Source organism: Neomonachus schauinslandi, chromosome 1 (genome assembly GCF_002201575.2).
Source record: "Neomonachus schauinslandi chromosome 1, ASM220157v2, whole genome shotgun sequence".
Classification (NCBI taxonomy): domain Eukaryota; kingdom Metazoa; phylum Chordata; class Mammalia; order Carnivora; family Phocidae; genus Neomonachus; species Neomonachus schauinslandi.
In genome coordinates, this window is record NC_058403.1 from 136,426,416 (window position 1) to 136,498,504 (window position 72,089).

The window sequence follows — 72,089 nt, forward strand, 5'->3', positions numbered from 1 at the left end:
ATAACAGCACCATCTGACATTCCTCGCGTTTTACTTATTTACTTACTGTTTATCTGGCCACCTTCACCCCCAGAAGTCGTAAGTCTGGTGCAGTTAGGTTTCTTGTCTCTTTTTGTCCACTGTGGCGTTCAATAAATAGCAGTGGAAGGGAGGGGGAGGGAAGGGAAAATGAAAAAGGGAAAGGAAGGAGAGGGAGAGAGTGAGGGAGGGAAGTGGGGAACAGGAGTGGGCTTCCAAAAAGTATCAAAGGGGTATGAGACCCAGATCTGTCTTCTCGCCCTCAACTACCCAGTGAGTTCAAAAATGCACTGTTGCTTCCTTGCCCCAAAGACTGTCTCATTTTTCCTTCTTCTGGGAACTGGGCAGAGACAGAGTTTTCTATCTGGTGTTTATCTGGCGCTATAATACTAGTTATTAGTCAGTGGATTAGTCAGTGGAGTCTACCCTGTTTTTTAAAGTTGTTGTAAATGGAGAGGTTAATTTTGAGGTGAGAGTTGGTAAGAACCTCTATGAGCCATATTACCCCGAAGCCAATAGACTACAGATGGTTGGAAAGGAACATGGCTTAGAGCCCTTGATCTCTTTATAATGTGGTGCGTTTATGGACCAGAAAACTCACAACTAAATGGAAACATCAGATGTGATTATGGATACAGAAGGCTTTTCAAGGGATGTTTTGAGTTAGTCCCAGGAGGCAGGCTTTAATAATAGCTATTGTGAGAGTGCCTATAAAATAAGCCTAAATAAACAGGTGTTTAATAAACAAAGAAATCACACAATGAAATTCCAGTCATTTGTATAAACTGCTATACCAAATTATATCTGCAGGTCCCTGTCTTCACCTGCAATTTCGTGAGCTGAAGTGTACATCTTTAACAAAACAAACCCATGTAAGGATTATATATTATTACCTATCACGAAATAACTTCCATTGTTTTATAAAGAAATGGAGAAGATTGCAGGTACCTCTCAATGGAAACAGAAGGAACTTGGAGTGTGTTCCCCTCTTGCTTCTTTCTCCAAAGCAGGGTTTTGTTTTGTTTTTTTTTCCTATGGCAGAAGTCAGCAATATGAACATTAATGGGATTGTTCCATATGCATTTGTGGTAGGCAGAACAATGGCCCTTCTGAAGACGTCCATGTCCTGAATCCTGTGATATTTATACCTGAATCCTGTGATATTTATATATTAAGTTACAAAGCAAAGGGGAATTAAGGTTGCAGATGGAGTTAAGGTTGCTAAGCAGCCAGCCTTGAAATGGGGAGATTATCTGGTGGGCTCAATGTAATCACAAGGGTCCTTTAAATATGAGAGGGAAGCAGAAAAGCAGGGGTGTCCAAGAGATGGGCACATGAGAAGGATTTGACTTCACGTAGTTGACTTTGAAGATGGAAGGGGAGGACAATCCAAAAAATGTGGGCAGCCTCCTACAGCTTTTGGCAAAGGCAAGAAAACAGGGATTCTCCCCAAGAGCCTCCAGAGAGGAATGCAGCCCTGCTAATACTTTGATTTTAGTCTAGTGAGACCTTGGTTGGACTTCTGACCTATAGAACCATTGGATAATAAATATGCATTGTGTTAAAGCACTAAGTTGGTGGCAATTTGTTACAGCAGCAATAAGAAACGAATACAGTATTATTCTGTTCTCTCCATTTGTCATTTAACCTCACCCACAGAAGTTACTCTCTCTCCTACCACACACCCCGGAGCTCTAGTTCTCCTTTCTGTTGTCAGTTTGTAAATCACTAGTGGTTCTCAATGGGGGCAATTTCCCTCCTCTCCCTCCCCCCCACCAGGGGACATTTGTCAATGTCTGGAGACAGTTCTGGTTGTCACAACTGGGGACTGGGAGGTTTGGTCCTGGCATCTAGTGGGGAGAAACCAGGGATGCTGCTAAATACCCTATAATGCACAGGACACCCGTCACAACAGGATTATCCAGCCCAAAATGTCAATAGCACCACTCTTGGGAAAAATCTGCTGTACACACGTATCAGCTTATATAATACATGGGGTTAGGGGGATAACTGCCCACATTCAATGAGTTTTTGTATCCTCCCTCCTCCACCTCTTCCTCCTTCCCCTCTGCTCCTCTCTGGACACCCCAGCCCTTACTTTTTTTGGTCTTGCTTTCTTTACACCATGAATTCTCGAAGGGGCACCCCCCCAGGAAGTGAAAATTGTTTTTTAAGGGGCAAAAATACAGATATTACAGTAGTTTGTGGCCCTTCAAAACTCAACCCCACCTGAAAAACTCCTGTTCCTTAGTACTTCATTTCTCCCATTAGGGAGCATTTAAGTTATATTTATTTATTTTTTCCCTTAGGTGGGTGATAATGAAAAAAAGGTTGAGAAACATGCTTTGCACTAAAGTGTGTTATTAATCACTTCCAAAGATGGTCTTTTCTTCTGACCTTTTCTGTTAGATTTAAGGGGAACTTACTCATAAGCTGTTAGAGCAGTTGTGTTGTTTAACAAACAGTGTTAATGAACAAATGTTTTTGCAAGCTAGTAAATTCATTTTTAAATTTGCATGCTTATGAATTTTTAAAAATGTACTTAAAAATGATGTACAAAATTATTGTTCAACTGCTAACATCTGGTTTAAGATGTTTTGCCCTGTTTTTACTTATTCCTTCATTTTTCCTAGGATAAGTCATTAACTTGAAGAAGGAAAATCTAGGGGTGTGGCAGTCATGAATATATAACCACAAATAATGAAAATTCGAAAATAGAATATGTTTAGTTTCATACCACGTAACACTTTTTCACTTTTGTTAAACAATGCTTCCAAGAGTTTAATAAGGTGTATCCTAGCAGCCTAATAAATATTTGTATGAGAATACAATTTTTGCCTTTTGAAATTTACATATTCATATTACAAATATTAACAATGCTTCTGAGACATTTCTAAATCTAGCTCACCAAAGAATGGCAAAGTAATGACCTGACTTCAATATTAGTCCAAAAGAAATGGGGAGGGTTTGTGTGTGTGTGTGTGTGTGTGTGTGTGTGTGTGTGTGTGTTTATCATTGGCTCCTTCCTTCCTTCCATCTTTTACGTGCAGAAACTTTTTTCTACAAAGGAAAACCAAACATCTTCTCACCTTTCTTTGCCCCCAAACAAAGCACTCCAATAAACCGAAACAGAACACCAAATGTAATTGTCTCCTTATGTTTTGTCCTGGGTATAAAGTAAGAAGGAAACATCCATTGTAGGCAGCTGTGGGCCATGCTGTCATAATGACATGTCTTTTATGATATTGGTTCTTTGAATGATTAAATGCTTATTCAGTGATTTGAATGATGTCATTCCGTTGCAGTTCCTCTGGCTATTTTGCTTTCATACTGCAATGTGTTAAAAATTTAAGTCCCAGCTTGAACTTTTATTTATGCTGAGATCAGCCCTGTGGATTGTCTCATTATACAGGGCCTGCAGGGTGGCGCTTTTGGGCTGCCAGCCAGCACTCTCGGGTCAGCAGGAAGTATTTCAGCTCAATCTATAAAGCAAAAGAAAGGGATCTGGTTGACCTATAAGGATCAACTCTGCAAGAATTAATGCTAACCACAATGGTGATTATTCACAGCTTGCCCATCTTCCTGAGAAAACAAAACATTCTTCAGAGATTTTTTTTCCCTCCTTTAAATGAAAGCATCCAGTTTCTCTCTAGTTCAAAAAAAAAAAATTCAGAGAATATCAGAAGACTCAGTACCTAATAGATTTTTTAGAATCTATAAAAGATTGCTTAAGAGATCCATGTAATAAATGATTTCTGAATCTTGAAAGGATGACAAGGGAAAGCAATAGTGATCACTCAGCAGGCTCCTTTCCCCGTCTCATTCACCCGCTCTTTCCCTCTGTGCTTTGAAGGTGTTCTTAAGGATTTCTCAGTTCTTCAGGTTGTTTTCACATGTTGTGCAAACAAAGATGAACTGCGTGCAGTCAGCATTCCAAGAGTAGAATGCAATCTCTCTACTGCTTACCAGACCTTTTCTACTCACCAGTCCATAAACTCAAAACTAGCTGGGAGCTTTGTTTTTCCTTTCCTCATTTTACCTGAGTGACTTCATGGTGTCTGTATTTGTTCTCTACTGCTTCTATAACAAGTAACCACAAATTTGGCGTCATATTGCAACCCAAATTTATTAATTTGTAGGTCTGGAGGTCAGAAGTCCAAAGTGGATCTCTTTCGGCTAAAATCGAGGCGTCCGTAGGGCTGTATTCTTTTCTGGAGGCTCTAGGGGAAGATCCTTTGCCAACTTCTAGAGGTTGCCCGCATTCCTTGTTTTGTGGCAGCCCTTCCATCTTCAAAACCAGCAATGGCCTGCGTGGTCTTTCTCAGCCTGCATCACACTGACACTGACTTTCTGCCCTGCTCTTTTCCATTTAAAGGACCCCTGTGATTACATCGGGCCCCCCAGGCTAATCTCTTTAGTTTAAGGTCAGCCGATGAACAACCTTATTCCATCCGCACTGTAATTCTCCCTCCTCACGTAACTTAAGATAATCATAGGTTCTGGGGAATCACAATACAGAATGCGGACATCTTTGGGGACCATTATTCTGCTGACCACAGTGTCTTTGTCAGGCAGGAATGAAACAACTCAGGTTTCAACCATATTGATCTCATTCCTCAGTACACCTGTTCCTTCTTTCTCATTTGGTCACCTCTACACAGACTTCATCTTCCGGGATCTCTTGTATCTGCCTTTCTTCTCCATTCTTCCACTTGGCCACCTTCTCAACTGCCTGCCCTCTACCATCTGAATTTCTACTCATCATCCAAACAAAACCCACTCTTTCTTTGGTCATGGCATTTCTGACTCTTCCATGACACGTGTTTCATTCCTCTATTATAGCTCTTCCTACACATCATTTATTCATTCATTTTACAAATATTTATTGAGGAACAGCCATGTGTCAGGCAAATGGAATACACCAGTGACCATGATGGACAGGGCCCCTGCTTCCATGTATCCCATATTTTAGTAGAGGGGACAGTAAGCAAGTAAATGAATAAAATAATTTCAGATAGTGACAAGAATTGTGGAACAAGAATGGAAAGGCATTAAATGGGGATCAGGGAAGTCTCCAGAAGAAAAAAAAGATAAAGTGTGGATAAAATGTGACTCCATGTGATGACCAGAGGGAAAGTCATTCCAGGCAAGAAGGAACAGCAAATTTTCTAGAGGAAAAGAAAGGAGGCCAATGAAGCAGGGATGGAAGGATAGTTAGGGAGAGAGAGGAGGGAGATGAGGTCGGAGACAGAGGCAGGGGCTGGGTCATGTCGGATCTTCTAAGCCATGGGAAAGACCTTGGTTTTATTCTATATGAAATGAACAGGTATCAGAGGGCTTTAAGCAGGGAGATGACATAATTTTAGATTTTAAAAAAGATCACTCAGAATAGATTATTGGTGGGGGCTAAATTGGAGCCTTGATGTCAGGATGGAGAAAAACGAGGTGAACCAGGGAAGTGATGCAGCATTGTAGTTATCTGCTTACTGGCAATGTCTTAAATATCAACTGTGGAAAAAGATTAAATGTATCCAATTTAACCAATGCATTAAGTATATCCAATTTAGGGGCACCTGTGTGGCTCAGTTGGTTGAGCGTCAGACTCATCAGAATTGATTTCAGTTCAGGTCATGGTCTCAGGGTTGTGAGATCGAGCCCGTCGTGGGGCTCCATGCTCAGTGGGGAGTCTGCTGGAGATTCTCTCTCTGCCCCCCTCTATATCTCTATCTCTTTCTCTCTGTCTAAAATAAATAAGTAAATCTTTTTAAAAAAATATATCCAATTTAATGAGCATATTATGAAGACTGTAGTAGTCCTCCTTCATTAAAAGCCCTAGAGTTGTCTGAGTAGAGACTAGCATCATTTCATCCTGAGGACTTACTGTAGTGCCTGATATAAAGTAGGTATCTAAAAGTGCTAATGATAAATATTATCTTGTCGTTTCTAGTTATTTGATTTTTATGAAGTAGGACATTTTTTTTTTAAAGATTTTATTTATTTATTTGACAGAGAGAGAGACAGCGAGAGCAGGAACACAAGCAGGGGGAGTGGGAGAGGGAGAAGCAGAGGGAGTGGGAGGGGGAGAAGCAGGGGGAGTGGGAGAGGGAGAAGCAGGCTTCCCGCGGAGCAGGGAGCCCGATGCGGGGCTCGATCCCAGGACCCTGGGATCATGACCTGAGCCGAAGGCAGACGCTTAACGACTGAGCCACCCAGGCGCCCGAAGTAGGACATTTTGACTGGGACTTTACCTTTTTCTTGATCAGCAGCTTGGAGAATCAGTTCAAAATGGGAAAAATGATTAGGACATTTGTTCAACAGTGGAATTGCCCAGTCATGAACTTTGTACAAATCCTGAAATATCTGAGGAGAATTTATCACATTTTTTCATGAGTTAGATTTTTTTAAAAAAGCAGAAACCAACAGGCTTTAAAAAAATCAAATTCATAATGAATATTATGGTAAAAATAAAACAATGGCTGAAATTAAACATGGTAAGATTTGTTATTGACTCAAAAATAATAGAATTAAATCTTGACAAACTGAAAAATCTGCAAAATTTGATAAGGCAGATGGACTTGGAAGAAATAAGTTCTTGAAAGAAAGCTTAATGGGGGGTGCCTGGGTGGCTCAGTCAGTTAAATGTCTGCTTTCAGCTCAGGTCATGATCCCAGGGTCCTGGGATCCCAGGATGCTGAGCAGGGAGTCTGCTTCTCCCTCTCCCTCTACTGCTCCCCCTGCTAATAAATAAATAAAATCTTGAAAAGAAAAAAAAAAAAGAAGAAAGCTTAACGGTTGAAGCTCTGATTGGCCAAATAGAAAAAGAAGAAAAAGAAGAAAGAAAGAGAAAAAATTGAAAATGAATCAGCTATTTTTTTATAAGAATTTTAGGGAAAAGTTTGATGTTTATGAAAATAATTCCAACAAACCAAAATGAAAATGGGAACTACTTCAAATAGTTTAACTTCACCATATAAAAAATTGATAATTTATTGATTTGTTCAATAATAAATTATTCAAGTCACGTTGGCCTGATGGATTTCTCTAGTTAATACTTTCTTGCTGAAAATTTATCAGTATTAGTGTAATTGTGGTTTGTATTCATAAAGTTGTCAAAGAGTCAACTATCTATAAGTTTAAAATGACTGCCATTAAAAAAATTCACTGGGTAAAAACATTAAGGCCAAGTTGGCAGCATCAAAATGGTAAACTCCAAAAACATTTTTAACATAGATATTAATTTTAATTCATATTTTCAAATATTTTCATTATAATATTAGACAAAAATTAAAAAAAATTTTTAAAGATTTTATTTATTTATTTGAGAGAGAGAGAATGAGAGACAGAGAGCATGAGAAGAAGGAGGGTCAGAGGGAGAAGCAGACTTCCTGCCGAGCAGGGAGCCCAATGCGGGACTCGATCCCGGGACTCCAGGATCATGACCTGAGCCAAAGGCAGTGGCTTAACCAACTGAGCCACCCAGGCGCCCCAAAAATTTTAAAATTTTTTGATAATGCACAAAAAGAAAAAATATCTATACTATCGTCATCAAAACAAAACCATTGTTAAACCTTTTGATGTATTCTTCCATTCTTTTTTTAATGCATAGGATTAAAAAATCGTAATATTACTTCATATGCATTTTTTCATACTGATTTTTTCACTTACATTAGATTATCAACATTTTCACATTACTGCCTCATCTTCATAAATATTTTTTTTTAAAGGCAAGGGGAATTTTCTTCTGGTTGGGTAATTTTGCCAGTTTTGCAATAATATATAAACAGTGCTGCATATTGTTTCACATAAAAATTTTTGTGTATTGAGAATTATTTTGTTAGCATAGATTCCTAGAAATGGAATTATAGGGTCAAAGCATTCTTCCTTCTTTTAACTTGGAAGAGAGAAAGAGACGGTTTTATTAGTAATATCCTGACCAGACACGGGACCAGTGAAAAAGCAGCTCAGACACCTAAGAGCAGCTATAATTCAGCTGTAGATATTTTCTATTATTTTGGAAGATTGTGGTGTTTAAGGGGAGTTGGATGGTTTTTACTTTTTTTTTTTTTTTTAGAGAGAGAGAGCAGCAGGGGTGGAGGAGGAGGGGCAGAGGCAGAGGCAGAGGAAGAGAGAGAGAGAGAGACTCTCAAGCAGAGGCCCGCCCAGTGTGGAGTCCAACTCAGGGCTTGATCTCATGACTGGGAGATCATGACCTAAGCTGAAATCAAGAGTCTGTCACTTAACTGACAGCCACAAGGCACCCCTGTTTTTGCTTTTATTTATTTATTTATTTATTTATTTATTTATTTATTTATTTGAGACAGTGAGAGAGACAGCATGAGTGGTGGGGAGAGGCAGAGGGAGAGGGAGAAGCAGACTCCCCGCTGAGCAGGAAGCCCAATGCACGACTCAATCCCAGGACCCTGAGATCATGACCTGAGCCGAAGGCAGATGCTCAACTGATTGAGCCAACCAGGTACCCCCGGTTTTTGCTTTCAAAGTAATTTTTCTTTTCTTTTCTTTTTTTTTTTTTTAAAGATTTTATTTATTTATTCATGAGAGACAGAGAGAGAGACAGAGGCAGAGGGAGAAGCAGGCTCCCCGTGGAGCAGGGAGCCCGATGCGGGACTCGATCCCAGGACCCTGGGATCATGACCTGAGCCGAAGGCAGACGCTTAACCGACTGAGCCACCCAGGCGTCCCCAAAGTAATTTTTATTTTCATCAAACTGATAAATTCACACAATTTAAGAAGTCAAATAGTACTACAAGGCTTATGATGAGTAACAGTGTTTCCTTGCCCCATCCTTCCCCATCATTCATCAGATCCTTAAAAATGCTATTTTTTTTATTCATATGTTTTAGGTATTATCTACTGACTTGCTATTATGGAAGATGAGAATTTATTTTTTTTTGTTTATTTATTTTTTTTAAAGATTTTATTTATTTATTTGAGAGAGAGAGAATGAGAGACAGAGAGCATGAGAGGGAGGAGAGTCAGAGGGAGAAGCAGGTTCCCCGCCCAGCAGGGAGCCCGATGCGGGACTCGATCCCGGGACTCCAGGATCATGACCTGAGCCAAAGGCAGTGGCTTAACCAACTGAGCCACCCAGGCGCCCCGGAAGATGAGAATTTAAATAACACTTTCCTGTCACATGCATCCCCTTTTCTGGTACCTCTCATATGTGTAGGTATGTTAGCACACCCACATGCTTGTGCACTCACATACACATAAACATGCACATTTTTCTTCCCTCTCTTCTCCCTGTCTATGTTATATCACCTTAGTGACTTTCTAAGAAAAGGTGTATAGAAGGGGAGTTTTTTGAACACTCACCTGTCTGAAAATATCTTTATCCTAACTTTGTATCTGACTAATGGTTTGGCTGAGTTTTGAGGTAAAGTATTTTTATCTCAAAATTTGAAGGCATTCCTGGGGCATTCAGTGATGCTGTTAAGAAGTCTGATGACATTTAGATTTCTATTGTTTTGTATGTGATCTGATCTTTCTTTCAGGATGTTTTTATGATCTTTTTATGCCTGATGTTTTGACGTTTCATCATTACATGCCTTGAAGGTTTTTCTTTTTCATTAGTTGTGCAGGATAATCTATGTGTATTCTAATCTGGCAACCCTTTCATTTAATTCCAGGGAAACTCTCTTCAATTATTTCTTTGATACTTTTCATTCTGGAACTCCTGAACTTGGATTAATCTTTAAGTTTAAAAAACAATCACTTCTGGGGCACCCAGCTGACTCAGTCTGTGGAGCCTGTGACTCTTGAGTTCAGGGTCGTGAGTTCAAGCTCCATGTGGGATGTAGAGATTACTTAAATAAATAAAACTTAACAAAATATTTAAAAATAAATAAGTAAATAATAATAGTTTCTAATATCCATCTTTTGTCTTTATGTTCTGCTTAATGGTGATTTCCTTGATTTCTAACTTTTCTAATACTTTTTCTATTTTGTAAATTGCCTTTAATTTTCAAGAACTCTTACATGTTTTGTATGCCTTTTTTGTAGCATTCTGCTCGCTTGGATGCTCTGTCTTATCTCTCCAATAATAAAGAAAATTGCTTCTTGTATTGTTTCTTAGTTTCTATTTTCTTTCCATCATGGTAGAATCTTCCTTCAAAAGTCTAGTGATCCATTGCTATCTGTTTATATTTGAGTGAAGCATTAAAAGCTGATTAGATACTGAGTGTGTATGTGTGTGGACCTTGGGGAGCTCTGGGATCCCCCATTGACTTTAAAGCTTCATTGTAGAGTGTTAGATGGGCCCTGCTGCTTCACTTATGTGAACTTTCAATGAATCCCAGTTTTCGTCTCACTACTCATCTTGGACTCAATGATAATCTTCTTTAGGTACTTAACTCTGCCTATATTTATCTAATCGTCTGTTAGGTCCCTGTGACTTCCGGGGAGTCTCGATGATATCTGGACTTTTGATATCCTTGATCTACTGGTTCCTGCTTGTTATTAGTCATCCATTGCTGAGTAACAAATTACCCCAAAACCTAAAGGCTTAAAACAACCTTTGTTACCTCACAGTTCTGTGGATCAGAAATCTGCATGCAGTTTAGCTGGGTTCTCTGCTTTAGTGTCTTGCAGCAAGGTGTTGGGTGTGGCTGAAGTTGTCTCAAGGCTCAGCTGGGGAAAGATCTACTTCCAAGTTCATGCATGTGCTTGTTGGCAGGATCCTGTTCCTTGCCGGCTGCTGGCCAAAGGCACCCTCAGTTCTTTATCACATGAATCTCTCCAGGGCAGCTCGAAGCCTTGCATCTTGCTTGATCAGGGTAAGCAGGTAAGAAGAGTCAGGGAGAGAGTGTGAGCAGGATATGTCTCAGTCTTTTATAACATAATCTCAAAAGTGACATACCATCACTTTTGCCATAGTCTATTTTTATTTTTAATTTCTTATTATTTTTTAAGATTTTATTTATTTATTTGTCAGAGAGAAAGAACACAGGGAGCAGGAGGGGGAGAGGGAGAAGCAGGCTCCCCGCTGAGCAAGGACCCCCATGCAGGACTTGATCCCAGGACCCTGGGGTCATGACCTGAGCTGAAGGCAGACACTTAACTGACTGAGCCACCCAGGCATTCCTGCCATAGTCTATTTTTAGAAGCAATTCATAGGTACAGTTCACACTCAAGGGGAGGGGATTACACAAGGTAGTGACTAACAGGAGGCAAGGGTCATTGGGGGACATCTTGAGAAGGCTACCTACCACTTCCCTCCAGAGAACACTCCTGCTGCAAAGCCTCTGTCTCCCAGGTGTAGTATTGCTGGGCTTCTCAAACTTCTTTGTGCAGATAGGTCACCTGGAGCTCCTGTTAGCGTGCAGATTCTGTTTCAGTAACTCTAGGGTGGGGCTTGAGATTCTGGCTCCCAGGTAATGCTAACGCTTCTGGTCCAGGACCACACTTTGAATAGTGATGTAGTAAAAAAACCTATGTGCCTCTTGGCTTAGTCTAAAAAAATTACATTTGGCCTCTCTTCTAAGACTGAGAGAAGACCCATACGTAAAAGATCATTACTAGTCCAAAAGCCTAATATGTTAGTCACAAATTGTAAAGTCTTTGGATGTCCCAACACAGTGCCTTAAAACAATGGAATCCAGACATATGAAAAATCAGTATGCAGTCTCTTGGTTATGATGCACATGGTAAGGTAGTCTTCTCCAATTTTCTTCTATATAACTGCATCATGAGAAGGAGGAATGAGTTTTTATATGGATTCAGAAGGTAAGAGCTGGTCCTGGATATTGACTATGGTTTAAATGACAATCCTATTGTTACCACTATTAAGACATTTTGTTTTTCCTGCACAGCCAGAAAGAAGTGTCTAAGCCTTAGGAACAAATTGACTTTCTAGAATATAGATAAATAAATCCATAGGTAATTAGTAAAGACTTGCTAGCAGTGAGCATACCAACTCATTAGAATAGCAGTTTACTCCTAGAGTCTGTGGGCAGAAATTCATCCGAGTCTGTAGGAAGAACCGAAATCAGAAGCCCATGCAATGTGGGTTTTGCATTTAGAATCCCACCCTGCCATATACCATCTAGTCATATTATATACCTATTACAGGGCACAAGTCCTGCTCATTTGGGGGCATGGTACAGAAAATCTAGAAGGGGGCAGCCACTGGCCTTATACACTTAGTCACATGGCCCGACAGCCCTGAAATACAGGACTGATCAATTCTCTGGCGGTAGATGCTACCGGCTTCATAAGCAGTGTTTTCAAACTTGAGTGCAGCAGCAGCATCTGGAGGGTTTGTTAAAACACAAATTGCTGGCACCAGCTGCAGAGTTTCTGATTCATTAGGCCTGGGGTGGAGCTCAAGAAATTGCATTCTAACAAGTTCCTAGGTGGTGGTGGTGCTGCCGCTGCTGCTGATCCAGTGACTATAGACTTTGAGAGCCGCTGGTCTAGGTGAAAGGGAGACACCCGAGTCTCTAAGTCCCCTCTGAGTGTTGCTGATAATTTGGGATAGAGAACTTAGGAGATTGTTCAGTTAATGGGGGTCACACTAGGACAGATTCCACTGCTGGGAGGGGTTCTCAATTAGATGAGTTTTCAAAAGTAGGAAGATCAGATGGGAAGATGAGTGAGAAAGTCAACAAGATGTGTTGTTCCTTTAGCGATATAGCATGCCCTGTTGTTAGGGCTAGCTCTTTGTATTTGATGCTTTTGCTTTCTTTTTTCCCCCAGAGGAAGTATTGTAGATTTTTTTTCAAACTGTGATAAAGAGTATTGAAGATAGGGCGCCTGGGTGGCTCAGTTGGTTAGGGGACTGCCTTCGGCTCAGGTCGTGATCCTGGAGTCCCGGGATCGAGTCCCCCATCGGGCTCCCTGCTCAGCGGGGAGTCTGCTTCTCCCTCTGACCCTCCTCCTTCTCATGCTCTCTGTCTCTCATTCTCTCTCGCAAATAAATAAAATCTAAAAAAAAAAAAAAAGAGTATTGAAGATAATCAATACTCAATACTCAGTCAAGTGTTTCCTATAGCATTTTAATGTGTTGAACAGCCATGAAACTTTTTCTTCTTTATTTCCATTCTTATTTTTTCCCCAAATTTCTGTTTAGTATGTTATTAAATCAATGGAGCACTTCAATTCAACCAGGGTTTCCATGTCATGTTGTATTGTTTGCACTCATTATATGTAGACATAACCCTTTCTCCTACTAGATTCTCCTCTGAGGGAGCAGTCCCATTCCAATTCCATAAGATACTATTGATGTTGGGCAATAAAGAACTTAGAATAGACAAGAGACTGGGTCTGTATTTGAATGTTATTCTATTGACCTTCAGATGCACAGAGAATAAAACAATGGAGTGGAACCATCCTGTGGAGTGGGGGGCCTTTCTGTACCCACTTGTTATCTGACTCATTCCTTTCTCTAGAGCATCCTTTCTCCTTACACCAACACTTAGAAAATGCTACCAGGTAGAGGGGATGACAATGCTTACCCTGAGAAATATATGTTAAGTTTTTGACGCTGCAATGTGGTATTCAGATCAAGGTGGACTGTGTACGTGTGCAATTTTTTAAAATTGTACAATGGTTTGAGCAATGGTAACTGCAACAATATATTCCATCTCACATGCTATTCAAAATATGACCTTGATGTTCCTCTTATGGAGAGATGAGGTCTATGTGCCCTACCTTTCAACCTGGGTATGCTTGTAACTCTCTTGTTACAAACCAATAATGCAGTGAAATCGATGTTGTCTGACGTCGGAAACTTGGTCAGAAAAATTGAAACAACTGCTGCCTAATTTCCTGGAATGCTTGCACTGGAGCCCTGGCCTACTCTGTTGTAAGCAGTCCAGTGCCCTGAGGCCAACAAGCTGAGAGGGACTCCGGAGTAGCCCATATAGACAGACTCTGTAGAGAAGCTCTGCAACTACTGAAGAGAGAGAAAGGAGGGGCTAGCCCCTAGCTGCTCCAGGCTCCTGCTGTTCTGGCTCTGCCTACTGTCTGATTGCCAGTGTTGAGACTCTGAGTCAGAAATGCCCAACCAGGGGCTCCCCAAATTCCTGACTCATAGAAACCATCAGAGATAATAACATGATTGCTGCTATTTTATTTTATAAGATTTTATTTTTAATAAACTCTACACCCAATGTGGGGCTCAAACTCACAACCCCGAAGTCAAGAGTCAGATGCTTCTCACTGGCTAAGCCTGCCAGGCACCCCATGATTGCTGCTATTTTACATCACTAAGTTTTGGTTTGGGATAATTTGTTACACTGCAGTAGTAACCAGAATAATCCCTATAATAGGTGAGAAGGAGTTAAAGCAGTTTTTGTACCTCGTTGTACCAATGAGGTTTCTTTAGTTATAAGAGAAACTGACTCTGGTCAACTGAAGCAACATTGAGATAAATGTCCAAATCAAGAAATTAGAAAAATCAGATTAAAAGTGAATGGAATAAGGGAGATCAAGATAAAGAGCAGAAATTTGTGAGGTAGAAAACAAAAATAATGAACCAATAAAGCCCAAAATTAAATCTTTGAAGAAGCTACTAGATACATCTCTAGTAGGACTGATTAAAGAACAAAACGTGCAAATAAAATTAAGAATGAGAAACTAGAATTGATAGAGATTAAAGAGATAATAAGAGAATATGAAGAATTTTGTTTCAATAAACTTGAAAACTTATACAACATGGACAGACTCCTAGAATGATAATTTATCATACTGACTTGGACAGAGGAAGAAAGACCTTATAAATCTGTAATGACCAACATGGTTACTGTTAGTTACATGTGACTTTTGACACTTGAAACATGGCTAGTGTAACTGAGGGGCTAAATTTAAATTTTATCTAATTTTTAAAAAGATTTTATTTATTTATTTGAGAGAGAGAGAGAGCGTGAGTGGGGTGGAAGAGCAGAGGGAGAGGGACAAGCAGATTCCATGCTGAGCGCGGAGCCCAACTCAGGGCTTGATCCCACCACCCCAAGATCATGACCTGAGCTGAAATCACGAGTTGGCTGCTCAACCAACTGAGCCACGCAGGTGCCTCATTTTTATTTAATATTTTTAAAATTTTTATTATGTTATGTTAATCACCATACATTACATCATTAGTTTTTGAGGTAGTGTTCCATGATTCATTGTTTGCGTAGAACACCCAGTGCTCCATTAAGTATGTTCCCTCTTTAATACCCATCACCAGGCTAACCCATCCCCCCACTCCCCTCCCCTCTAGAACCCTCAGTTTGTTTCTCAGAGTCCATAGCCTCTCATGGTTCGTCTCCATTTTAAATAATTTAAATTTAAATTTAAAAACTGGAACAGTGTAAAAATATTTTTCTGTTAAGCAAACTTGACTCTTTTGCTAGGACCATATTTCACTTTAACTATTGCATCTTGTAAGATATTATTATTGCATTATAGTGTGTGTTGGATGTGTGTATCATTTCTAGTATTGCACATAAACACATCACTGATCTTGTTGATATTTTTTCTATGCACAGATATATTGTATTTATTTGAATATTTTATGAAGACATAAAATGAGAATATGATTTACCTAATGATACATATGTATGTCATAATTGAATGTTTATTACTTAGTTATAATATTAAAAAAATATTTATTTATTTAGGGGGGAGGGGAAGAGGGAGAGAGAAACTCCAAGCAGACTCCATGTTGGAGCCTGACGCGGGACTCAATCCCAGGACCCCAAGATCATGACCTGAGCTGAAATCAAGTTGGAGGCTTAACTGACTGTGCCACCCAGTCACCTCAATTAAACTACTTTTCTGGTTAAAAAATAAGTATAGACAAATTTTTAAATTTATAGTAAAGGCATACTTTGATGCAGATTTGAGCGATGATATAAAAGCTAGTACTTTGACTGGAACAGTAAGGAAAAAAAGAGCCTGGAAGAAAGTACATCACAAATATCATGATGCCTGGCAATTTCAATTTGCTATGGCAGAAGAAACCCCCAAAGCCATTGACATGTGATGATGCCGCTGCTCTGTGACATTTATGTTGTGTATTCTTGTGTTTTTAACATTTCTGTTTTCATTTCTAATAGGTAAATATGGATAAATATATCTGACAAAAAAGTCCTTTGTGGTCTTCAATCACTGTAAAAGTGTAAATCAAAATGTTTGAGAACTCCTGAACCAGGGCATAGAGAATGCAAAGTGGAATGTTATTATGGTATTGGGAACTAGCATTATTCATTAGAACATTTTAAAATGAGCAATGACCTTGGACATTTTTAACTGGCCTTAACTTAAAAGAAAATTCCATCTTCTTTCCCAATACCTCTCTTTCATCAAGGTCCTCATACCGCAGTACCTCACTTGATCTATTTTACTGGATCTTAGGACTAGAGGACTCTAATATTTAGGCCCTTCTCTTCTTCATCCACATCCGGATTGACCTATCCTGTGTTCAGTTTCCCAGGGCCCCTGGTGTTAGTGGGATATAAGGATTAATGAGGAAGCTTTCACAGGAAATAATTTGCCTTTTTAAAAAAGATTTTATTCTTTAAGCAATCTCTCCACCCAACATGGGGCTCGAACCTACAACCCCGAGATCAAGAGTCGCATGCTCCACCAAGTGAGCCAGCCAGGTACCCCCTAATTTGCATTTTTTTAACAGATGACTTTCGAAGACACAGTCACTTCATATAGCAGAGTTATTATTTTGGAAGTTGGAGTAGGTAGAAATCCACTATGAATAGTCTGAGAATCCCTACAGACTGAGCTATGGACTCTACAGGGTTAATACATAAGGTTCCTTGGAATGACAGCAGCAAAAGGCAATTTCCATTGCAGCTACAGCACTCTGGGGACTGTCCAACTCGGATGCTGCTCAGCATCCTCCTCTGGCACTGATGAACCTAACGTTTTCAGTGGTCAGTGGTGTGGCTGGTGACTGAACTGGATTATAGTTTTATAGCCTCTGATAGTTATCCACAATGCCTCCCAGGTAAGAGGTGGCCTTTTGAAAACATGAGGCTCATGGACACAGATTTTATTTCATTTATTTAAATTTAAGATGCTTAAGGGACATTCCTCTGCAATGGTTTGTTTTCAATTCCATTCTTCTCTTTTTCAAATTTAAATGGTACTATCCTCTATCTTAAAATAGGTTTTATTTTTTAGAGCAGTTTACATCTACAGCAAAATTAAAGTATAGCGAGTTCCCCATATACATTCTGTCCCCATGAACACACACAGCCTCCCCCACTAGCAATATCCCACACCACTGGGGTACATTTGTTACCACCAATGAATCTATATGACACATCATAATTATCCAGTCTATAGTTTATATCAGCGTTTACTCTTGGTTGTACATTTGACATGTATCCACCATCACAGTATCATACAGAACGGTTTTACTGCCCTAAAAAATCATCTGTTCTCTGCCTTTTCATCCCTCTGCCTCCCCAACCCCTGGCAATTAATGATATTTTTACTCTCTTCATAGCTTTGCCTTTTCCAAATGTCATATAGTTGGAACCATACAGTATGTCGCCTTTTCAGAGAGGTATCCTCTTTTATGATTTCTTTTCTTCCTTCTAGACTGCTCATACTGGCCTCAGAAACAGATGGTGGTTGATAAATAAAATGAAAAAGTAAGCTACTAAGTGTAGCCTGGGGAACTCTTGCATAGCATCACATAGAGTGATAAAGCCCTGAGGTAGGGAAGAAAAGAGAGCACTGTGGTTAGAGAACAGTGTTTAGAGGGTGGCAGGCAAGCCTTGGAAAGAGAATCAGGGCCTACAGCTTGTGCTGGGCTTTGCAGGTCTGGCTAAGGCATTTGAGTTTCCTCAAAGTGCAATAGGAAGCTATTTGGAGGGTTTTGAGCAGAGTAATCTCATTTACATTTAAAAAATGACACTCTGAGAGGGAGAAATGACTGTAGGTAGATGCAAGGAACAGTCCCTCTCCCCAGTTAGGGAACTATTACAGTAGCCCAGGCAAGAAGTGATGGTCATTTGGTCTAGAGTAACAGCAATGCTGATGGAGAGAAGGATAGAAATTGAAGACATACGAAGGTAGAACAGCTCAGCTTTGTTAATGGATGTAATAGGGTATAGAAGGCAGAGAGACACACACACAGAGGACAGAAGAAATGCAATTTGCTGGTTTCAGGAACTGGCAGATTTGCCAATATAGTAAAGACTGAGATGGGGAAGCAACGTGTGTGTGTGTGTGTGTGTGTGTGTGTGTGTAATGGATTGGGGGGGGCAGAAGGAGTGTGGCACATGTAAAAATGTTTTACACATTACATTTTCCCCAACATTTTATACTGGACATGTTCAAAGAGCAAATTGGAAAATAATTTTATGAATACCCATTTATAAGATCTACTTCTATCCATTTATCCATGCCATCAGCCCATCTTACTTTTGTAATACATTTCAACTGCAGACATCAATGCGCTTCCCTCTGCATACCTCAGCATACATATCCTTTATTTCCAGTTTTTTCTTTTGATGTAAAATTTATATACAAGGTGAAATGCACAAATCTTAAGTGTGCATTCACTGAGTTTTGACACGTGCATACACCTGTCCACATCTTAAATTTAAGATGCTTAAGGGACATCAAGGGGGCATAATCAAAAGGGTTGCCGAGAGTGGGATTCTGGAGCTCAGAGAGGTCTCGGTTTGAAATGCAAGCCTCAGAACACGTCTATTTAAGCTACGGGATTGGATGAAATAACCCAAAGGGTGTAGAGTGAAGAGAAATGGGCTCTACCCTCAAAGAGTCCAGCGTTTAACGGTCTGTTGGGAGGGTGGGGGGCGGGAGGAGAGCGGAACTTGTGGGGAGGTCAAGGGTTGGCTCTGCCGGGGGTCTCGAAAGGCCGGGCTGTTCGGCGCCTCGGGGCGGTCCTTGGTAACCATCCGAGGTGACCTGAGGTGTCACGGGAAGTGGGGGGAATGAGGAGGGGGACATGGAGGGAAATCCCAGTCCGAGACGGGAGGTCGGCTTGGAGGGGAGGGAGGAGGGGAAAGAGGAAAAAGGACTTGGGGAGGAGAGAACGGGGAAGGGGGGCAAGGGGACGTAGACAAGAAGCCAGAACCGAAGGGAAGAGGAGCGGCAGCGGCGGCGGCGGCGAGGGGGCGGAGTTGCCGCAGCGGCCGGCCGAGGGGCGGGCGGAGGGGGGGGGGGTGTGTGCGCGGGTCACATGGTCGCAGCTGCCCTCCCCGTCAGCCGCCCTCGCCGCCGCGGTGCGCTGGCTGCAGGAAGCTGCCGCGCCGCCGCTTTTGTTGTCGGGGACTCCGCGAGGAGCGCCGCTCGCCGGCCGCCGCCGCCCTCTCTCACTGCAGCCCGCCCTCAGGCCGCGGGGCCCGGGTTCCGGGCGCCCCGCCCGCCCTGCCCATGAGGGGGCCCCGCGACCACCGCTGCCTCCAGCCTGGGGCGGCGCGGCGCTGAGGCGGAGGCGGCGCTGCCACTTCTGCGGGAAGCGGGCAGGCTCGGTCCCCTCCCGGAGGGCACCATGGAGGTGAATGCGGGTAAGAGCCGGATTGCAGAGGGTGGGGGCACGGCGGAGGGGGCGCTCGGATCCGGTTGGGGCACTTCGGGTGGCGGCGGCGGCGGGGGGTGACCCCAGGACTGGTTGGGTGGGCTGCTGCGCGGTGCGTATAGGCTCGGGCTCGGTTCCCGCGTCGCCCCCCGGGCCTCTCTACGGCCGCCCTCCTGGCTTCCTGCAACGCCGCAGCGCGGCCCGCGGCGCCGGCCCGGCCCCCCCCTCACATGGCTGGGCCGCGCGAGCCACGTGCGCGCTGTGTTTACGTTCCGCGGCGCGCGGGCGCCGGTTGGCTGGGCGGGCGCGTGACGCGGCATTACATAATGGGCGCTGAGGCGGCGGCGGCGGGCGGGGACACGTGAGGCCGTTCGGCTCGGTGACCCATATTCCCTGGGGCCGCAGGGACACGTGGGGGCGGGTGCGCGCGCGCCGGCGGGGAGCGCCGCAGCCTCCCGGGAGGCCCCGCCCCTTTGGAACCCTCCGGGCTGTGACGTGGCCGCGATTCCCTCCTCCCCCGCGGGGTTGCACATTGCGGAGGAGGCCGCGCGTGCGCGTGCTGGACCCCGCGCCGGGGCGGTCCCGAAGTGGGCGCGGACGCCGCAGTGCACCGGCTGCCGCCTTACGGTCGGGGAGGTGACCTCGACGCGCAGAGCCGGGGCCAGGCAGACTGCTTGGACCCCAGACCTTGCGGATACTGAGGAAGAAGTGCGGGTTTCTTGGGGAAGACTCGGTGCTTCCCCAAAGCGAGACCCCTCGGAGCTCTGAGGAGCTTAGATCCTGAGCAATGCCTGGTAGCTGGGACGGCACCTGCCCTTGTTATGATGCTGCTTCAGTATTTCCAGGAAAAATGGTTGCTCTAGGACGTGACCTATCTTACACACGGTCATAAAAAAGGCTCGAAAATCCCCTCGGGCTGGGAGCCTATAGGCACACCCATAGCTAATCTTTCAGCTCACGTAGGGTCGGGATGACTCAGGTGATCCCAAGTGACCCCGAGACTTTATGAAAGACTGGTCATTGTTTATTTAAATTGATTTTTTAAAAAGATTTTCTTTCTTTCTTTATTTGACAGAGAGAGACACAGGGAGAGAGGGAACACAAGCAGGGGAAGTGGGAGAGGGAGAAGCAGGCTCCCTGCTGAGCAAGGTGCCCGACGCGGGTCTCCATCCCAGGACCCTGGGATCATGACCTGAGCCGTAACGACTGAGTCACCCAGGCGCCCCTAAATTGATTTTTTTTTTAAACGCATTGGTTGCCTACCTTTCTTGAACCCGATCCACAGAATTTGGCTTTATCAATATTTTTCTAGTTATATTTCCTGTTACAATGTCGCGGAACAGTACTGTGCTCCCTTCTCGCCTTTTGCCTGCCCTTAATGATGGCACTTACACCTGAGGCCAGTGAGGTTACAGAAGAAGCTAGTTTGTGATGAGCTCTGGGTGTTATAAGCAACTGATAAATTATTGAACACTACGTCTGAAACTAATGATGTACTATATGTTGGCTAATTGAATTTAAATTAAGAAAAAGAAGTCAGTTTATATTTTTTAAGTTATTATATGCACTTTTTAAAAACGATAGCTTGGAAACAAATGTGCTGTGAGTTTTCCACCAATGTAAAAATAAAGACATTTTCTAACTGTGTTTTAATTACCTCTGGGTCTCCTTAGCCTTTGAGGGCATTTTTAAAAATTGGGTAATCTGTCCTGGAATTAAATTTTTGCTTGATAAGAATGTAGAGATTATTAGGGTCAACCTTTTTCAACCTAGCTTTTAGCATGAATGAATTCTTCCAGATTTGTAGCCTTGTAAGGTGGGCTAGCTCAGGAGGCTCGAAAATTTTTGTCTGGTTTGAACCTTCCTGGAACAGTATCACTGATTTTAATCTTGCCTTTTGGAGCTACAGATAATAAAACTTCCTTTGGATCACTGTTGAACATACCACTCCAGTTCTTCCATTTTCAGTTCTCATTACTTGGTCCTTGCTCAGTGTTGTTTTGATCATCATCCTTGTTGCCCTTTGGGCTGTAGCACCCAGAAGTGAACAGACTCCTGTGGAAATGATTGGATAGTTACCAAGTTCCAAGTTTCGGATTCTGCTGCAAATGAATTCTCTGGCAGGCTCAGCTTTTGTGGCTTACTGGCTTTGCTGACTCACAGTAACCTTGCAGTCAACTAGGACCTTTACATGTGAACTATTTTGAAGCTAGGTTTCACCCATTGTGCAGATAATTGACCTGAAGTGTAGGAATTTGCAATTATTTTTAAGTTTTCTCTTGTTCCTTTTGGCTCCATTTTCAACCTGTCTCAAGGTGTTATCCAGTACATTAACAATTTCTGCCATATATCTGTTAGAGGGAGCATTGGGAAGCATTCCCTTCAATTTCCCTCAAATTGCAGATGTTGTCTAGGGTGGGGTCAAATTCAGTGCTGTGTGGCTCACCTCTGACCCATCCGTTTGATTGATACTGTATTAGTACAGTGGTGAATACACATTCAACCAGTGACCATTTTATCTAACTTTTATGACATAATTGTGTCTTTACCTTATCCATGACTAATGCAGATATGAAATAGTGAAGTGGCAGAAATTGACTATATACGTTTCTGTCACAGATTTTGGGTGAATATACCAGGTTCCTTAAAGTAAATGATAACTCACTGCACAAACTTCATAACATAGCTGTAATTCACATTTTTAAAAATTTGGAAGACGTTCCCACATAGTTCATTCTTGTTTTTATAACCCGTATTTCTCCTAACTTGGAAATAAAAATGTCAGAGAGCAGTAACAGTAAAGAAGTCAGTTGGAGAGAGAAACGGCAAGATCATGGGAAGACTTAGAAGTGAAGTAGACTAGTCAACGAAGTTAAGATATTCAGAAGGTGGTGTGGAAATAACCTCCAGGGAAACCACTGGGTCCATTTGACACACTCAAAATTAAAGGAATGAAGAAAGGATAGGGAGGGTTAGTTTTGTTTGAATTCTTTAGTATGATGGTAAAATAATATTCACCAGTGTCTTTGGAGTATTTACTATGTGCTAGGCCCTTTATATGTGTCACTACTTTGACACCACACTTTAATTCTATGAAGGCAGGTATTGTTACCATTTGAAGATGAAGAGCTAAGTAGATTGAAGTTAATTAACTTATCCAGGCAAGTGGTGCAGCCAGATTTTGAATCCACAAAGTCCACTTGGGGAGCACAAGCTACTATGCTGTATTAGGTCTAAGCCCACATGACATTTGGTAGTATATGCACATCTTGGTGGTCTTGTCTTCTTGGGGGTAAAGGAAATAACTGTGCAGATCCACTTGATTTGTAGTGGTATAGGGTCGTAGCTGATGGAAAAGGGGCGGGTGTTAGTAAAGCCTCCTAATCTCATTCCTTTCTTTCAATCTTGTTGCTAGTCAAACTGTTTTTCCCCCAGACCCTAGTTACATTTGTGTCTTCCCCCTCCCCCCCTTCCCCCAGTAATTTACATGGAGAGCAAAAACACTATTTTACAAAATAAGACCGGATTTGTTTTGTCATCCCATTTTTTATTTGTTTTCTTAAATCTCTTACATGGTACATCATTTAGTAATTTGCATGTTCTTCAAGACCCCACTTATTGTCACCTTAGCTGTGTTTGCCCCTTTTGATCTTTGCCCTCCTGAGTGCTTTTGTGTGATCCTCAGCAGTTCACAGTAAATTTGTATGAAACAGTGCTCGCATTGCACTGGAATGAATGATTAAGACAGCTGTTTCCTCAGTTGGTCTACGAGGCTTTTTAGGGAAGGGACCACGTTGTTCTATGGAGCCCTGGCGCTCAGGACACAGTTGGAAGGTTAGTGCTTCAATTAGATCTATTATACCATCCTGTGAGTAGAAATTATTAGTAACCTACTTAAAATGAGAAAACTAAAGCTTCCAGGTGGTAAATATGTTTTGTTCTAAGTCACAGGGCACAGTCATGAGTTGAACTCAAGCATTCTTTCCAGGATGGTGGGCATTGGGAGTGAGAAGGTTTTGGTGATGGGCAAGCCTAGAATTGGGGTAAGAAAACCCCAATATATGGCGAGCAGTAAGTGTTTCCCAGCAGTATAAAATTAGATATTGACTTCTGGCTTGTCTGAAGTTGACCACTGGGTAAGCCCTAGCCTGGGAACCTGGCCCAGCTCCAGGGATTTTTTTCCAACTAAAAATAGAGAAGACTGCTTCAGCTAATTTTAGCTTGAGGCATCTAAGAAGTACATTCTGCCTGTTTCTGGAAGTGTTGGGACTTGCTGGTTCGGGGATTTTACCTTTCTTGCTTTATCATCAAAAACCATGTATGTAAAAAGCACTTTAATAATCCCCTTTTATGAACACCATTTCGGTCTTGTAATAACTCTAGCAGATATTCCCATTTTATAGAAGGTGACTCAGTTTTAGATTGAGAGTGGCTTGCTTGCACAGGTCTTCGCAGTAAGAGATAATAGTTTATACTCTGGCCTTGGCCTTCAACCCTGGCCCTGCCACTTAGTAACAGTGTTTATATTAAACCTCTCCAAGCTCTGAGTTCCTCCTGTGAAAAATGGGATAATCGAAGTAAATACTTGTGAGGTCAAAATGTGATAGGAAGTTGTGTCACTTTATTCTTGGTATTCAGTAGGTACTTGAGGACTTGCAGTTTTCACTTCCCTTTCTTCAATAGGTTGAGGAACTATTAGATGTACTCCTTAACTTTCTAGGAAATTAAAATGTGACCGTTTGGGTTACTAACCATCAGATCAGTAGATTGGTGTCCGGTAGCAAGAGTGGATGCTAAGACAACTAAATCAGTGTTGAAGGTCTTGCTAGGAGCATGTAGCTGCTTCTAGATGGGTCATCTTTGATACCATGATGCCTGGTACAAATGCTTGTTGGGAAGGATTGTTAAACTCCCTAAAGATAGGAATTGATATTAACTGGATTGATAGTAGCTCAGTGATTTTTCTTAGGTTTGATTTTGGAGGTTTTGAAAAGAAGGTGCATTTTGGGTAGTTAGTAACAATACCTTCCATTGCTCAGTCAGTGTTTTAAAACAGTTATTAAGCCATTGGGATAGCTCTGATTTCTGCAAGTTTATTTCTAAGGTGAGGTAGTCAGAATATCTTGTGAACATAAGTGGCTCTCTCAAATGCTGGCCCTAAGAAAGTCTTACTTTAAGGAAAACCATCACTTTCTCATCTTTTACTATCTTGAGATGTAAGAGAATTTACCACCTAAAGTGGTAGTACTTTAGTAAGGTAAATAGCTGTGAGACGTTCCTTTGGGAGTTTATTGAAGACTAAGAATAATATTTTCCTTTGCATTCTATTCTGAGTGTGTAGACATGTGAAAAAAGTAGCAGTTTGCTAACACCTGGAATTTCTTTTTTTTTTTTTTTTAAGATTTTACTTATTTATTTGAGAGAGAGCGAGAGAGATCACAGAGGGAGAGGGAGAACCAGACTCACCGCTGAGCAGGGAGCCCGATGTGGGGCTCGATCCCAGGACCCTGGGATCATGACCTGAGCTGAAGGCAGACGCTTAACGACTGAGCCACCCAGGCGCCCCAACACCTGGAATTTCTTTTTTTTTTTTTTTTTTTTTTTAAAGATTTTATTTATTTATTTGAGACACAGAGAATGAGAGAGAGAGAGCACATGAGAGGGGGGAGGGTCAGAGGGAGAAGCAGACTCCCCGCCGAGCAGGGAGCCCGATGCGGGACTCGATCCAGGGACTCCAGGATCATGACCTGAGCCGAAGGCAGTCGCTCAACCAACTGAGCCACCCAGGCGCCCCAACACCTGGAATTTCTAATGTGAACTTCAGATCTCTAAAATTTTATGAAAACAGATGGCACAGTGGTTTTACCCAGTAACATGACATTTGCTAGCCTTCCAAGTTAAAATTGTTTCTCTCTGGATTCACAGTATATTAAGGTTATTCAGGCAGTTAGTCAATGAAAACATCAACTTTTAAAACTATGAACCAGTTTGTGCTTTAATTCGGTGATTGTAGCTATTCTTTTGTGCAAAGAATTGTTTGGGGGAACTTGTTAAAAATTAAAAATGGTCATTCCTGAGGGGCCTTCTCTAGTCTGGGCAGGACCTTGGAAACATGTATTTTGAAAAAGTACCAGGTGGTTCTCATGATACATATTTTACATAATTTCTCTGGATGATGAGAATAAACTCAAACTTAGGAAGTTTTTCCTCCTTGTGTTTGGAGTTTTAGGAGTTTCAAAATCAGTAGATGAAATTTCTGTTATCAAAATTACCCTTGGTCAGTGGGGCACCTGGGTGGCTCTGTTGGTTGAACATCTGCCTTGGGCTCAGGTCATGATCCCAGAGTCCTGGGATCGAGCCCCGCATCAGGCTCCCTGCTCCACGGGGAGCTGCTTCTCACTCTCCTTTTGTCCCTCTCCCCACTCATGCTCTCTCTGACTCTCTCTCTCTCTCAAATAAATAATTAAAATCTTAAATTAAAAAAATTACCCTTGGTCGCATTTTCTTCCATTGAGCACAGATAAAGACATTGGCTTGTGATAGTCCCAGTTTTACTGTGTAACTATTTTATTGTGTATCAGTATCACCAAAAGGTTGATTAAAGTTTCTGATTCAGTAGATCTGGAGTGGGGCCTGAGAACTTACGTTTCTAACAGATTTGCAGGTGATGCTCTTGATCTAGGGACCACACTTTGAGAATGACTGGTTTATAGGTGGGAAACACACTGCAGGTCTAATACTAATCATAAAGCTCTGGCTTCACTCTGGGAAGATGATAAGCACGTGCCAAGAGAACATTTGGGAAGTGGGTTAGTCTAGAAAGACCAGAGTCCCACCTCCTACTTCAAGACTGATAGCAGGCATATGTTTAATGAATGGAAAAGTGGATGGAATTCTCCACATATTTATATTTTTTGTCTTTAAAATTCAAGTACATTTAGTTGCATTTATGCATATTAAATTTGTGTATGATGAACACTATTGTGTTTTTCTTGGCATGGTAGGTGCTGTTTTAACTTCTGGGTTGTGACCAAAATCCGTAAGAGTTAACGGTTTTACTTTACTTCTCAGGAACTTCCCATCCTGGATATGTATAATTGGTACTTAAATACATGTCTGGGATCTTATTTCAACAAAACAGACTAAAAGTGACCTAAAATTCTTCTCTCCATTTTTTTCTTCTCTTTTTGTTCTTCTTGTCTTTTTATTCTTTGGAACTGTTTTGGCCTCAGCATTTTGCTGTGTGTGTGTACTTATAAAGTATGGCTTTTATCTAAAAAAAAGATTGGGGAATCATTTTTCATTAGCAGAGAAGTTTATTTCAGAGTGAATGCTTAAATTGCAGTTGTTACTTAGGGAATGTGCAGAACTTTCCAGTTATTACTCTGTATAGTTATCTAGATTGTTGTCAGAAATGCCCTGTTTTGCTTGTGACTTTCTAGTAATGTTTTATGATACTTGGGATCTGTCCATATTATTTAAAAAAAATTTTTTTTTTTTTTTTAAGATTTTATTTATTTGCGAGAGAGAGAATGAGAGACAGAGATCATGAGAGGGAGGAGGGTCAGAGGGAGAAGCAGACTCCCCGCTGAGCAGGGAGCCTGACGCGGGACTCGATCCCGGGACTCCGGGATCATGACCTGAGCCGAAGGCAGTCGCTTAACCAACTGAGCCACCCAGGCACCCTGTCCATACTATTAAACGTGGGCTTCACAAAGGCAGAGAAGTAGGTCTTAAAAATATTTATGGCAGGCTTATTACTTGTAAAGCACGTATAGAAAATTAAGACACCCTGTGCACTTAGGTGCTTATAGGCTAGTTGAGAAAGAGATGGAAACAGGTAAACAGTAGGTTTAAATAAGAGCTCAAAACAGTGATAGAAGAGAGATAATTTTACCTTTGTATCTGATGCACATCGAAAAAGCCCATAAATGTTTGTTGATGATAGAGGGAAGAGGAAAAGAAACCACAGTAGATCTTGGCAGAAAAGATGAGAATTAGTTGTTTGGCCTGGGATTTGGAAAAATAATATATTTGGCTATGAGATTATTCTTGCAGCATTTTATGTCTTTGACAAAAGATGTTTGAAATTATACTCTGAGAATAATTTTAAATACTGTTTCTTAACCTGGGAGGTTTACAGTCTCTAAGAGGCCAAGACCAGTTTTCACCAGGGTTATGGAGGTTATATTGGTGCAGTTGTGGGTAGTGTTTTGAGAGTAGCTCTATGGAGAGAGAATTAGCATCAGCCTTAATGTTATTCTCTTATAGCATGCATTCTTTCAGCCTCTTTTAACATTTATGTAAATAGCAAGTCAGAAGAACAGGTGGTGAGTCTGGATTCCTTAAGAGCTGTTTACAGATAAGTGTGTCTGCAAGTCCAGTGGCAGAAGCCCGTGGGGAAGGGGGATCGTGGAACTGGTGATTAGTGGGTAGTCATGGAAGTTTTCAGGGATCTTTTAGGAAATATTCTGGGAGCAATAGCTATGAAAGTTCCCCATTTTGACATAAATTATCTGGAGTTCCAAATGTTACATCTGTTCTTGGTTAACCTGTGTTTTAGCCAAGTGCTGGGGGAGGCAAATGAACTCATTGTTTGTAGGGTTGTGTCACTATAATGAAGGAGGCAAAGAGAGGACCAGAAGCAGACTTCTTCATGAGAAAAAGTTTGTTTACTCTAAGCTATGTAGTCAGGAAGGTTTTTCATTCCTTTTAGGAAAAGATTTTTAAAAGGAAAAAAACCCTAGAAAATGAAAAGCTTTAGGTTTGGATCTTGGTGTGCTCAGAATAATTAAGCCAGTGAGACCTTCTTATTTTTTGAATTAGTGGAAATGATTGTGCTTCGAACTTTGTGGAAGCAGGAAGAATAGTGGGGAAATAAGGAAATTAGTTACTTTCTCCTTTTAAGGGTGAGTGGATATTTAGTCAGCAGCCTGTTTCTAAAGTTAATGACTTTACTATTCAGATTTGGAAAAATAGAAAACATATTGTCATGTATCTAATTATGTGAATTCTCCCCTCTTTTCTAGGAGGTGTGATTGCCTATATCAGTTCTTCCAGCTCAGCCTCTAGCCCTGCCTCTTGTCACAGTGAGGGTTCTGAGAACAGTTTCCAGTCCTCCTCCTCCTCTGTTCCATCTTCTCCAAATAGCTCAAATTCTGATAACAACGGTAATCCCAAAAATGGTGATCTCTCCAATATTGATGGCATCCTGAAGAATGATCGAATAGATTGTTCTATGAAAACAAGCAAATCGAGTGCACCTGGGATGACAAAGAGTCATAGTGGAGTGACAAGTAAGTTACTTTAGTTTTCAAAGGTTGGTGCCATTAATTGCAGGTGGGGTTTATTTTATCAGTTTTTCATTTGGGTGTCATTTCACCCCCTTTTGGGTAATCATAGTTTAGTAGTTAGGTAAGAAATCAGTGATGATTTTGAAAGTTACAGCCTAGGGGTTGTCATAATTGGTTCTTGCCATGGAGCAAGATACATGATATGCACTCTGCCTGCCCATGTTTCCTTTAGGGTATCCCCTTTTACCACATTTTCACAGTTGCCTTTCTTCTGGACTCTTGGTACTGAATCTGGTTTCTGAAACAGAGTACTTGTTATGGGAAGGGGTTTGCTTTCATGCAGTTGGAGCTGGGAACATTTGGGATTAGAAAACAAAGCAGCATTGGGATAACTAAATGAGTGGTGGAATTTGGACCCCTGAGTGAGTGTGGAGGTAAGACTGGCCGATACAGGGGGGAATGGTGCCTGTAGGTGAATTGAACTGAGTATCATACAGCAGCCTGTGGAGACATCTGTTCAACACCTCTGTTGATTGACTCTTTTATCTGACTTCTTAATTCTTATTGAGGAAAATTGTTTTTAGTTCTGGTTGCATCTATATGGTGTAAAGAAACTCTAGATTTATAGAATTTCAGTGTATGTTTAAAATCATCAGGCTCTCATAGATATTTTTGGCAGTCCCATAAACTGTGTTTAAAAGAAAACTAAGATTTCTTTGGATTTGTTAATTTGGTGTAAAGATTTTTCTTTCCCATTGTAAAAGTAAATATGAAATATGTATCTTTTGAAAGTACTTAAAAGTTGAATAAAATAAATTGAAATCAGTTGGAAAGAAAACAGTTGAAGTTTTTCTTCCAGCTTTACACTTTTGTGTCTGTTTGTGTCTTAGAATTTAGTGGCATGGTTCTACTGTGTAAAGTCTGTGGGGATGTGGCGTCAGGATTCCACTATGGAGTTCATGCTTGTGAAGGCTGTAAGGTAAGCTACTGATTCTGGGGTTAAAGAAATTGGAGTTAGCCTCTCCGATTTCCACAATTGATAACCTGGGAGGATGAGAGAAGTCAGCAGCTACTCTTAAAGTTTTAAGCATTTTATGTAGTATATAAATGTAACTTGTTTTAAAAAATATATTTTTATTCTTTATTTTTTAAAGATTTTATTTATTTATTTGACAGAGAGAGACACAGCGAGAGAGGGAACACAAGCAGGGGGAGAGTGAGAGGGAGAAGCAGGCTTACTGCCGAGCAGGGAGCCTGATGCAGGGCTCAATCCCAGGACCCTGGGATCATGACCTGAGCCGAAGGCAGACGCTTAACAACTGAGCCACCCAGGCACCTCGAAAAAGATATTTTTAATTCAGTGAAAATATTTCTTTTTTCTTTAAGATTTTGATCAGAATAAATTTGCTATCTCACTCAAACTTAATTATGGTATGAAACCAAGTGCACAGATGCTTATTCATTAATGCATCAGGCACTATTCCAGGTGGTGGGGAAATAGCAGGGAGCAAAACAGACAAGGCACTGCTGCCTTGTTGGAACTTAGTTTAAACCAAACTTTGAATAGGTCTTCTCAGATATGTTCACATTCTGATATGTCAGATATTAGGAGTAGGGAATAATTCCTACATACTTGTAAAAATGTGGTATCTTCAGAAGTAGTGCCAAGTGAGTAAAAGAATCTTGAATATAAATTGAACGCTTGGGAAACCTCATTTTATTTTTAAGGTTCGTTGAATATTTCTTGGTTAGAGGGTCAGCTAATTCCAAGTGAGATAGTCTATACCTCCTACTTATATCCAGGGAGTCTCTCTCTCTTTTTTAAAAATCTGACAAAACTATTTCTCCTGAATATCAAAAATTAATATGGCCAAGACATTTGCTCTTGCTGTTTTCTCACTGAGAGCCAGGAGCAGGAATCCAGCTTGGCAAGATATGATGGGTGAGCAAGATAAAGAATATACATGATGGAAGAAGAAATATTTTCTAGGGTAGCTCTGAATAAATTGTGAGTTTTGTAGCTCTTAATGGCTGGGTCACTTCACAAGACTAGTCAGTATTTAATATAGAAGTAGCACTTTTCCACTGTATAAAAAATTCTGTACTGTTTTACTCTTTTTTTTTTTTAATAAGAATGTGAAATAATTGTAGAGCAGGCATCATTCTCAGTTTATTGCTAAAGAAACAAAAGCACAAGCAAATGAGCCTAATTGTGTATCCTTGATAAATACACATAATTGTTCTATACCTTCTTAGAGATATGTCTAGTTCATATATTTTTGTGTTTAAGTATAATATTGCAGTAATAAAATTTAAAAATACTGTATTTCAAAATTACACAGATTCATGAAATGTGTGGTTAGTTATGATATTCAGGGAAACTGCAATTTAAAATTTTGGTAATTGTGTCCTTGACTTTTCTGTTCTTCTGAGACCATGAAGCTGGAGCTCTTTAAAGACCCATCACAGAGCACATGCTTAAGTTGTTTGTATAGTAAAGGCAGTTATTTGTAGCCATCTAGCTGGGGACTGTCTTTTCTTGGATTGCTAGCTGCTCTGCGGGTGTGTGGCGTCACATGTACCTGTTGCTGACAAAGTAGCCAGGAATGTCTGGCACATGCAAGTAGACCTTGCTGGTGTCAGCAGGTGATGATGCAGGAAAGACCAAGCTCTTCTAATGGAGTCCTTGGTTCTAGTGAGGGAATTATAGCTGTGGAACACATTTCTCTGTCAACTCTTTAAAAATCAGTCATTCGTATTTCAAGAGTTTTGGGATTTGTATGTGATTAAAGTTTGGGCTGGAAAGTGTGGCTGCAGGCAGGGGCAGGTAACAGGGTAAAGCGTGGTAAAGGGGTGCTTGGCAAGCTCCAAGATTCTGCAAAGGGAAGAAGGGGAAGAAGAGTTTGTTTGGCTAGTAGGCATAGGCGCTTACTAACAACAGTAAGAATCTAGTTAAATTGTGTATCATGTTATATATCCCTGTGTTCTAAGCCAAAATTATTTCCCAGATAGCTAGTAAAATACTTGATAGTCAGTTGTGGAGGGAGTGCTTACAAGGATTTCATCTGGATGTTTTTAAATGGCTGAGTACATCTTCCTTTGTTCTTAGGGTTTCTTTCGGAGAAGTATTCAGCAAAACATTCAGTACAAGAAGTGCCTGAAGAATGAAAACTGTTCTATAATGAGAATGAATAGAAACAGATGTCAGCAGTGTCGCTTCAAAAAGTGTCTGTCTGTTGGAATGTCGAGAGATGGTATGTTCCCACTTGAACGAGCACTCTTCTTTTTGAAACATATGGAGCTAGGCTTTTATTCCTCAGCATAAACCAGACCTATAGGCCAGTTACCAGTGGCCTTCTTGTGCTTAGAGTGAAGCAGATTTTAGAAAACACATTTTGATGCCTTGTAAGATGCCAAATTCATTAAAGTTAAGGTTTAGTGTTACCACCCTGGAAAAATAGCTTTTGGCTCTCTTTTGGGGCTTCTTGTAAGACCGCCCCCCCACCCCCCCTGCTTTTTTAGTATACAGTTTGAATACTTTTTTTCCTAAAACAAGAATTCATTTCCCTTCCCTTCCCTCCCTTTCTCTCTCTTTTTTTTGTGGGGGGGGGGAGTAAAGGGGGCTGGGGGAGAGAGAGAGAAAGAGAGAATCTTAAGCAGGCTCCATGCCCAGTGCGGAGCCCAATGCAGAGCTCGATCCCACGACCCCCAGATCACGACCTGAGCCAAAATCAAGAGTTGGAGGCTTAACCTACTGAATCACCCAGGTGCCCCCCCCCCCGTATAGGAATCCTTGGCTCTTTCTCCTTGATTTCTTAACATTTCTTAGGAACCCTTTCTCCTGTGTGAATTATCTCTGTGACTTTCTCAGCTCTGAGATGATAATGTGCCTTTAGGGCACAGGTTCTGAATATGTTGAAAGGAGATAAAAAATTGAAAGAAACAGTAGGGTCTGGAGTGGAGGTGGTTGCTAAATTCTGGCATGATCCATTCCCATAAAAAATAAAAGTTAATTTGCGGTACTATTAGTATTTTCTGTGGATGATATCACTGGAAAATTTGACTCTTCTATCATGCTTATGGAAGTCACTTTTGGATAGTCTCATTTAGTTCTAAGTAACAGAAGAGTATGAGGTTTTCAGAGGGATTAGTTTAGTAGGATTAATTAAGAGTTGCTAAGAATGAACCTGATGCTTATCTAGGGAAGCGTCACTTAAGCAGTCCCTTAAGTTACTCTAATATAGTACACAAATACTGTTGTAATAGAGCTTCTTGAGTAATGGATTTCAGCGGTTGATGTTTTAGATTTCATTTGCCTGAAAATTTTTTTTATATTACTAGAAATACTGATCCATAGTTGGTGGATATTGTGATTTCCTCAAAAGAACAAAAATGGCAATCATTTGTGAAGGAGGGTGTAGAGATAGAGTGAAACATGATAAAATTGTCCATGATAGCAATAATATCAGAGGCTACAATTAGATTAGGAAGGCGTTCTTGCTGGGTGGGTATATGGGATTTTTATTATCCCCGTATAAATGTTAGACTAGAAAGCTTTTCTTTTCTGTCCCTCAGGGATAGGAATATTGGAGACAGAACACATTCTAAAACTTGGCCTCTAAAATAGTGGAGGATGAATGATTTAATTTTTGTTTCATTGATTTTAATTAAAATCCAGCAAATTTTCAATAACTACATTTCTATTGACTTTTTTTAATTAAAAATTTTTTAAAAAAGATTTTCTTTTTTAAGCTGGAAAAAGAGCAAATCATTTAATAGTTGGGTCTTGAGAATAGGGTTACAAAAATGAATTGACAAAGGTTAGATGTTCAGGGAGTGCTTGTACCTACTAGGTTCCATTAACATTAATGGCTATGGGTAGCTGAATCCCATGTGCCTTCTTAAGAACCCAGCCTTCAGCCTTGTTAATAGGTGCTGTGTAGTAATGCTGATCTGTTTCAAACTATGATTTTTACTAGTTAATTTCAAATTTTTAAAACTTTGCTTCTAAAATACCCAAGACATAGATCTTCTCTTAGCTTTGTTTTGGGAGAAAAATGAAAAATTTTTCTCCTTTTCACTTCCTATGTACATCAAAAATATAGCCAGCAAATTTAGAATACTTTGGGCCAGAGACATACAGATATTTTTTATTTGTATCACTAGAGGCCATAGTTAACAGAGATAATTTGGTGCTATTCATTTGTATAAACAGCTCTTACTTAGAATATAGATGTTAAAATATCTTTTTCTTCAATAGCTGTTCGGTTTGGTCGCATTCCTAAGCGTGAAAAACAGAGGATGCTAATTGAAATGCAGAGTGCGATGAAGACCATGATGAACAGCCAGTTCAGTGGTCATTTGCAGAATGACACATTAGAACATCATGAACAGACAGCCTTACCAGCCCAGGAACAGCTGCGACCCAAGCCCCAGCTGGAACAAGAAAACATCAAAAGCTCTTCTCCCTCTTCTGATTTTGCAAAGGATGAAGTGATTGGCATGGTGACCAGGGCGCACAAGGATACCTTTATGTATAATCAAGAGCAACGAGAAAACTCAGCAGAGACCATGCAGCCTCAGAGAGAACGAATTCCCAAGAGCATGGAGCAATATAATTTAAATCATGACCATTGTGGCAGTGGGCTTAGCAGCCATTTTCCATGTAGTGAGAGCCAGCAGCACCTCAATGGACAGTACAAAGGGAGGAACATAATGCATTACCCAAATGGGCATGCCATTTGTATTGCAAATGGACATTGTATGAACTTCTCCAATGCTTATACTCAACGAGTATGTGATAGAGTTTCGATAGATGGATTTTCTCAGAATGAGAACAAGAATAGTTACCTGTGCAACACTGGAGGGAGAATGCATCTGGTATAGTGAAATCAATTTTTTTGCCCAGCTTGCCTCAAGGATGGCTTTTGAAGGTTTTCTTTTATTTGGGGGCAGTATACCAACTTCAGGGGCAGGGGTGGTGTCAAAACTTGAGACTTACAGAATCAGTTTTGTGCAATATTTTAAGTTAAATACTTCTAATAACATCATTTGTTGATTGACCTAATTCACACAGAACTAGGTAAAAGCATATGATTTGATTGATATTATGATTGGGATTAGGATTTTATATAAAATATGGATCATGTAGAATTGGTCCTTTAATTCTTAGAAATCCCTTTCAAAATTTAAGCATTCTGATTAATCACTATCTTACTAGCTTTGGGATTTTCTCAAAGGGCTGATCATTTAGTTTGCCACAGTTAGTAATCCTTTGATTTCTATGGAAAGTGTTTTCTTTAACCATTATAATGCAAAAAGGTCTTTGAATATAGAACATTGATAGATGTTTTACTGTTTGAGAATTTAGGAATATTTTAATACGCTGGTTTCTAAGGATTTTCTCACTTCATCTTATGAGATGAGTTAATGTTATTCAAGTTTTTTTTTTTAATCAAATACAACAGTCTACATGAAAGTACAGTGTTTATGTTCAGCCAAAATTTCATCAAAAACAGCAGTACTGCACCATTTCCAGTATAAACCATGAGGTCCTTTGATAGTGCTTGGTATTTTCTACAGCCAGGTAATTAAAGTCTTCTTTTTTCATTTTCAAAATAGCTGACTCTACCCCAATTCTTTTGTTGTTTTTTTTTGTCATTTGCAAGGATTTGATTCCATGGGTCTGAAAGGTGACCTTATATTTTATTAGACTTAGTGGCTGCCTTAAGGAGGGAAAAAATCTGTAAGCATTTAGGTTCTAATTTTGTGGTATTCTCCATGGTTATAGAATCATCCCATTCCTGGATCTCCTATGGATTTAGTGAAAATTTAAAGGCGATTTTACTAATAGAATATACAGTGAATGTTCATAATCTTTTTAGTGTTCTTATACCTTCTTTGGCTTCCTGGTTTTTCCTCACCAATCCTTATGTAAAAGCTGCCCCTTGTATCTCCCATCATTGTTTCCTAACTGAACAAGTGGAGGCCAGTAGTCACACCACTGTTTATGAAATAAATGGTTAATGACCTTTTTAAAAAAGTGAGGCATCTCACTGTCCTTTGAAATTATAATACTGTAATTGTGCCATTTGGAAAAAAGTGAGTTTTGAAATATTAACTAAATATTGAGTTCTAGGTCTGTGACTTCTAGCTGTATTTAGATAAACTTCTTAGAATCTCATTTCCTTATCTAAGAAATAGTAACTATAATATCTGCCACAACTAATGAATATAGGATTGACAATGAAGTATGTATGAATTTGTTTGAAAATCTCAAAACCAGCATCAGGTGGCAGCAGTGTTTAAAAACAAAAACTCTTAAACCCGTGCCATAGGTTTTTGAAATAGCTTAGCCTACCTCTTTTATGATGTGTTAATTGCTGTTCAGACTAGGTTGCCGTGAGGCTTTCTAACGTAAGGCAAGTAGCAAGAAGAGAAAGTGTTACTATTAGTAGATTTTACCTGTGTCTGAGAGTTATTTTCACATTGGGGTTTCTAATGATCAGGATACCACTTTTGAAGTTTCTTTACCATCTCTCACAATTTAAGAGTTTTTCTGTTTTGTGCATGCTAGGTTTGTCCAATGAGTAAGTCTCCATATGTGGATCCTCATAAATCTGGTCATGAAATCTGGGAAGAATTTTCAATGAGCTTCACCCCAGCAGTGAAAGAAGTGGTGGAATTTGCAAAACGTATTCCTGGATTCAGAGATCTCTCTCAGCATGACCAGGTCAACCTTTTGAAGGCTGGGACTTTTGAGGTAGGTTTTATTTATCTAGAATATCGATGCAGGGTGTGCGTAGTATTTTATTTTCATGTATCGTTTGATTCTTTTCTAAAGAAGTATTTATAGTCCAGAGGCTGAAATTACCAACAAAAGAATAACCATCTCAGAATCTTGGGAAGAAATGAGATAAATCCAGAGATTCTTAGGACTTGAAATACAACTGCTCTGTGTTCTCAGCATACAGACTTCCTCCAGGTTCTAGTATTATTTTCAGGTGAGGACCGCAGGCAGAGTCTGAAAGCCTAGCCTGGTGTTTCAGTACAGAGTACAAAGAGTAAATAGAATGTGGTTTTTCTCTTTAAGGAGATTGTAGAATATTTCGGGGTTATGTGAGACGTGTCTTACGTGCTACTTTAGACTCTGTTGGCTTCACCTCATCCAGAATCCTTGCTACTTTTTTTCCTCTGGCTTCTCTTGCTGTGATACATTCTGCCTGGACTTGGGGCAGCTACTGTTGCTAACCTGAGTAGGACACAGAGTGCCTGTCTCTGTGCTGTGTTAGGTGCCTCCCACCTATCTTCCCCAGGGCTTCCCTGGTGCTGCTGAAGTGTGAGGAGCCTCAGGACTTGCTCAGAGCTCACTTAAACATTATTCTGAAATGCAGCGTGGTGGGTGGAAGTTGGTGTCTAGTGGGCCACGTCTTTGATCAGTGGGGGACGGGAATCGGGATATATTTTCACTTTTCCCTGCTGGTCCCACAGACTGAGCTCTCAGTTGTTAATGATACTGAGTGGTGGCTAGCTCAGTAATTCTTCCTCTGATAATTTGCTGTCATCCCTTCCCAGTCTCATTTCCTTTTTCCTCAAACCTGTTCTCACATATGGTACTGCACATTCTGCATAAACTTTTGCCTTATGCTCTGTTTACGGGGGCACCTGGACCAGAATGGAGAAGGAGCCATATTCATAAATAAAATACCTATGGTATAATTTAAAAGTAAAGCTGTTAGGTTAGGATTTTCAATGTAAAGGAAAACATTAGAGGTAAGATTTAAACTCTAAATCTTAAGAGGGGTGTCAGTGATCAAGTTCAATTCGTCCATTTTTTGAGGTTAAGTAATTGTGGTCCAGAGAGGTGAAGAGATTTTTCTGGGATTACCAATAAGTTTCTGACAGAGGACCATAACACAAATCCCAGACTCTAGCGCTTGTGTTCTTTCCACCTTGTGATTTGTGTTGGGATTGCTGTGTTCTAGTTAGTGCCATCTTCATAGAAGGCTCAGTCTCTTTGGATTGTCTTGAATAAAACAAGTCTTTGGGAAAATTGCAAAGGGGAGGTGTTTGTTCAGTATTCCTCTGGTTATGAGAGAAGTATGTGACCTAGGTGTTGCCATTTACTCTAGGGGGGGTGTGCCGTAGATAAGCAGTTGTTGACTGATTTAGTTTGGATTTGAAATACAACTTGGTGTCTGGAACACTTCTACTGTAATAGTTTCCTTTGTATATTGTCTCTTTGGGTTATGGTTTTTTAAAATAGTCTAATTAGAGTTTACCCGCTGCATTTGCCTTGGCTGCATTTGGTGTTTTGATGTCTCTAAGTGTTGTTGCATTGAAATACTGCTCTTTTTACTTTATGGTTTAGAGACCATGTGGTATACTTGGTAGCTTAAAGAGTTTCTTTAATGCCTTTGTCCAAGGCCCAGTTTCAGTTTTCTTGGCATTATTGCCTGCTTTAATTTTATATTTGCTTTTCAGAATCTTTATTAATAGAGTTTCAGAGTATCATAGGACTCAAGTATTTTGCCACTGGTGGCTGGAATTTTTTTGATGTTCTTGGGATATTTATTTATTTATTTATTTATTTATTTTTTTAAAGATTTTATTTATTTACCTGACAGAGAGAGACATAGCGAGAGAGGGAACACAAGCAGGGGGAGGGTCAGAGGGAGAAGCAGACTCCCCGCCGAGCAGGGAGCCCGATGTGGGACTCGATCCCGGGACTCCAGGATCATGACCTGAGCCGAAGGCAGTCGCTTAACCGACTGAGCCACCCAGGCGCCCATTCTTGGGATATTTATTGTTTTGGTAGAGAATTTGCCTTAAGGAAATGGCTCTGGGTAAAAATAAACTTGGTTTTTCTTTCACAACTTTCTTTTATATGTAGGATGTTTCTTAATTGACTTGAATACTGAATATTGTCTTAGTATTAGTACTGAACTCTTTCAAATACATTTAAGTCTCTTTTTTTTCTTTCCAGGTTTTAATGGTACGGTTTGCGTCGTTGTTTGATGCAAAGGAGCGTACGGTCACCTTTTTAAGTGGAAAGAAATACAGTGTCGATGATTTACACTCAATGGGAGCAGGGGATCTGCTAAACTCTATGTTTGAATTTAGTGAGAAGCTAAATGCCCTCCAACTTAGTGATGAAGAGATGAGTTTGTTTACAGCTGTTGTCCTGGTATCTGCAGGTAAGCAGGCTGGTTCAAAATTGTGCCGCACCCAGAATACAGTTACCAAGTGGGGAGAAGGTGGAACTATGTTCCAGCAAGCTATTTATAAGGCGAGAGGGCCTTAAGCAGATGCTGGACTGTGTGAATCTGTTATTTTTGCATAATTAGACAGTAAAAATTCAAAAAGTGCTGTATAGTAATAAAATGATGTTTAGATCTAGGCCTCACATTGACCACAAGTCTTAGTCTTTAAACTTTTGCTCATAATTTTTACAAGTCTAAATTGTTATTTTTGTGGATTTAATTTTTGGAACATTAGGTGGTTCTGATACGAATTTAAGTTTTAATTAAAATGTGTATTACTTGAAAATGTTAAAATTATCAAGATATATTAGTGTGGTTTGTTCCAAAAATTGGTGAATTACGAGTAGGCTTTTACCCAGCTTTGCCACTGAATTTTCTGTGTGACTTGCATAAATAATTCTGTTCTTTTGGGTCTTGGTTTCCTTATCCTGTGGAAGGAAGGGATTGTACCATGTGAGCCAGCCTGGGGTCTGGCACAGAATAGGTACTTAGTTACTGTTTGAATGAGTGACAAAGATTTTTGAGTCCTAACATTTAATGTTTATTTATATGAGTCATTGATGATGTTTTCCAATTTCCCTGCCACCTTGCATTTATATTATAGCTATTTCTGGCCAACGTATTTCAATTTAGATAATTGCTATTAAGGTAATAGCAAATGGGAAATTGATACCCAGTGACTTTCCTGGGATATATAAGTAAGTACCAGCCATTTTTAGGTATCACTAACTTTATTTTAATACATTTGTTGAGAATTTTACAGTATTTCGATATGACTTTAAGTTGCCTATTTGCTTCCTACTGTGTAAAAGCCATTGTACCAGGTACTGTGGGGGTTATAAAATATAAGTTATAACCCCTGCTTATGTGGCTAAACTGTAAATCAGTAACTCCTATAAGTTTTTTGTATATCTTAAAGGACCTGTACATCAGTGGTATAAATAAAGACTTATGTCATTTGGAAGCATAACTTGGCTACCTATTCTGATCAGCTCTACCTAGGTAACTAAAAATGCACTTATGATATGGAATAGTATGAAAGTTAACAGGTTAATAAGGGATACCTATTTTCTTAGTAACCTTGTAATTAATGCCTCTTGCACTTTACCTACCATTTTGCATTCTCTTGATAAGTAATCATTAATGGTTTGAGTTGACATCAGATTAATCTATTATTGTGAAACTAAAGGTAACCCATACTTGTTAATTTCTTTATCTGATCAATATGTGCGAGGGGGGAGACAACAAGCATTAAGACACAAGCTTGTTCTCTAAGCATTTATGTTTTATTTGGAGAGACAGAAATAACACAAAAAGCTTTATAGTATTAAGCCATGTGGTTCTGACTGAGGAAGTAGGGGTTCTAGGAAGGAAATTACCTGAGAAAGCTTTGTGGGGAAGACGGAAGTAGAGCTGGAATTTGAAGGATGGGTTAGTAGATTTTCCCATCAAAACAGTGATGGAGCAACTTGGGAGAGCATGAGGTAGAGTAGGGGCAGGTGGCTGAAGCCTAAAGTGTACATCAAGGAGGAAAGGGACAGAAGGCTTATGAGTTGAAGGGGCACCAGGTTACGGAATGACTTCGAGGAGAACTAAGCAGAGAAGTTTTAAATGAAATATGGGGCAGTGGAAAGTCAGTGTAGGGGAATGATGAGGCATAACAAAGTGATGGTCTGACATTAGAATTTCTGCATGTTTATCTTAGGCGGATTAGACAAGTGATTAGAGCTGGAGAGTCAGATTGAGAGGCTGTTTAACCTCAGGTAGGAGGCAGTGGAGTGAACTCTCCTGAGATAGGTGTAGTAGAGGAGGTGAAGCAGGAGGGACTGTGTCAGAGATGGTGAAAAGGAAGAAATGGTGGCAGGGGATAAGGGGGAGCTCTGTACCAGGAAATGTGCTATTTATTTATATTTTCTACCAAGCGAACATAATTTTGTTTTAATCTCCTTTTGAAAAAGCCTTGTTTACTGATCATAAGAAGAATATGGGTTTTTTGCAAAAGTAGAAAATACTAAGATGAACATAAAGATGATAATATTGCTACCAAAAAAGATCACTGTCAACATTAGGGGGTCTCTATCTGTTCACCTGTCCATCCATGTACCATTTGCCTGCTTACTGATTTATGGTACATAAAAAAATACTTGACATACCAAGTGGAGAAGATTGATTATAGAAGAATATAATGCATTCTTATTTTTGTTCTGTCTGCCTATATGAAGGTATACAAGCAACACATACAAGTGCACAGTTTCATGCATTTTAAAATAGTATGTTGCTTTCACTTAAACATATGATAGTGTTCATGTCAAACTTAAATCTTCACCACCTAAAAAGGACTATTGTTATTTTTAAAACAGTATCTATATAGGAAAATAATATTCAGAAATTATAGAGGAGGATAAAAGTCTCTCCTTCCTTCTCCCAGCCTACTCTTCAGAGAACTAGAATTCTAACCATCTTTCTTCTTTTTTTTTTTTTTATTTTTAAAGATTTTATTTATTTGAGAGAGAGAGAATGAGAGACAGCACGAGAGGGAAGAGGGCAGAGGGGGAAGCAGACCCCCCGCTGAGCAGGGAGCCCGATGTGGGACTCAATCCCGGGACTCCAGGATCATGACCTGAGCCGAAGGCAGTCGCTTAACCAACTGAGCCACCCAGGCGCCCTAACCATCTTTCTTCTTAATTGTTCTGACAGTTGCCCACTCACTTCTAAATACTGTGTTAATACCTCTTTTTATTGAGTAGATATAACTGACAAAAGTATCTTCTTTTTATAAGTTTTATTTTTATGTTGCTTTGTTTTATATAAAATTGTAATATGCTCGCATTCTTTGACCCTTCATTTTTACATAATCTCTCAGATAGTTTAGATTGAATCTTCTCCTTAGACAGGAAGACAGTATCCTTCTTCCATATCCTGGCTTCTTTTGCTATGCCACTTCTTTTACATGGTCAAGAATGAAAATATTTACATTATGTTCTATAGGTGTGATTAGTTTCCATGTTTTATCAGATGATTCTAAATATTGAAAAGTAAAAAATACTCATTTACAGTATTAGGATTATGTAAATAGTACAGTGTTCACATAGCGGGGTTGAAATGGTAGACAAGGTAATAATAAATTTTTTTTTAAAATTTTATTTGAGAGAGAAAGACAGCATGAGCAGTGGAAGGGGGGGCAGAGGAAGAGTGAGGGGGACAAGCAGACTTCCTGCTGAGCGAGGAACCTGACAACGTGACAGTGTGGACCATCCCAGGACCCTGAGATCATGACCTGAGCTGAAGGCAGATGCCTAACTGACTGAGCCATCTAGGCGCCCCAAGGCAGTATAAATCTTGCCCTAAACCTGTGCCTCCCAAGGGGGAATGTTCCAAGTATCAGATAACAAATGGATTATTTATATTCTCTATTAATTGCTTAGAATTAAGCTACCATTATATTTGCTTTATATTTAAAGTAACTTTTTGTTTTTCTTGGAATCTACAGTTACCATCTGGGTTTTGTTTTGGTGGTTGTCAGAAAAAGTGCTAGTTAGTTTCTAGATCTCATTATATAATTTTATCCTTACAACAGACCTCTGATGTGAGCTAGGATATGTTATTCTCAAATACAGGCTAGAAATTTGAGGAACAGAAGGATTAATATGCTCAAGATTGTGCATTTTAAAAAATTGGCTGAGCATGCATTTGAACTGTTAGTCTAGCTTCAAAGCCTTTCTGCTATACTGCTTGTTAACAGAATAGCTCTAGCTGCTAAGGTAGAGAGAATCTCAGACATGATGTTTGCCTGTGAGGTTAGAAGACTCTTGATACCATGGAGAAAAAGGGAATTATACCTGGAAGGTAAATTCTTCTTTAGATTGTGTGAAATGGCAGCAGTCACTTGCGGTTGAGGATTAGGGACAGGCATATAGGTGTGAGAACAAAGTTCATCTGGATATGGATTTTACTTGTCCTCATAGAGGTTTTTGTGGAAGGAATTTGACTTCCATCTTGTGTATGTTCATAGAGAGGAGATTCGGTGAGATTTGGTGGTGAGGGATGAAGAACTTCTCTAAGCTTGAGGAAGCAGAGGACAGGTATATTGTGAATTAAAACTATACTATAAACTATAAAGTAAGTAGTGTAGCATTTAATACACCATTTAGAAGATTAATTTTCATTTCAGTCTGTACATTCTATTGTTACAGTTTCTAGAGGATTATTGTTTATGATCCAGCTAGATTTGTAGGTAGGTTATTTGGCCTTGAAATCATGAAATCATGGTTTTAGAAATTGCGATTTTAGAAAAATTTACATTTTTAGGTTAAGAATCCATTTTCCTAAAGTTGTGAGTTGTATAGAAGAAGCATAGGTCTTTCCAACACAGAGTATTCACTGAAAGACTCAAAATACTAGTTCCAACTCAGGTATCCTTCTCTGCTTATTTAGATTATTTTGTTTGTAGGGCTCACTGTCATTCTTTTCCCTGTTGTTGGTATTTAAATTACTGATGATATGATTCAAACCAGGCATTTTCTTCTGCTAGAAGAGCTCTCTCAGGGAAGGAATTTTGGTTGGTTATGTTGACTGCTAATTCCCTAGCACCTATCACATATGTAGCCATAGACATTCAGTAAGTGTTTGGTGAGGGAATTAATAAATTGCAAGGATGTTGAGGAAAACAATTACTTGATTAAAAGCAAGGGAGACTCTTGGAAGCATTATTGATGACTTATTTAAGTAGTTTTATATGGCCCTTATGATTGTATGACCACAGTCAAATGTTAAGAGGTCTTTTGTCCATGTAACAATTTTGTCTGAAAGCATATGAGCCCCCAAACCAATAGTCAACATTCAAATTGTTTGTTTTTCTATAATAATTAGCACATAGTTGAATAATAATCCACATTTTATTAAATGTAAGATAAACCAGTTTTCATCATTTTTTTCTGCATTTAAACTTTTCCCTTTACTATGAAATTTTAGTGTTTGCATTGCAAGTGGCCTTTTTAGCTACCAGTTACAATGCAGAGCCTAAATACCCTTGTGAATAATGAATAAAAAGGGTGTGAATGGCCAGAGATTTTTACTTCCTTCGCAGTATCTTTCGTACTAATTACAGCTCCCTATACTAGGAGCCATTGAGTATTTCTTGTGCTCTACTGCCTCCTTTTGTAAAGGGAAGAAATAGCCCTTGATGATTGGGAAAAAAAAAAAGTCCATGGGCAAACAGCATTAATTTTAAGATACTTTCCTTTAATGCTGGCTTATACTACATTACTAGTTTATTAACATTTTGTATGACGAGCTTAATAAACACAGTATGTTAAATGGAAATGAATGCAGGCTAATATAACTAGGTAATAAAGTTGCATAGTGTATTAGTTATCTATTACTGTATAACAAATTACCTTAAAACTTACTGGCTTAAAAATGCAAACATTTATTATCTCACAGTTTCTGAGGATTAGGAATATGGGTAATGGCTTAGATGGGTGCCTCTGGCTCAAGGTTTCTTGGGAGATTGTAGTCAAACTGTGAGCAGGGCTGTGGTCGACTATGAAGGCTCAGCTAAGGAAGGATCTGCTTCTAGGCTTATTCATGTGGTTGTGGCAGGAGTTATTTCCTTGCAGGATGTTGGACTGAGTGCCTCAGTTCTTTGCTGGCTGTTGGCTTGAGACAACTGTCATTTCCTTAGCATATGGTCCACCTCATAGGCAGCTTGCATCATGGCACCTGGCATCTGGCTTTTCTCAGAGGAAGTATGCCGAATATGGAAGCCATTTTTTTTTTTTTTTTTTTTTGGTAATCTAATATTTTATTCATCAGTAGTGAGCCAGTAAGTCTAGCCCACTCAAGGGAAAAGGGATACACAGGGGTGTGGATACCAGGATGAGGTTGCCATTTTATTTTTATTTATTTTTTATTTTTTTAAGATTTTATTTATTTATTTATTAGAGAGTGAGCGAGAGAGAAACAGCATGAGAGGGGAGAGGGTCAGAGGGAGAAGCAGGCTCCCCGCTGAGCCGGGAGCCTGATGTGGGGCTCGATCCCAGGACCCTGGGATCATGACCTGAGCCGAAGGCAGTCGCTTAACCAGCTGAGCCACCCAGGCGCCCATGAGGTTGCCGTTTTAGAGATTGCCTGCCATACATGGTAACATACAAATGTGGATGTATTCCATATGAAGAAAAAATATATTTGTAGACTACAGTATTCATTTTATTTTGTCAGGAGCAGTTGAAATTAGCAGATGGCATCTAATTTTAAAAATCAGAACCTCTAGTTTTGTGAACAAAATACTAAAGAATTTTGATTTATCAAGTGTACTGTGTGGTATCTCTTTATAATACAACAAACAGGTACAGAAATTTGCCATTGGGATTTAAAAAATGTTGTCAACTATCTTTTGCCTTCATTCCAATGTATAAAACCTTGTTTTGGATTCATTAATGAGATTGATGAGCAAGTATTATGTTTATATTTAATATTTTCTCTTTATATTTAATGTTAATAACATGTCCTCTTATTCATGTCTGTCTATTCATTACTCTCTTTTAGATCGATCTGGAATAGAAAACGTCAACTCTGTGGAGGCTTTGCAGGAAACTCTCATCCGCGCACTAAGGACCTTAATAATGAAAAACCATCCAAACGAGGCCTCTATTTTTACAAAACTTCTTCTAAAGTTGCCAGATCTTCGATCTTTAAACAACATGCACTCTGAGGAGCTCTTGGCCTTTAAAGTTCACCCCTAAGGCCTTTGTTTATTTAAACATGAACTGATTCATGCTAACTGTACCTTTTGTGCTAAAATGCTTATTTATATGTGTATACCATATGTGGAGATAGAAAAGACCTTTAAGACAACACAAGATTGTAGGCTATCTCTGTAATCATGCAGTAGCTGTTTGGATTGAGGTTTCTTCACCCATGGTTAGACATTGACCGCATTTCCCCTATAGACCAATCAGCTGTGTCGCACTTAAACTGGAGAAGTTACACTGAATTATAGTCACACTGAATGTTAGACTTTTTCATCTGCCAAAACCAAAAATCATTTTGATCTCCCTGTGGTATAAATAGAGCGCACAATCACAAATATGTGAGAACTTAAAAATTAATCCTTTGTGGTAGAAATTCTCTTGTATGAGGAAGGCTTGATTTCACCACAAGACCATTTGATCTGGTAATTGGAGACATTGCAAGTTAGGAGATCTTCATGTCTGTATTTTGTTCTGCCGCTTGTTAAAGTGTATGATCCCGGGCAGGTTAGTTGGTTGTGGAAAATGAAAATTGATAGTGTACTTAATGCCCCACCTCACAGATACTAAAAAATGTCTATAAAGCATATTTACCTCTTGGGAGATAGGCACTATGTAAATAAGGTAAATTTTTTGTTATTATAATTATTCATAATATTCTTCCCTTATTTCTAAGTATTTCTGAGAAATCATTTCACAGTCCACACCAACCTATTATTCAGGGTTCCTGCATATGTGTGGGGTATCCTCCTGGCACACACATATTCAAAATTTATGGGTACATCAAATATATAGTATGTGTACATAATATCTATGTGAATATAGTTATACATAAACACATTTCTTCACAATATTTTAAACTGTGAAGAACTTTATCATACAGTAAACTTAAAACAAGTGGTGTCAAAGACTCAAATTAGGTGCATTTTACCTGTTGATGACATAACCATTGCTTTAAATGTTTAGACAGTAGATTATTGAACTTATGCTCTATTTTCATTTAAGCAGCACTTAATGTAAAAGTGCAACAGGCAGTTGAGTCCAGATTTCAAAAAATAAATATTTTAGAGTTCATCTTTGGTTAAATCTTTGGTTCAAGGTACTAGTTTAAAAGTTCATTCAGATTCTTACCTTGTACTAAAAAAGGTTACATTGCTGCCCCTTATATACATGCTGCAGCTTGATAAATATTTTGATTCTTTTTGGAGAACCAATCAATGTTTTAAGAAAACTGTTTAATGTGTTGGTCCTGTGTGTGGTGTGTGTGTGTGTGTGTGTGAGAGAGAGAGAGAGAGTGTATGTATGTATGCATTTGTGTGCAAATGTGTTTTGAGTCCACTGTTTTTTTTTTTCCTAAATAACACTACAGGGATTTTGTCAAATTAGATTTACTCTGTAATTTGAAAAATCATTTAGTGTGTGAGACCTACAGACTTAGAAGTGGTACAGAGACATTTCATCCACATTTCTAATATTGGGCTTTATTAAATAGAGAAGATCAGCCTCTGCTTATGGCAGTGGGAGAAATAGCCAAAGTTGAGGATTTTATGTATGTTTTTCTGTTTCCCTGGAAAATAGCAATTAATTGGAATTTTTTTGAAAAGATTGCCTTCTGTATAATTTTTGGATTATATAAAACTTTAAGAATGGAAAGAGCCCGCTTTACTATACTCAGCCTGTTACTTTAATGACATGTGAGCAGAATGCCTTATTTTGTAATCTTGTTTAACTTGTTGCTACTGGGACTTGAATTTCTGTGGCACTTGTTAAGTAAGTCAAAAAAAGAAGTTAAATCCTCTCATTATTAAAGAGGAAGGGTGATGGTGATGTCTGTCATACAGTATAAACCATAATTGTGATTTACCTTACATAGGTAAGACTTTTATGGGATATACAGTATAGTTTTTGTGAATTCTTTACATGATAGCATTATCTTTTTATAATTTTTTTTCTTAAGATAAATGCATAGTTTTCTTCTATGGGGGATAGAAACGGCTTTTTGAAGTAATCCTGAAAACCTCAAAGATCATGTTTATTCTTAGTTTTTGCCTTTTGCATAAGCCTCTTTATAACATGTTATCTTTAAAACAATTACTGTCTTTAGGAATGTGTAACCAGAACTATGTTAGTAGTGCTTATAAAACTTTAGTTAGGTTCAATATATACACGTATACATCTATATATAGGTATGTAGGTTCGCATTTTGTCTTGTAAGATTTTATTTGAACAAATTCTTCCTGTAGGTAATGGGAAACAAAAATAATAGTTCATGTGCCACTTGTAGCATCTCTATATTTGAAAATAGCCCAATATTAAAACTACTAAAATTAAACCAGCAGCCTATTATAAGCACATTCTTTGATTGAGTCATTGGGTAGAAACTTAATGTGGAGAAGGCAACCAGTTTGGAAAACTTCTGGGTCGGTGGGACACTGTTGATTAATTGATAATGTACTGTATGAATTAAGTGATGCTTTAACTCTGATTTTACATTTTAAATTAAAATATGGGCATTATGTCAGCAAACTTAAGGGCATTATGTTAGCAAGCTAAAACATTTTTTTTCTGTGCTTTTAATGTACCTCTTCACATGATCTGAGAGAGGATTCAAGCTTTAGAAATAGCTGAGGGAAAGGGGAAACATCTTCTTGAGTTGAAGCTTTTCCTTAGGGCGATGGTTTAATTACAGATTAAAAAAAATTAGAAGGCAATTTCAGTGGATTAAGTGTATAGCTTTTGTATCTACATTTCAAGAAATTACCATTGTAACTTGATAAATGATTTATTTTATGTAAACATCATTGCAAAGCAAGGTGTAGAAGCTCAGCTAGATTTATTACTGTGCACGAGAGTAAGTACCTATCTCAATTATTCTTTTTCTTTTCCAATATAAAGTTTGCTGAATGTACAAGAAGAGTTTATCACTTAGGATATAGAATTTTTTTTAGGGGTTGGGGGGATGGGATCTGTCAGGAAATTGCCTATAAACAAAGATTGTATTGATTTGATTCAAAACATAAAACTTGAAGCTATTCTTGAACTAACGTGGAAAAATAATATGGCTATTGTTTAAAAAAAGTGATAGAAATATATTGTCAAGATATGAATTAAGTTTATTTTCTACAAACTTATTGATGAGGACATGGATAATATCTTCATGTTTCTGAAAAGTAATCTGTACATGGGGGGAGGGGATAATAAATATTATTTCTAACCAAGTGTGGTTTTTGCTATCTATCTCAGTGTTTTTTGTAAGACTCTTAATTTAATTTACTACTTTCCCCTGAGCATAGCAGTACATCTTAACCTAAATCTCTGACTCAGCATGGTGGAACGTATATATGCAGGGCTCTTTGGATTTTAGTTTGTTTAGTGAGTCCAGCAAGGGTTGTTGGGTTTTCTATAATGACAGCTGAATAGTGGTTCGCTCTATCTGGTAAGGTAATCATTCTTAGAAGGGGTTAGAGAAGAAGGGGGTGCTTGATCTAGCCAAGACTCAGCCTTGGCTATGAATGGGATAAGATGCCTCAGCAAGACCACCACCTCCTTTCCCCTTTCCCAGGGGTTGTAGTCATGCTGGCAAAGTTGAGGCCAGGTACTTAAATCTGTATTCACTACAGTTGTTTCCTAGACCAGTAATACCCACTATTCTGAGGATGATAATAGATGTTAGGTGGGAGGATTGGTCTCCTTGATTGAATAAACTTGGAAATGCTGGGTTAACAAGGTTACTGAGATGTCTTTATGTCAGTCCCCTTCTCTAATGAGCAAGTGTGTATCGTGAGTTCTTTTAGGAAGGGCTTCGTGGGATGCAGTCTTTCCCAAATTTCCTCTGCCAGGTAGTGCCCCCCCCACCCCTTTTTCTGTGTTGAGCACTTCTTGGGGCTCTTTGGAAGGTATGCTTTCAGGAGAAAAAACGTTAACCCACTTTGGATGTTGATCAGGATATTGATCATATTCTGTGGATTATTGTACAAATTTGTATTTTGTTCCATTTTTGCACTAGCATAGCCAAGTATAATAAACATTGAGCTCTAAATAAATGTGTGGTTGATGAAAAAATAGATTAAATTCCTTTTGAATTTTGAAAGTGCTGCATGTGAGTGAATGAGTGAAGACAGCCAATTCATGGATCTGGTTTTAGTTTCACACTCATTTGGGCCTGTTAAAATTTGTCACATTTGCTTTTCTTAATTCTTGGTCTGTCTAAAGGTTTAGCAACAACTATGGCCTGTGTTCTAGTAGTCACATCAGAGTTGCTCTTCACAATGTCAAAAGTTCTGGGGTGGCTGGGTGGCTCAGTTAAGCGTCTGCCTTTGGCTCAGGTCATGATCCTGGGGTCCTGGGATTGAGCACCATGTCGGGCTCCCTGCTCCGCGGGGAGCCTGCTTCTCCCTCTCCCACTCCCCCTGCTTGTGTTCCCTCTCTCCCTGTGTCTCTCTCTGTCAAATAAATGAACTCTTTAAAAAAAAAAATTGCTTTCTATGGGGCACGTTGCCAAGAACGTAAAGATGGTCTCAAAAATCAGCATTTTAATATAAATTACTAAAGAGGGTGAGACCAGTGTTTCAAAGAAGACTCAAATACCTGGGATGAAAATGGTGTTTCAAATTTTCTTTCTCTGTTTTCCTACTGGTAACCATAGAATTGAAATGATCTTCTGAAGTCTGTGAGTTCTGTGTTTTTTCTTTTCTACGGTTTCATTTTTCTCTGAATTCTCCTTATCCGTAACCCCAGCAATTCCCTCGGCTCCCCCCCATTACTTCGTTGCTTTGCTTGTAAATTTTCATCTATTTCCCCCCCCACAACAGCCATTTCATTTCCTATTCAGGTTCTGCAGTTATATGTAAGTAGGGTAGCTTCCAAAATGGAAAGCACCTACACTTTCATTCTCTCTTGATCATCTTGCTCCCTACAGTTAGGCTGCTCTCTAAGCTGTTTTATCTAACAGGACTTTGGAGGAATAAACTGATGGTTTAGTTATTCATTATACATTTATTGAACATAAATGTATGGCTCAAGAATTTTTTTTTTTTATCCAAATGCAATATTAGTTTCATTGAAAATGCAGGGCACTGATCCAGACAGTGTTGTGGAAGTCGTGTGCACATGAAATAAATGGCCACCAATCACAGCATCTTAAGTAGTAGTTGCCAGCAAATGCTGTTTTAGCCATGGTGTGCTGGAGCCAGCTTATAAGGTCTCTTGAGGTCTCACTGTTAAATTGCCAGGAATTTATGGAGCTGGTTGTTAGAAACAGCCATTATTAAAAATTAAATTATATAAGCTTACAATTGAATTATATTTGAGAAGATACTACTCAAAACTCCTCACTTCCTAATTATCTTACATTTTACTGTTATTTAGGCTTTTGAGGCTCAGTACCTTTATGGATATGGAGGCAATACTTTATAATGGTGTTCCTGCACATCTCAACTCCCTAAGTGACAGCCCATTGGTAGCTCAAAATTGGCTGTGGTAGGATTTATACTATGCAAAGCTGCAAATGCTATGAATCAGGGCTTGATGTAGTTTGTTGGTTGTCTAGATTTAAGAACGTGATGGAGAAAGTGTTAATACAAATTGAACTTGAAAGTGTGTCATGCCTATAGCCATTGCAAATAGAAAATTGACGAAATAGTCCAGTATTTGAAAACCATTACCTGATTCAGCAAAGAAGTTGCTCACATCTTTGGTGAGCAAATCAAGTTCTGACATAAATTTTGTTTCATTTTTGTTTTATTAATATACTTAAAATAGCAACATTCATGTCAGAACTGTACTTGTTAGTTGTGACTTCAGCAAAAATAAAGGAATGCATTCTGTGAAAATTAATTGGTTTTATTGGATTTATAGTAGAGATATTTTCTTATAAATACATAAATTGTGTGCTATATATCCTTTCAGTAAAAATACATACACATTCATAAGGTATTCCCCCCCCAGAGAGGTAAATGTTTACCAGCACGCCACTATTAACCCCAAGAAATAATTCTGTTTTCTAGATAAAGGAAACCAAGGCTCAGAGAGTGTAAGTAATTGGCTCAAGGTCAGACAGCTACTGAACGGGAGAGTTGGACTATAAACCCCAGATGTTTGGGCCAAGAGTTTACTCTCAACTTCCGCATAATAGAGGAGCACTGGGCTTGGGGTCTCCTTGGCAGAGTGGTTTTAGTAAGTCTACTTTGATCTATACATATGTAGAGCTCATGTTTATGGGATTGTTTGGAGATAGGTAAGAGGAAGCTCTTTAGTCAGGATTCAATACATAATACGAGTTTAATGTTATCCTCCAACCCTTACCTTTTTCTCTTATCTGTAAGAAGTATAAACTACTTAGAGTGATTGCCAAGACTAAATGAGATGTATTTAAAAACTCTGCGGTGATGTCCTCTACAGACATGAGGTAATTGTCTTTCCTTAGGAAATGACATAAAGAAGAGAAAGGAGAGTTTCCTGGGGAGGGGGTGGGGAAAGTGAGGGCAGGGCCCTGGAGGAGGCTCTCCCTGGGTCAGTCTGTGTGGCTTGGTGTCTCACAGGCATGTTGGGGCTGACGTGAGGAGGCAGTTCCCGATTTAGGCCTTTCTCAGCGGGGTACTGCTCGGACCGTTGACTGTGGTGACCGCAACCTTCAGATACTGCTGATTTCCAGTAACTTCCTCAGGAGAAGCCAACCAAGTGACAAAAGATGACCAAGTCCGTATCCCCTTTCCAAGCCCTCATTCAAGAATACAGTACACCCCCTGACCAGCAGTTTGGTTTTCTGCAGTTCCAATAACCTGCCCTCAGCCCCGACCGCGACGGGAAGCGAGAGCCCAACGCTGCGTCATAGGGTGGCGACGTTCGCCTCTCGTCATCTCCTCACGAAGGCATTTTCTATCTGCTATCATCATGAGGAGAAGGGTGAGTACAGCGCCCTAAGATATTTTGAGACAGCACATTCACATAACTTTTATTTTTTTTTTTAAAGATTTTATTTATTTATTTGACAGAGAGAGAGATAGCGAGAGCAGGAACACAAGCAGGGAGAGTGGGAGAAGGAGAAGCAGGCTTCCCGCGGAGCAGGGAGCCCGATGCGGGGCTCGATCCCAGGACCCTGGGATCATGACCTGAGCCGAAGGCAGGCGCTTAACGACTGAGCCACCCAGGCGCCCCTCACATAACTTTTATTACAGTATATTGTTATATTATTCTTTTTAAATTATTGTTAATCCCTTTTTGCGCCTAATTTATAAATTAAGCTTCCTCATAGGTTTGTATGTTTAGCAAAAGTCATGCTATATTTAGGGTTCGATAGTTCCGTGGTTCAGGCATCCACTAGGGGTCTTGGAAGTTATACCCCTGCAGCCAGGAGGATGCGGCTATATATAGGAAGGTCCTTAGTATTCCAGTGGATGCTATCGTTGTTCAAGGTGTACATCTGTCACAAGGGGCAGGGATAATGGGCTCGATGCTCCTTCATAGTAAACATAACATAAATACCCTGAAAGGGTAGGAAGAATTGCCATGTCTTTGAGTTTTGAATATTCTCACCATTTATTGAGGATAGAGGATACCTTTCTAGTTGTGATTCTGCTCTTCAGTGATCTTGAGAAGATCCCTTCATCTTTGTTCAGCTCCCCTCTGTGAAGTGAAGGAATTTAACTGTATGCCCTCCCTCATTCCTTCCAGGGCTAACATTTGTGATATGATGATATATAAACAGCAGAGTTAAAAAAGAAAAAAAGCCAGAGAGTGAAGAATTTGTTTTGTCGGGAGTGAGGTGAGGGAAGACAAAGAAACAGTTCCTGCAGCTAAAGGTTGACCAATCACACACTTGCCTTAACCTGGTGTGACATTGCACCCTGCTGGCCATCTGTCCACGGTTCTTGTGGTGTGACTCCCTGCTCCCTGACGCCTGCCTCACTGCTCAGTGTTCACAATATCTTTAGCTCAAAGTCACCCTAAGGTCAGGGACAGGAAGTGTGCTGGGGGGAAGAGGGATCATGTAGGAATTTCATATCCCCCAAGGTTCCCAATGCCCAGTGGAAGGGGCAACTGAAACTGGACGCACAAAGCACAAGGAACATCAGGAAGCCCCAAGCCCAGTGGCAGTGCTCTAGTAGGTCCTGAATTTTTAGGTGAAACAGTTTATGTTCAAGCTGAGCCCTTTCCTGCATGGCAGCACTTCCCAGTTTTTGATCATAACAAAAATCTAAATTATTTATTTATTTTAAAAAAGATTTTGTTTATTTATTTGTCAGAGAGAGAGAGAGAGCACAAGCAGGGGGAGTGGCAGGCAGAGGGAGAACAGGCCTCCTACTGAGTAGGGAGCCCGATGTGGGACTCGATCCCAGGACCCTGGGATCATGACCTGAGCCGAAGGCAGTCGCTTAACTGACTGAGCCACCCAGGCACCCCAAAAACGTAAATTTTTGTAGTTGAAGTGTGAAAGAGTGTAAAATTTTTTGTGATTGATTCTCTTGTCTCTTCCCCTAAATCTTTTTAATTTTATTCCAGTCCTCAAGATAGTCAGGAAAATTTTTACCATATAAAACCAAAACTTGTACCTATTGTTACTTTCCAACACTCTTAGCTGGCAAAATCAAAAGAATTTTATAGTGAACATCCAGACCCCTCCACCATTAACATTTTATTATACTTGTGAATTACAGAGCTATCTGTCCTTCCATCCATCAATCTATCTTGGGATTTTTAAAAATGCATTTCAAAGTAAATTGCAGTCCTTAATAAACTGCCCCCTAAGTTTTTCATCTTGCATATAATTTACTAGAGTTAAATATTAATTTATAGTTTCTTCTTTTGATATACAATTTATAGACAATGAAATGCACAAGTCTTTAGGGTATATCTGCCACTTTATTTTTACAAATGCATTCTCACTGTGTAACCCAAAACCCAGTTGAGATATAGAACATTACCATCATCACAGAAAGTTTTCTCATGTACCTTTCTAGGCAATCCCCATCCCTCAGAGGCAATAGCTATTGTTCTGATTTTTTCCACCATAGATTAGATTAACCTATTCTACAACTTTATATAAATGGTATCATTGCCATATGTACTGTCTTGTGTAAGATTTCTTCACTCAGCATAGTGTTTTTGAGATTTATCCATCATAATTTTATTCTTTTTATTGCTAAATAGTATTCCTTTATATGGATGTACCACAGTTTATTTATCCTGTCAGTGGATATCTGGGTTCTTTCCAGTTTTTGGTTATTATGGATAAAGTTATTATGAATACTGCTTTGTATTTGCTGTTGCACTATATCGTGACTTGACCTTGGGGTAGAATTTGTTAGTTCCATGAGTGCAAGAAACAGCATATAATGGAAAGCATGAGAAACAGAGAATTAAATCTTAATCCTTTCTGCTTAGAGTTCTTACAGAAAAAGCAGTTCATCTACTAGAAAATGCTTAAGACTTATCTAAAAGGGAGTTCAACAATAAGGATATTTATTACTTATTTCCTGCATAAGACTTCTGGAGGCAGGGCAATTCCAGGCTGGTTCAGTAGCTCCAAATACCATTGAAGAACCCAGGAGCTCACCTCCTACCCATTAGATTGGCCATTATCAAGGGAACAAACAAAAACCAAACAAAACAAAGAAAATAACAAGTGTTGGTGAGGATGTGGAAAAATTGGAACAATTGTGCACTCTTGGTGGGAATGTGAAATGGTACAGTTTTGTGGAAAACAGTGTGGTGCTTCTTTAAACAATTAAAAATAGAAAAGAAAATTAAAAATAGAATTACCATATGATTCAGCAATTCCATTTCTAGGTATATACCCAAAGGAATTGAAAGCAGGGTCTTGAAGAGAAATTTGTATATCCACGTTATAGCAGCATTATTCATAATAGCCAAATGATGGAAGCAACCCAGTGTCCACTGATGGATACACAGCATGTGGTATATACATACAATGGCATATTATTCAAACTTAAAAAGGAAGGAAATTCTGACACGTGCTACAACATGGATAAACCTTACATTAAGTGAAATATGCCAGTCATAAAAAGACAAATACTATGTGATTCCACTTATATGAAGTACCTAGAGTAGTCACATTCATAGAAAATAGAGTGGATAGAGTGCTAGTTGCCTGGGGGTGGCGGGGGAGGGGAGGAATGTTTCAGAGTTTCAGTTTTGCAAGATGAAAAAGTTCTGGAGATTTGTTGCACAACAATGTGATTGTACTTAAACACTACAAAACTGTACTCTTAAAAATGGTCAAAGTGGTAAATTTCCATGTTATATGTATTTGACCAAAATTAATTAAAATAAAAAAACAACCGAGTAGCCTTTGATCCTTCTTTGTCATCTTGTGCATATTTGCAATGTTTTCTTTCATGGTTGCAAGATGGTGGGTGCCACTGTTAGACATCACAGCAGAAGGAGTATGTCCAGAGAATAGGAAAGGTCTTCCTCTTGTTTTTTAGGGAGAAGGCTTTCTCAGGAGGCCCCAGCAGACTTTCCCTCTCAGCTCCCATTGGCCAGATTGTGTCTCATGCTACAAGGGAGTTTGGAAAGCAAGTATGTACCATATTTCGGCCTTTGTAGAGAGCAGCAGACTCTTCCAGAGAGAACAAGGGGTTGGGGAATGGCTTTTGGGTAGACAACTAACAATGTTATCTTCTGAATGGAATACTGTTAGGGAGGATGGGTCCTTCTTTGTGAGCTCAGCACTGATAGCCACTATGAGTGGTGACCAGAGCAAATCTTGGTTGATACAAGGATGATGCCCTTGGCTTACCTTTAATATATGCAGGGCCAGGGCAAGAATACAAATGAAGACCGCCAGCTTGCCCTTGTTTTTTTCCCACTCCTGCCTTTTCCCATAGTATGAAGGACTTTTTTTGTTTTTGTTTTTCTAGGATTTTTGTGAGCCAGTTGACTTCATATTGATATCTTGAAATTGGCCACAGTGGGAATATTGATACTATGGAGATCGGTAAATGCTACAGATTAGGACTCTTTGCACCCCAAGTACCAGTGCCCTGCTGAGCCTTTTACACATGCTCATGGACACTCCAGCTCCTAGGTCCAAGCTCTATTCATCCACTCTCTTTTACTATCCCTTGGGCTGAGTGCTGTGCATACTTGGCAGTGTGGTCTGGCTGTGGGAGGACCAAGGAAAGAACCTTCTGCAGGCCCTGGAAGCAGGCCCAGGGTCATTTGGGTAGGGAGTTCAGGTACTGGAGCATGATCTGGAATGGGATATGGATTCTGGGCATACTTGGCCTGAGGAGAGTGGCATAGCTTTAGACTTGGAACTTCTACAGTGTGACTCCCGGGCAGGGGACCAGTAGCCTGGGTGGTAGGGTGGGCAAGAGAATGAAATACTTTTGTCCACTCTCCCCCATCTTCTGCCTTTGACTGGATGGAAGGGAACCCTTCCATCTCTCATATACCTGCCTAACTTCTCAGTGAAGTTAATTTATCAGAACCCATTCACAGGCCATGTTTTAGTAGCAGACAGGGTTATTGTGTCTTAAAGTTTAGGATCTCTGCAAGATGCAGCTTTTATGATTGCAGTATATGGGGCAAGCTCACCTGTGACTGTACCTGGGTGTGATGCTCAGGTTAGAATCCTTTCCATTTTAGATTCAGGAAGGAGGGAGAAAGAGGCCTCCTGACTTGAGTCTGTTAGGATTTGATATAATCTGTACCTCTTAAGAAGAGTAGTTCGCAAGCGGTAGTGCTTAGACCAGCAGCAGCATCACTTGAGAACTTACTAGAAATGCAGATTCTGTGGTCCCTTCCCAGACCTCTTGGATCAGAAACTCTGGGAGTAGGTCCAAGAGTGTCTTAGTAAGTCCTCCAGGGGACTCTGATGCAGGTAAAAGATTGAGAACCACTACTCTAGAATATAACTTTAGTGTAATCATTTACTAGGGCTGCTGTAACAAAGTGCCGCAGACCAGGTGGCAAACAACAGAAATTTACTTCTTACGGTTCTGGAGGCTGGGAGTCTGAGATCGAAGTGTTGGCAGGGTTGTTTCCTTCTGAGGGCGATGGGGAATGCTCTGTTCCAGGTTGTTTCCTTCTGAGGGCCGTGGGAGAAGGTTCCTCTCTCCTTGGCTTGTAGATGGCTGTGTTCTCCCTGTGTCTTCACATCATCTTCCCTTTGGGCATGTCTGTGTCCAAATTTCCTCTTCTTATAAGGACACCAGTCTGATTGGATTAGCACTGACCCTAATGACCTTGCTTTAATTTAATGACCTCTTTAAAGACCCTATCTCCAAATATGGTAACATTCTGAGGTACTGTGTGTTAGGACTAAACCATACGGATTCTTTGGAAGACACAATTCAGCCCATAACACTTGGGAAAACCGGTCATATACTTTATGTGCCTTTCACCCCAGTCACCAGTTATGAGCTTATTAGAGGTCAGAGACTGGGTCTTCCTTTTTTTTTTGTAGCTCTAGTGTCTTACAAGATGCCCAACAGTCTTTCGGTAAATTTAAATTGACTGTGGATGGAAGAACTTTTTGATGTTTTATTGGGGTTGTAATCTTAAAACACTTTTTTGTATGTGTATGTGCAAAGCACACATCTCAAAGCTTATTATGGTCTCAGGCCTTTTTTTCAAGGAGGTCTGATGTAAGATACTTACTGGTTGAGGTTTTACTACCTCATGTTGCTATAGATTTTTGAGTTGCTTAATCCTGCTTCTTCCTTTTGTGTGTTTACATAGTGGGAGCATTCTTCTGGGGCCATAGAAGATGCTTGACATCTAAACTCTCCCAGAAACTTGTTTGTTTGTTTTCTTCTTTTCTGCCTGAGAGCTTTTGAAAAGAAAAGAAAAAATTAGCCCTGCGTCAATCAAACATAGCAAAGGATTCTAGGTGTTTGTATTTTGAAGAACTCAAAACCAGACTGTGATAAGCAGATAATTGTCACTGAGCAGTATCCCACTTTATTTGCTAGGGATTTTCTATTGTTGCTTTTCCATTTAGTAAACAGTAGAATTACAAGTTGCCATGGCAACGTATCCATTGCTGAAGTTGCCTGGGCCTTAAAGACACAGAAACCACATTTGGTTTTATTCCATAGAGCTGACATTGTTATAAAACAGAGCACAGCAGAGTGAATGCGGAATTAGAGCAGCCATCCTGCCCCCACTTCTTTTCCCTTCCTCCCCTCTTGTGGTTTCTGTGTTTACCAGGCCCCTGAATAGCCCAGTGTTAGAAATTGTATAATTTGGTCTCTGGAGTTCTTTCAAGAAAACAACCACGTTGCTGTGTCCCATGCAGTTTTGTTACCTTTGTTAGTAACAAACTATGGGAGTTAAGGAGGTTTGGGGTTGGTTGGCATATATGTAGTTAAATTCACACTTCATACAAGGTTTGACAAATGATAGACTTCTGCCATTTCTGCAACTGCACATCTTTCATTCAGGTGGGATAGCAAAAGAACACTCCAAAGAAACTGAAGACTGGTTCTCCAGACATTTCCAACTAAAGGGAAGCCAGAAAAGCCTGGCAGACCCCGGGACCCATTCTTGGTTATGCCCAGAAGTAGAATTAACTGGCTAAGCTTGAGAAAACACTGGAACTCTGGCAACTGCTTTAAATGAATTTTCTCGTTCCTCTGAGCTTTGCCTGTAGCCACTGTATGCATTATGTTACAAAGCTAATTATAAAAGATCTTGAGAGCCAAGGGAAGGCTGATTCATCTGATAAGCTAATTTGAGAGCATACCTTGAGCCTGGGTTGTAGTACTTCCAGTAGGCATGATTGAGAAGTTAAAGAATAAAATAAAACCTCCCCTTGGCTGCTGAAATTGCAATTGCCTGAAGTTTGCTGGCTCTGAAAGTTTAGATTTTACTTGGGTGTATTTATTTCCAATCTTGCTTAATTTCTTTTCAGCCTGTAGGCCATCATTCAGTGCTGATTTTTATGGCTACCTTTTTTTTTAATTTTTAAAATTAAATTTTTTTTAGGGGGGGAGAGAGAGAGAGAGAGAGAGAGAGGAGAGGGGCAGAGGGAGAGAGAGAATCTTAAGCAGGCTCCATGCCCAGCATGGAGCCCAATGTGGGACTCGATCTCACAACCCTGAAATCCTGACCTGAGCCAAAATCCAGAGTCAGACACTTAACTGACTGAGCCACCCAGGTGCCCCTTTTATGGCTACTCTTAAGGGACCAAGGAAGGACCTCCTTTTTTGCTATAGGAAGTACTTTATTTCATGGGGAAAGTGGGATCCATTAATGAATCAGTTACCCACCCAGGCACTGGGGCAGTTTCGGCTTTTACTAGGACTTCTTTGAGCACTCAGGGCAATCCCAGACCTTCCCAGTTAACTATATTTTTGATATGGATGATAATAATAGCATCAGGAATTTAAATTGGGGAGGTCACCTGTTGTAACAGTTCCCAGACTTCTCTCATCTGGAAACACGTAATGGGTGTTTTAGTTTGGTTCTCCAAAAGCAGACTGGAAGACAGGAAGTCGGGTGCTGGAATTTATGCCAGGAAGCAGAGATGAGGGAGGGAGTGCTGGAGAGAGAAGGGAAGAAAGCCAGTAGAGGGGGTATTAATGAACCAGCTGCCACTGAGGCCAAGTGTCTCTCTGTCATGTTGGGCACCACCTGACTTTACCTCAGAACTGTCCTGCCAAGGGATAAGGAAGTTGAGTATTTATCCACTATTATTGATTGAGGGTTGCCCTTAAGGGCTTAGCTCCTTCCTACATAGAGAGAAAGCTCTTAGGCTGAGAAACAAAGACCTGGGCCCCTGAAGTGGGTCACTGTCAGCAATCACAGGGACTGTCCTCTGCAGCTGTAGGTGAACTCAGACATGGACCAGGGCAGCAATAATGTCTGTCTTACTCTTTCTGAGTATCCATGGTTATCATGGTGGTTTTAACATCTCATCTGCAAATTCTTGGCATACTTCCCATTCAGAGATGGGGATCTATGGCTTTTTTTCTCTTGAATCAAGAGAGCCTTGGAACTGCTTTGACCAATAGGATAAAAAGGTGATAAAAGTGATCTATGTGACTTCTAAGGTTAGGTCATAAAAAGCCATGCAAATTCTACCTTTGTTGCTGGGACACTTGCATTTGGAGCTTTGATCTGCTATGTAAGAAGTCCAGTTACTTTGAGGCTGCCATGGTGCAGAGGCCATGTGTAGTCAGGGGCCCCAGCTGCGCTCCCAAGCAATGGCTCCCAGTCAGCTGCCAGCCATGTGAGTGAACCATCTAGGATGTCTAGCCTAGTTGAACCTTCAGACATCTGTAGCCTCGGCCAGTATCTGACTGAAACCCCCAGGGAGAACTGTCCAGTCAAGCACTGCCTGAATTCCTGACTCACAGAATCTATGAGAAAAATAGATAAATGTTTTACACTTTTACATTTGGAGTACTTTGTTATACAAGAATAGTAACTGGAACACTTATCCAGGAAACTTTTGGTATCGAGGAAATGCTCACATAACACCTTTTGGGGTAAGGGTAACCTGCCATTTTTCAGAGAAGTCACTGGAAGCCCAAGGAGGTAAAAATATTCACCTGAGCTCACATTAGCATTTTTTCCCCCCAGCTGTGCTATTAACAGTTCCCCATCTGCTGTCTGGGGATGCTGCAATACTGGGAGATAATATTTTGAGAAGGGCTTTGTGAAGAGCCTGGTAGCACCTTGCACTCATACTGTGCCTTCTCCAGTGTTACCCTGTCATATTCAGTTGCAAGATTGTATGGACTGCTGTTTCATAGAGAAACCTTTTCATTTTCTTTATCCAAAGCAGTTAGAATCAAGGACAAAGGAAATAAGGGGAATGACTTGTTTAACTAATCTGGAAATCTTTCCATCTTTGAATATTAAATTTGGACAAAAACTCTTAAGAACTTGATGTTCCAGGGGCATCTGGGTGGCTCAGTCAGTTAAGCGTCTGCCTTCGGCTCAGGTCATGATCCCAGGGTCCTGGGATCAGGCTCCGCATCAGGCATCAGGCTCCCTGCTCAGCAGAGAGCCTGCTTCTCCCTCTCCCTCTGCTTACGACTCCCCCTGCTTGTGTGTGCGCTATCTCTCTCTCAAATAAATAAATAAAATCTTAAAAAAAAAAAAAAGAACTTGATGTTCCAGTCAAGAGGATGTTTTACAAATTCTGGGACTCTTTGAGGGGCTGGGAGAAGAAACTTCTCTGAAATTTTAGCCTCAGAATCATGTGAACTTTGAAATAATTCTTACAAAAGAGAATGTCAGTGTTGTATAGTGTAATGCACTGTAATGAATGGAGTGTAAATACATTCAACAGCACATGGATTCCATTTTCCTTGATAATACACTTGGATTTAGAAATGAAGGAGAAAAGCCTTAAGAAAATATGGTTTTGGTTTTTTAAATATGTAATATTAGTTAAAAAGAATTTCAAAACTCTAAACTGTTCTGACACCAGATGAACCCAAACTCCTGTCATATTTAGTTCATACTGCATTTCTAGTTCAAACACCTAGACTGATTTATTACCTGCAGTTGATAATAATCAACCTGAAGTTGATAATAGTCCTTCTTTATGTCAAGGAGAATAAAAATTTTGAGATAAAAAATGGTTAGTCTGATGGTTTTCCGTGACTCTGTGTGAGTCATAAAGATTATGTGGCTGGGTTTCAGAGACTGACGGCTTAAATGGTCCTAAAAAAATTTAACTGAGAAGTGATCAATTCAGAGACTGCATATAGATAAATCTTCGTCATAGGTTCTAAAGTGGCTGGACCTCAACATTCCTTAGGATCCCTGAGATGCACCTTATGTCTTCTGTTTACAGAACACTGTAAACCGTATTGGGACTAATTTAGGTTTTAGGCACAGTAAGGAGAACTGCTGAGGAAATGTGCACCCAAAGTTCTCAGGGCATTCTCTAACTTAAAACAACTAAATAAGATTGTAAATTGATATGTGCGTAGAGTGTGTCTATGTGTGTGCTTATTTATGTATACCTGCCTCATTGCCAAATAGAATTTAGCTTGTTCCTTTATCCCATGTATTTCCTGTAAACTGGAAATTACAACTAAAGACTTGATTAGATTCAAGTTAATTATTTATGGCTACAATGCACTATAGGTGATGTTGTAGTTTCATATAGCTTCATACCTATTTATTTAGCTCATGATTCTGAAGGTCATTCTTCAATTGGGGCTGGGCTCAGCTGGGAAGATCTAGTCTAGGCTGGGCTTGGTGGATCTTGGCTGGGTTTATTCATGTAGCTGGTCAGTTGGTAGTTTGACTGGTTTGATTGGCTTATACAGGCACACCTCATTTTATTGTACTTTGCAGATACTGCGTTTTTTACAAACTAAAGGTTTGTGTCAACCTGGGTCAAGCAAGTGCTATTGGTGCCATTTTCCTAACAGCATTATCTCACTGTGTCTCTGTGTCACATTTTGGGAATTCTTGCAGTATTTTAAACTTTTTCAGCATTATGTTTTGGTGATCTGTGATCAGTGATCTTTGATGTTACTATTGTAATTGTTTTGGGGTTCCATGAACTGCACCCATATAATAAGGATGAACCTAATAGATAAATATTGTCTTTCTCCCTCTCCTCTGGCCTCCCTATTCCCTGAGACACAACAATGTTGAAATTAGGCCAATTAATAACCCTACAATGACATCTAAGTGTTCAAGTGAAAGGAAGAGTCAGTCGATGTGGCAAACTTCATTTTTGTCTTATTTTAAGAAATTGCCACAGCCACCCCAACCTTTGGCAGCCATCACCCTGATCAGTCAGCAGCCATCAACATCGAGGCAAGACCTTCTATCAGCAAAAAGATTACGACTTGCTGAGAGCTCAGATGATGGTTACCATTTTTTAGCAATAAAGTATTTTTAAATTAAGGTATGTATATTGTTTTTTAGGCATAGTGCTATTGCGGACTTAATAGAATACAGAGCAGTGTAAACATAACTTTTATATGCCCTGGGACACAAAAAAATCAATTTGATTTGCTTTATTGCACTCTTCATTTTGTTGTGGTGGTCTGGAACCAAACCTGCAATATCTCTGAGTTATGCCTGTAATGGATTCAGCTTGGATGGCTCAGATGACTGAGACCTTTCTCCACTTATCTTTCAGCATGCTATTTTAGGCTTATTCATATGGCAGTTCAGGGTTCCAAGAGTGAAATCAGGAACACACAAAGCCTCTTGAGACATAGGTTCTGAACTTGCACGATACCATTTCTAACGGAGAAAATCTCAGCGCCAGCCCAAAAGTGGAGAAAGACTGTACTTCTTGATGGAAGGAACTACAGTGTCACATTGCTAGGACATAGGTACAAGGAGGAAAATAATTTGTGGTCATTTTTTCAGTCTACCACACCGGGTTTGTATTTTTCGTGAATGGGCCAACTAGCAGGAAAATTTCCCAGGCTACTGTTGAAAATATAAATTTCTGAGAAACCAGGTACTATGAATGTGTTGGAGTAACAGAGAAGCCCTGAAAATGAGAATTTTGAGTTCAGTTGAGACGGCAAGCCAGCAGTTGGTGAAGAGCTTTTTACAAAAGTGATTGTGGCAAAAACTTGCTGTGGCATATATGTGTGGCATATATGTGTATATATGAACATGTTTGTATATGTGTGTGTGTGTGTACAAAATTTTGCTTCGGTGTCTCAGCTGTAGAATACGGACATCCATTTAGCTCACTTGAAAATGTAACTACTTGAATATAAAACCTGTAGGGTATAGCATATACTATGGACTATTGCAAGATATAACAGTGGTATGTAGAGTGGGATCACTTCATAACAAAATACCATAGACTGGGTTGCTTGAGCAACAGAAGTTTATTTCTCACAGTCTAGAAGCTAGTAAATCTGAAGTTAGGGTGCAGCATGGTCGGGTTCTGGTGAAGGCTCTCTTCTTGGCTTGCACTCTGCCTTCTTGCTGGGGAGGGAGCAAGACTTAGAGAAAGGTAGGGGTGAGGGGAGAGAAAGCACTCTTACTGCTTCTTATAAGGGCACTAATCCCATCATGAGGACCCCACCCATATGACCTCATCTAAATCTAATTACCTCCCAAAGGCCCCACCTCCAAATATCACCTTGGGGGCCATGACTTCACATATGAATTTTGAGGGACACAGACATTTAGTCCATAACAAGTTGCACACAAAATCAGATTTTTCTGGGTTATATTTATTGGGGAGTGAGCAGTATTTTTTTTTTTTTTTAAAGATTTTATTTATTTTTTGACAGAGAGAGAGACAGCGAGAGAGGGAACACAAGCAGGGGGAGAGGGAGAGGGAGAAGCAGGCTTCCCGCGGAGCAGGGAGCCGGATGTGGGGCTCGATCCCAGGACCCTGGGATCATGACCTGAGCCGAAGGCAGATGCTTAACGACTGAGCCACCCAGGCGCCCCAGAGTGAGCAGTATTTTAAATGTTTAGGGGGATATGGTAGCATATTTCCAATATTTAAAGGGCTCATATGTGGAAAAGTAATTAAATCTTGTGGTGTCTCAGAAGAAGAATTGGGAATTGCAGATAAAAGATAAAAGATAATTGGGAATTAGCTGATTCAGAGAAAGGCCCTACCTCAGTGGCTGGCAGTTCTATTCCACACAGGGCATTTTGTTAGGTATTTGGTAGATGGTCATAAAAAATAGGTTTATTATATCGTGGTGAGATTCTGTTAGGGGTAATGTCCAGTGACTTCTGCAGGATAGTGAGAGGAAGGATTCTCAAGAATATTACTCTTGTTCCTGAAGAATCTGTACCTACGATGAGAAAATGGCCACTCCAATCCAATTATTTATCCTCTGCAAAACCAAAAGCCGCGTGACCTGCTAATCCTGATTTGCTCAGCAGGCGGCGCTCTAGCACCAGGGATTGCATAAAAAGTATCAATTTATCGAAAAGAAGGACTTTTTTGGTTAATGTTTGTTTTTCAGGCAAAAAAGGAAAGCTGTTAGGAAAAATAAACAGTTTATCAGGCATTGCGACAAAGACACTTCAGGGGAACGACAGGCTGTCACTTCAAGGACAGGAAGAAAAATCTGCGTTTGTGGAAGCATCAGTCGCGGTATGAGTGCCTTGTAAGAAAAAAAATCATGAAATGAGGAAGGAAAAAAACCCAGCGGAGATAATAGAGAAGATTAAGAAAATAGAAAACAATTGAAATCATCTGCAAGCAAGCATGGAAGAGTAGAGCCTTGGGAGAGGGATGTGGAGGAGTAATGTAGCAATTGGAAAAAATTAAAACTACTTTAAAATAATTGAGAGTCATTCTAACTATTCAGATGTACCATTTACTTAAATGCCAAATTTCCTGCATAATTGGTTTCAGCTGCCCAGCCCACAGCCCACATCCTGTTCTTGTTCTGTAACATTCAATGTTTTGAGGTCTTCAAGCACATAAACTTTTGCACCTAATGACAAGTATGTGATTTCTGGATTGATATGGCTTTGCTATTTTCCAGATTTTCAAGTTGGGAAAACAGAATAGATGAGTTAGGAACCCAGTTTTAGTGAAAGGGATTGGGGCAGGAACAGCTAAATTGAGAGGGAAAATAATTCACTGTGAAATTGGTTGGATTTCTGAAGTGTCATCTGTGCTTCCCTCTTCCTGGGATTAGGAAAAATGTTCCCATTTAGTCTTCACTTCCTCCATTTGGCCATTAAAATGACTTTTCTCAAGAACTTCTCGACATTTACCTTTTTTATCAAATCAATAACTTAAGAGAATTCCTTTTTGTAAGGTATTTAATGCAACATCATTTCACTTGGTTTACTCTTTCCTATAGCGAGGTTTAATCAGCAGAGTACATTAAAGTAATCTGAAAACAATGCATAAAAACCAAAGGACAGCAGTTGTTAGATTATTAGGATCAAACCACAGTCTATGCAATATTTAAGTTAATGCGATGACAAAACTATTATATGCTTGGTTCTGAAACTTTAGTGTGCATCCATATCACCTTAGGGCTCCTTAAAATACAGACAGCTGGGTCCTACTCAGAGTTTCTGATTTCAGTATTAGGGCTGGAGTGGGGTCAGAAAATGTGAATTTCTTTCTTTCTTTTTTTTTTTAAGATTTTATTTATTTATTTGACAGAGAGAGACAGCGAGAGCAGTAACACAAGCAGGGGGAGTGGGAGAGCGAGAAGCAGGCTTCCTGCCGAGCAGGGAGCCCGACGTGGGACTCGATCCCAGGACCCTGGGATCATGACCTGAGCCGAAGGCAGATGCTTAATGACTGAGCCACCCAGGCGCCGGAAAATGTGAATTTCTAACAAATTCCAGGTGATGTTGATTCTCCTGGTCAAGGGACCTCACTTTGAGAACCACTGTCTTATACATTTGCTGAAAGTTTTTTTTTTATTTGATTTTGTTGTAACTTTGGTCCCCCATCCCCCCAACATGCTATAAGCTCACATCAGATATTTAACTAACAGAGGAGGACGACAGAGTGTGCAGATATTTGTTGAATACCTACTATGTGCCTGGCTCTATTCTGAGTTCTTAATCTTCTCACTTAATCTTCCCTATGATCATAAGAAGTATGATTTGCTCTTCCCACGTAGAACCTCAGTCTTGAAGAGCTGGGGAACTTTCCAAAGGCAAACAGCTAGCTAGTGGCAGAACTGGAATTTGGACTCAGGTTGTGCTTGACTACAAAGACTGTGTTACACAAGAGGGTGTCAAAGCACTCATTGAAGTTTGATTCACTGCATTTTTGCAGATTTCAGTTCAAACTGGCCTTTACATAATTGACCACAAGCAAACTCCTTAATTTCTGGACCTAAGTGTTTCCATTTCTAAGGAGATAAGTATCTGTCTCTCAGGTTAATATAAGGATTAAGTGAAATAATTTATATTGGAGTGCCTAGTATGGTATCTGGCACATAGTAAGTGCTCTTTTAAGCTGAACTCCCTTTCCTTTCTTTAGAAATGCAAGTATTTAATCCAAGCTCATCTTAGAGTGAGTGAGAAAGCTATGACTAGAATAGAGACACTCAGATTCCAACTTGTCCCAGGGAACTTGATTTGGAGTGCCTTAGTGGGGAAGGAAGACAGACATTCTATTTGACAGTAGGCAAGACTGTCATGAATCTTCTAGATTTCTCCAGATGGAGCCTACCTCTACATTTGCCTCAGGTTACCCAGTTTCTCTGATAATAGTGGGTGTCTGTCACGAATAATCTGTTCTCATCAGTGCAACCAAAAGGAGCTAGACATTCTCCAGGTGAGTTGTCCCAAAGCTCTGTGTATTCTACCTACTCTCTTGGTTTGGAATTCCATCCCTTACCCACATACCTTCCCTTGGTAATTCCATTATCCTTGTTATTTTGGAGTCTTTTTTTTTCAACTAATCTTTCTCTTGGATTTGGGTCATTTTTTCCTGCTTCTTTCCATGTCTAGTAATTTTTTAGATGTTGACATTATAAATGATATTTTGTTGGGTGTTTAGATTTGTTGTCTAAATAGAATGTTAATGTTTGTTTTGGTAGGCAGTCAACTTACTTGCAGATCAGTTTATCCTTTTTTTTGTAAAAAAGATTTTATTTATTTATTTAGAGATGGAGCATGCATGAGCATGAGCAGGGGGAGGGGCAGAGGGAGAGGGAGAGAGAGAATCTCAAGCTGACTCTGTGCTGAGCACAGACCCCAACACAGGGCTCTATCACACATTCCTGAGATCACGACCTGAGCTGAAATCAAGAGTCAGATGCTTAACCAACTGAGCCTCTCAGGCGCCCTCGGTTGATCCTTTCTATGCTTGTTTTTAAGCTTTGTTAGGATGGGTCTAGAGTACCGTTTACTCTGCTACTAAGGCATGACAATTTTGGGGTTGCTTTGAATGCTCTTGTATTCAGTGAGTCCTCTCCACTCTGGCTGTGGGGCGGGGTGGGGGTGGGAAGGACTCAAAACATCTTGTTGCCCTAAATGGCTTGTGGGAATTGTTCAGCTGATAGCTACCTGGCAGTTGTCCTGTTTTTGGTTTTGTTGAGCTTTATCAAAGTATTTACAGATTAGTATTCAGTTGAAGATTTGAGGAGACCCCTGTGCAGATTTCTTGAAAACTTTTTCTGCATATAAATTCCAGTGAATTTAGCCTCCCCAAGGGCCTATATTTATATCCTTAACTCCAGTGAGTCTGCCAGGTTCTGTCTGGGTTCCCTTCCTTGTGCCAAAGTCCAGAAATTGCCTCCAGGCAGAAAACCAGGTCAATTGTAGGGAGGGTTCACCTTGTTTATTTCCTTTCTCTCAGGGATTACAGTATTGCTCTGGCTGATGTCAACTGTTTCATATATTTTGTCCAGTTTTCTAGTTGTTTACAGTGTGAGGGTATGTCCTGTACCACTTACTACTCCATGGGCTTATGTAACAATCTGCACACCTTCATTTGGTGGATTCCTACTTGTCACACTTTTAAGGCTCGGTTCAGCCATCGTCTCCCTTGGGAAACCTTTTGGATTCCTACCAGTTTGACTTAAGTGCTGCACCTTCATCTGCTTATTTATGTCTCTCCCCACCCCCCCCACCAACTCTCTCAAGGCTGTAAGCTTTTTAGGGCATGGATTATAAATATCTCAGTATCTTTAGCCTTTAGCATGGCACTTAGAACATAGTAAGCGCTCAATAAATGCCCATTGGCTAAATGAATAATTACATTGATTTGTATTTTTTGACTTTAGGTTTGCTAAGAGTGCTCCTCATTCATCCTCTATTTCTAAGGCTCCTCTTCCCTGGTCTTTCTTTTATTTATTTATTTTTAATTTTAATATAATTTTATTATTTTTTAAAGATTTTATTTCTTTGTCAGAGAGAGAGAGAGAACACAAGCAGGGGGAGTGGCAGGCAGAAGGAGAGGGAGAAGCAGACTCACCACTGAGCAGGGAGCCCAACGTGGGGCTCGATCCCAGGGCCCTGGGATCATGACCTGAGCTGAAGGCAGATGCTTAACCGACTGAGCTGCCCAGGCGTCCCTTCCCTGGTCTTTCAAACTCAAGGACAAGTTGCTATAAAGCACCTGTGGCCTGCCTGAAATATGGGGGAAGTCTGCTTCTAGTCATTTGTATCCTATGGCAGGAATGATTAACTCTCCCTCAAAATGTGTGATGCTCTGTCATAGATAGGGTTGTCCCTGGGATAGGGTTGCTAGATTTAGCAAGCAAGCAAGCAAGCAAGCGATTATGAAAAATAAGACACCTAATTAAATTTGAATTTCAGGTACAATATTTGGGACATATACTAAAAAATGATTCTTTTTTTTTTCCCCCCAAAATTCAGATTTCACTATGCATCCTGTATTTTATCTGGCAGCACCACACCAGAAAGTAGCTGCTCAGTCAGGGGCTCTATTCTCATCAGTGGAATGTAGTGAGATATGATGTGTAATGCGTGGTGTATGTCACTGCCTGGCTAAGGTGGTTAAGGTGTGTGTTTTCCACTCTCCCCTTCTGCCTGAATAAAGAGGCTTTGGGTGCTTGAGGGGAGGAGCAGGCCACAGGTGGGGAGAAACAGGTGTCCCTGCATCGCATATGAAGGGGAGCTGCTCACACCCTGCTCTGGACTGCTTGGTGAGTGAGCAAGGCACTGGTGAGTGAGTCAGTCTGAGCTTGGTTTGCTACAGCAGTTAATATTGTTCTATTTCATGTTCTGTTGAAAGAGTGACATGGGAATGTTTTCCCTGAGGTTCTACACTGCCTGCTTGGTAGCTCCCATGGCGTATCTCAAGATGCTTCAAACTCTACATGTCTAGACCTGAATTTGTGATTTCCCCAGCAACCAAACTGATCCTGTGCCCTTTATCTCAGTGAGTGGTGCAACCATCCCTTCATTCTTTTTTTTTTTTTAAAGATTTTATTTATTTATTTGACAGAGAAAGACACAGCGAGAGAGGGAACACAAACGGGGAGTGGGAGAGGGAGAAGCAGACTCCCTGCCGAGCAGGGAGCCCGATGCGGGACTCGATCCCGGGACTCCAGGATCATGACCTGAGCCGAAGGCAGTCGCTTAACCAACTGAGCCACCCAGGCGCCCACCATCCCTTCATTCTTGACACCTCCTTTTCTCCCACCCTCAGTATCCAATCCATCATCAACTCATGTGCACTTTACCTTTTAAATACATCTTTTTTCTTTAAAGATTTTATTTATTTATTTGACAGAGAGAGACACAGCGAGAGAGGGAACACAATCAGGGGGAGTGGGAGAGGGAGAAGCAGACCCCCCGCTGAGCAGGGAGCCCGATGTGGGACTCGATCCCAGGACCCTGGGATCATGACCTGAGCCGAAGGCAGACGCTTAATGACTGAGCCATCCAGGCGCCCCCTTTTAAATACACCTTTAATAAGCCCACGTCTTTCTATTTTCCTTGCTACCACTCTCGTCCAAACAATTAATATCTTTTGTATGGACTACTGCTGCTGCCTACATTCTGTATATCCTCTGACCTAATACAGCTTCTTGGCCAGTCCATTTTTCTACCTTGCAGCCAGAGGTGATCTTTTCAAAACCCAAATCTCCTTTTGTCACTCTCAAGGGATTCCATTGCTCTTAGGATAGGGATCAGAATCTTTAATGTGACCTCCAAGGCCTTGCAGGATCTGGCCTTATGCTCCCTTCTGTTTTCTAAATTTTAGTCCTACTAGCGCACCCCCACTTCTTTTAATGCTCCATACATTCTTCTCCACAAGCCTTTGTACAGCTATGTCCTTTCCTAGATATGTTGCCTTCCAACTCTTAGCTGAGCAAATCCTTATTCTTTCTTCAGATCTCAGGATGAAGTTCAGTCAGTTCCTTTTCAGGGAAGCCTATCTTGACTTTCCTAATCTAATTCCTACTCTTTTGAGTTTTTATAACAGAAAGCACTTTTTTTTGTAGCCCTTTTATTTATTTGCATGGCTCTTTGATTTAATATCTTTTTTCTTACCTGTTAGCTCTACAACAACAGAAAATTTCCTTTTTGTTCTTAGGACTAGATCTTAAGTATTTGTGTCAGGTAGGGATCCAACTTAAATGTTTTCTAAGTGAGTGTCCAGTTGTCCCAAAAACATTTCTTTTCTTTTCTTTTTTTTTAAATTTTTGATGTATTTATTTGAGAGAGAGCAAAGTGAGTGAGAACACGAGTCGGGGGTGGGAGTAGAGGGAGAGGGAGAAGCAGGCTTCCTGCTGAGCAGGGCGCCCGACGCGGGTCTCCATCCCAGGACCCTGGGATCATGACCTGAGCCGAAGGCAGACGCTTAACGACTGAGCCACCCAGGCGCCCCCCTCCCCAAAACATTTCTTATATAATTCTT

General features: G+C 40.2%; 1 protein-coding gene across 1 annotated transcript; it reads left to right on the forward strand.

The window, feature by feature from the left end:
* Positions 1–19,229: 19,229 nt before the first annotated feature.
* NR1D2 (nuclear receptor subfamily 1 group D member 2) lies at positions 19,230–49,048 on the forward strand. Its single transcript, XM_021678805.2, has 8 exons — positions 19,230–19,520; positions 28,561–28,827; positions 29,715–29,803; positions 31,934–32,078; positions 34,085–34,704; positions 36,401–36,586; positions 38,810–39,020; positions 45,633–49,048. Exons 1-8 carry the CDS (start codon positions 19,505–19,507, stop codon positions 45,827–45,829), a joined length of 1,731 nt encoding a protein of 576 aa, XP_021534480.1. The 5' UTR covers positions 19,230–19,504; the 3' UTR covers positions 45,830–49,048.
* The last annotated feature ends 23,041 nt before the right edge of the window (positions 49,049–72,089 follow it).

Excerpts from the sequence above, each read along its gene's own strand:
- NR1D2 (XM_021678805.2), top strand. Across the intron at positions 28,828-29,714 it reads GAGTCATAGTGGAGTGACAA|AATTTAGTGGCATGGTTCTA; the intron begins GTAAGTTACTTT and ends TTTGTGTCTTAG. Across the intron at positions 36,587-38,809 it reads TGAAGGCTGGGACTTTTGAG|GTTTTAATGGTACGGTTTGC; the intron begins GTAGGTTTTATT and ends TTTTCTTTCCAG.